The sequence below is a fragment of the Carya illinoinensis genome, chromosome 3 (genome assembly GCF_018687715.1).
Source record: "Carya illinoinensis cultivar Pawnee chromosome 3, C.illinoinensisPawnee_v1, whole genome shotgun sequence".
Classification (NCBI taxonomy): domain Eukaryota; kingdom Viridiplantae; phylum Streptophyta; class Magnoliopsida; order Fagales; family Juglandaceae; genus Carya; species Carya illinoinensis.
The window spans coordinates 44,056,249-44,128,337 of NC_056754.1; the positions used below are offsets into that span (position 1 = coordinate 44,056,249).

General features: G+C 34.0%; 4 protein-coding genes across 10 annotated transcripts; 2 read left to right on the forward strand and 2 right to left on the reverse strand.

Moving 5' to 3' along the window:
* Window positions 1-3,491: 3,491 nt before the first annotated feature.
* On the forward strand, window positions 3,492-7,092 carry LOC122304328. 2 transcript variants are annotated; one of them, XM_043116542.1, is made up of 6 exons: window positions 3,518-3,647; window positions 3,829-4,297; window positions 4,430-4,592; window positions 5,103-5,186; window positions 5,291-5,494; window positions 6,671-7,092. In XM_043116542.1, exons 2-6 carry the CDS (start codon window positions 4,295-4,297, stop codon window positions 6,763-6,765), a joined length of 549 nt encoding a protein of 182 aa, XP_042972476.1. In that variant the 5' UTR covers window positions 3,518-3,647; window positions 3,829-4,294; the 3' UTR covers window positions 6,766-7,092. The 2 variants fall into 2 exon arrangements, with proteins under 2 accessions (XP_042972475.1, XP_042972476.1); XM_043116541.1 differs by lacking the exon at window positions 3,829-4,297 and having other exon boundaries at window positions 3,492-3,647.
* A 799-nt stretch (window positions 7,093-7,891) lies between these two features.
* On the reverse strand, window positions 7,892-16,159 carry LOC122304327 (U-box domain-containing protein 34-like). Of its 4 annotated transcripts, none has more exons than XM_043116539.1 (9): window positions 15,927-16,158; window positions 13,605-13,726; window positions 13,401-13,516; window positions 11,284-11,405; window positions 10,903-11,111; window positions 10,714-10,815; window positions 9,891-10,319; window positions 8,197-8,946; window positions 7,892-8,120 (listed from the first exon to the last, which is right to left on the reverse strand). In XM_043116539.1, exons 1-9 carry the CDS (start codon window positions 16,084-16,086, stop codon window positions 7,926-7,928), a joined length of 2,205 nt encoding a protein of 734 aa, XP_042972473.1. In that variant the 5' UTR covers window positions 16,087-16,158; the 3' UTR covers window positions 7,892-7,925. The 4 variants fall into 4 exon arrangements, with proteins under 4 accessions (XP_042972473.1, XP_042972472.1, XP_042972474.1 ...); XM_043116538.1 differs by having other exon boundaries at window positions 10,903-11,210; XM_043116540.1 differs by lacking the exon at window positions 15,927-16,158 and adding an exon at window positions 14,942-15,908 and having other exon boundaries at window positions 10,903-11,210.
* Window positions 16,160-23,321: 7,162 nt separating this feature from the next.
* Window positions 23,322-28,043, forward strand: LOC122304329 (subtilisin-like serine-protease S). Of its 2 annotated transcripts, XM_043116545.1 has the most exons (12): window positions 23,322-23,344; window positions 23,484-23,622; window positions 23,777-23,871; window positions 23,993-24,090; window positions 24,175-24,333; window positions 24,944-25,055; window positions 25,140-25,668; window positions 25,747-25,841; window positions 25,936-26,178; window positions 26,264-26,378; window positions 26,518-26,704; window positions 27,114-28,043. In XM_043116545.1, the coding sequence occupies exons 2-12, from the start codon at window positions 23,518-23,520 to the stop codon at window positions 27,674-27,676; spliced, it is 2,301 nt and encodes a 766-aa protein (XP_042972479.1). In that variant the 5' UTR covers window positions 23,322-23,344; window positions 23,484-23,517; the 3' UTR covers window positions 27,677-28,043. The 2 variants fall into 2 exon arrangements, with proteins under 2 accessions (XP_042972479.1, XP_042972478.1); XM_043116544.1 differs by lacking the exon at window positions 23,322-23,344 and having other exon boundaries at window positions 23,402-23,622.
* Window positions 28,044-29,127: 1,084 nt separating this feature from the next.
* LOC122304330 lies at window positions 29,128-32,287 on the reverse strand. 2 transcript variants are annotated; one of them, XM_043116547.1, is made up of 2 exons: window positions 32,007-32,287; window positions 29,128-29,803 (listed from the first exon to the last, which is right to left on the reverse strand). In XM_043116547.1, exon 2 carries the CDS (start codon window positions 29,746-29,748, stop codon window positions 29,311-29,313), a length of 438 nt encoding a protein of 145 aa, XP_042972481.1. In that variant the 5' UTR covers window positions 29,749-29,803; window positions 32,007-32,287; the 3' UTR covers window positions 29,128-29,310. The 2 variants fall into 2 exon arrangements, with proteins under 2 accessions (XP_042972481.1, XP_042972480.1); XM_043116546.1 differs by having other exon boundaries at window positions 29,128-29,758; window positions 32,007-32,283.
* Between the last annotated feature and the right edge of the window lie 39,802 nt (window positions 32,288-72,089).

Consider the following 72,089-nt stretch of genomic DNA (forward strand, 5'->3'; position numbering starts at 1 on the left):
CATCTGGGTGACCTTAATTTCTAAAAATACAACTTACATGAGAAGTCGATATTCTACAAAGGAAGATTGCATTTGGGAACCCTAACTCACATACAGCAGCAGATTATCCAACAATTCCACAACAGACCAATTGGTGGTCATACAGAGACACATAAAACATAATCCAGAATCAAGAGGGAGTTCTTTTGGCATGACATGCTTTGGGACATCAAAAAATTTATTAGAGAATGTGATATATGCCAAAAAACCAAAATGAAAAATCTCAAGCCAGCATACCTCTTACAACCATTACAAATTCCAAGCAAAGCATAGGTCGATATCAGCATGGATTTCATAGATGGGTTACTTCTATCCAAAGGAAGCACAATTATCATGGTCACAGTAGACAGATTTAGCAAATATGGACACTTTGTACGTTTGTCCCACCCTTATACAGCAGCAGGAGTAACTCAAAAATTTATGGACCAGGTTTTCAAGCTCCATGGTCTACCCCAAAGTATAGTAAGTGATAGGGATGCCATATTTACTAGTCACTTCTAGAAGGAGCTCTTCCAAGTGAATGGTACAGAGTTATTATTAAGTTTAGCCTATCATCCACAAACAGATGGATAGACCGAAGTAATGAACAAGTGGCTGGGATGTTACCTCAGATGTTTTTGTAGCGATAGACCGAAGGATTGGGTTAGATGGTTACCTCTAGTGGAGTGGTCCTACAATGCCTTGGTGCATGCTTCAACTAGATTAAGCCCTTTTGAGGTGGCATCCGACCAAGCCCCACCTTGCATCCTTCCATATGAACAAGGGTCTACAACAGTAGAGGTCGTCGAAGAGGAAATGAAGAATAGAGACTTCATTCTAAAACTTGTGCGAGAGAACCTGCAAGATGCTCAAGAGAAGATGAAATGACATGTTGATAAAAAGAGAACGATTCGGGAGTTCGAAATAGGTGATTGGATTTATCTATGATTGAGGCCCTATTGGCAGGTTATGGTGGTGCTAAGATGGAACCTCAAGATTTCTCCGAAGTACTATGGTCTTTTTCAGATTATACAAAGGATGGGAAAAGTCGCATACAAGCTCGATCTACCAAGAACTTCCAAGATTTATCTAGTATTTCATGTTTCTGACCTTAAAAAGAAGATTGGTAACAAGGTAATCCCAAGCCCTAACTTACATGTGACAATGGAGGATGGAACCCTAAGTCCTGAACCCGAAAAAGTCATAGATCTACACCTTAAGAAGAAGGGATCTAGGGTTAGAGCTAAGTTATTAGTCAAGTGGAAGGATAAGAAGGAGGAGAATTCAACTTGGGTGGACTTAGAAGAGCTGCGCAGGAGATTTCCAGATCTTGAGGGCAAGATCTTTGGATGAAGGGGGTTGTGTAATGAGCTAAGTCCTAGATTGTAAAAAGATGGGAGTGTATCCAGGGCTACGTAAGCAAGGGGATTATTTTTAATTGTAAGAGTAGTTAAGTACTTTATTTATTTTTATTTTAGTTGTATTTGGTTTTATGTTGATTGGGACTTTGAGCTGTCTTGTACGTCGTGGGTTAAGTGATGTAGTCATTTGTACCTGTCCATACCTTTAGAAAGGAAATTATTTTCAATTGTCTATTTATTTGCAGTTGGTATGAATGAAAGATCATCTTTAAGCCCATATTAATTTTCCTGTATGGATCTTTGGAGGCTTCTGATTCCTCAAATTATCCAAATTTATTCATTCCAATAGTTTGGCTCATAACATAAGGGGTATATATGTAGAAAGTATATCCTTTAAAGAAATTACAGATACTAAAATAAACCCAATCTGTCAAACACTATATGTAAAATAAACCCAATTTGTCAAACACATTATCTCAACCCAATCTGTCAATCGTTTTCTTGTTTCTAACCATCTAAGTGCAATTGTTAATTCCCTAATAGAGTTAGAGCATTAAAAAAAATAAAAATCAACATCTACATCTCCTCATCGATAGTCCCTAATGCAAAGGAAAATGATAGGGCCACCGCTAGTGGCTCCCGCTGGGGGCCACCGCTGGCCCTATTTTTTTTTTTTTTAATTTTTTTTTTTTTTAATGATTAAGTAATTTTTTTATAATATTATTATAATTTTTTTATATTTTTTTAAAATGTTTAAAAGTATTAAAAAATAATTTAAAAAAAAAATCAAAAAGGCAAAAAAATGTTTTTGCCTAACGGTGACCCCCAGCGGGAGCCACCAACAATGCCTGTAGCACCGTCCAATGCAAATAGCCAAAGAGAATAGGTTCAGTGAACAAAGAGTTAATGTTAAAAACTTAAAATCTAGAACAAATTAGAGCAAATATAACAAATATAACTCATTAAAAAATCTAGAACAACTTAGAACAAAAAGAAAAAAGAAATAGAACTATGGAAAGGGAAGGGGGCAATGACCATACCTTAGGGATTGTGAATTACATAGGATTGTAGAAAGGAATGAGCTGTGACAGTGGGTTTTGCAATGAAGGGCTGTGACGGTGGGGTTAGAGAGGGGAGGGAAATCGTGTGACAGCTATGACTTTGAGTGAGAGGACTGGGGGAGTGAGAGTGGGAGGGATTCGGGGAAAATTCCAGAGAAGTCATGGGGGTTGTGTTGATATGGCGTTGTTTCAACATATGAGTTTTTTTTTTTAAATGGAGTTGTGTGAAATGACGCCTCTTCACGCAACTCAATTTATTTTTCAGAGGCCACTGGACCTAAACGGCGCACTGGACCTAAACAACGCCGTTTAGGTCCAGTTTAACCTTAAATGGCATTGTTTTTTTAATGAGTTAGAAGAATCGTCTTTCCTCTTTTTGGCACATAATTTAATAAATAAATTATTTAAATTAATAAAATTAAAATTAACTAAACTATTTAATGTGGATTATAATTTATGTAATTAACTTGCTAAAAAAATAAAATCTTATAATTATATTTATGATTACTAACTTAGAGTATGTAAATGTATTGTGATAGTTAATGTATAATGGGAATATTACAATTTTAACATTTTGTATATGATTAATGAATAATTTTGGTTTACTCATTGACCATATATGCTTTATAGTAAATGGCAACTTAGGTATCTTAAAAAAAATTATCTAATTACTTTAATTAAGTATAAATAGTAGAATATATATAAATATATGATGTATTAACTATTTATATATAATGACATAAATTATCATATGATTTATAATATATTATTAACTGATAGTATATATTATTTAATATTTTATATAGTCAATAATAATAAATTTGATGAAAATTATATTATTAATTTATATACTTATTATATAAAAATAATATATTAAATAATTTAAAAAAATTTAATATATATATATATATAAGGATTTGGTCCAGTCCGGTCCAAAAGATATAGACCCCCGGATCCAGACTGAACCCCTTCAATCCCACAAATTGTAGACTTACCGATTGGATCGGACCGAAAACTTTACTCATCTTATCACGTAGTTTAGATAATGAATTATTTTATGCCAATAAAAATTATATTTATTTAATATTTTTGGGTGAAAAATGTGAGCCAAGAACCAAGGAGTGGTTAACAGCAGACCCAGATGAGTTCCTGCTCTTCCATGGCTTCCCTTCTCAGTCCACGTCCCACGGCATCTCTCATGAACAAGGTAGTTTGATCATAAATCGCTGTTTGAAAGTCTCTAGGCACAACGATTTCAACCTCAAATCTGATTAATTTAATTTAATTTTTTTTATTTTTTATTTTTTTAAAACTAAAGTGCGCTTGGAGAGCGATTGTATAACCCTTCAAATTACCTTCAAGAATGTTAAGGCTGCGTGTTGTGGCAGTGGCAGTGGGGCTAACGGGGGAATGAATTGTGGAGGAAGAATGGAACAGAACCATACAAATTATGCAGTAATCCAAGCGAGTTTGTGTGGTTTGAGGTGGCCATACAACTGAAAGTGCTAACCGCCAGTTAGCAGAGCTGATATGGAGTGGAACACAAAGCGTCTCAGGGCCTTACGATGTCAAACATTTATTCCAACACGCACAATAGCTTTCTTGTGTTGTTTTTGGATATTGAAGTTGTTGATATAAGTTAATCACAACTTTTTCTCAATTAATAGTCACTTGTTTTGAAAAGTTTGAAAAAAAAACTATGGTCATGAATAAAGAAGACCCAGATGAGTTGCTGCAATGGAGGATTTCTGTTTTATGTTAGGGTGCCGTCTAAGCTTGTGTTGGTATTACTGGAGTTTACATGATTGAACTACGCCATTTGGCTTAAGGTTCTTGGCGGGGATATTGATAGGAATGGTTAGGAGCTACTTAAGACCGTTGCACCTCTTGTGTTTTCTGTTCATATTTCCAGTTATTCATATCAATTTTCTTTTATTACCCTGATATTATCCTGATGATTTTGAGGACTCTCTCTATCTTTTATTGCAGGTGAATCGTGTGAGTTCCATTACCTCTACAATCACACAACCCAAAGCTCATCTGACTTTTATGAAAAATGAAAGATTGCACGGGCTTAGTTTAATGACAAATGCTAAGATGGCTGTTGAAGGGGAAGTGCTGGGGAAAGAATCAGTCAGTGTCGATGGCAAAGGTTGCAATTCTTGTCATTTTCTACTTAAATGGATTTAGCTGGATCTTTTGTGCTTGACGTTCCTAGTTCATTCAAAGTTGAATAAGGATTGCGAGAGAGAATATCAGCTCGGTTGTGTTATTGCATGGTTGGAATCTAATAACATTCTGGTATTGGAAGATACAAATAAATTTAAATTTAAGGTGATAGAAACCATTGGAAAAATAATAAGAAAGGTTCTCGAAAGCATGCATGTGCTTGCCGTAAAATGTTCTCTAGATAGTTAGATTTACCCATTTTCTATCAATATCTCTTTACACGTTAGGAATTCCCTCATCTATAGAAAAATGGGCAGAAGTATATGTCCTGTCTCCCCTTCCCCAACAGATACGTTGGCGCAGACAGAGAGAGAGAGAGAGGGTTAAGCTGTTGGCTATGTAAATCATGATCTACTTTAACATTACACATTTGTTTTTCCCTTATGTGATATCAAGTTCGATGCTTTTAATCTTTTGGCTGCTATTGATGTAGATTATGGAGTTGTTAGTGTCCACCATGTTGGAATTCTGTGTGAAAACCTTGAGAGGTCACTCGAGTTCTATCAGAATGTTCTAGGTATGTTAATTTTCCATGCTAATGTTTAATTGACATTTTTTTATACAGAAGAACATTAGTTTAAGAACAGCTTTTCCTTTTCTTTTTGGATGGTAAAAAATTAGGTCTTGAAATAAATGAGGCAAGGCCAGAGGATAAGCTCCCTTATAGAGGTGCTTGGTTGTGGGTGGGTTCTGAGATGATTCATTTGATGGAGCTTCCCAATCCAGACCCCTTAACTGGACGGCCTCAACATGGTGGCCGGGATCGTCATACTTGTATTGCTATTAGGGATGTGTCTAAGCTAAAAACAATCCTTGATAAAGCTGGTAAGTTCTACTTTTCTTCAATCTGTCAGTTTTTCCCTGTAAAACCAATGTTGCCCATATACAGGGTTGTGTAGGTAGATTTTCTTTTGACTTTTCCCCCCGTTGTATTGGAATTATATTGAAGCCAAAAGTAGAGTACAAAAGATCGGGGTTTAAATGCACCCCCATGCATCAGCTCTAAGCTGAGCCATTTCATAAGGGAGGGGTTCCTAAAGAACAAAAGATAAAGCTCGGTCACAGCCTTTGTTGGCTAGCAGATCAGCACAGAAGTTCCTGTGTCTGTGCGAGTGTTGGATTAAGGCAAAGTCCTGCAATTAGATATTACAGAGCTCTATTTATTAGTATGTACCGGAGGTGTGAATTTGGACTGCTTGGCATCCAGTTCAACATATAGTCTTTGCCAATATCCAATGCCACTGAAAGACCATCCCTCAAACTCCATAGTTTAGTTTCTGTGCTTCTTGTGACTCCAATGTTATGGGAGAAATCATTAACTCATTTCCCCATTGTGATCTTAAAATTCCCCTGGCTCCTTCCTGTACCGTAGGTATTGAGTTGTGCTGGAGTCATTTATTAGGAAGGTTTATGTTCTCGTACAAGGAGGGAAAGGCCACGATATATTCAAGGCCTTTGGTTTGTATTTACTTATCAAAATAAATGTTCAAGGCCTTTGGTCCTGGCTGAAGATAAAGAATTGGCTGATGGACATAGGATTCCAAAACCAATTTGTTGATTCTGATTCAAGGAAGCTAGCATTCCGTAGGAAAGAAAATACTTTAGTGAACTAAGTGAATGTGCTATTGGACTTCTTAAAGGCAGTTGTCTTTTAGCCATTGTTCAAATTACATCAGGAGGAAACTAGGAAGAGTCTATCATACTGTGAAATTCAAAAGGATGGGTGAAATTACACTCATGAATAATGTGAATTGTTGTTTCGGAACGGTTAGCACAAGAGGGGCAAGAGTCCTGGATGATAATAGAATCAGAAAGCAACAGATTTCTGTTGGTATGTCTATGATATTGCATAACCAAATAAAAGTTTTTGATATTCAGAAGAGCATCACAGTCGAAATCTGAGTCCAGTTAAACGATGTAGGCTCTCAATTTCAGTTAAAATTTTCAAATGGCAGTTTCATACTTAAGGACTAGGTGTGCCTTATTCACTATATTTTGCAGGTATTCCCTACACGCTGAGCCGCTCCGGGAGGCCAGCAATTTTTACACGAGATCCGGATGCAAATGCTCTAGAATTTACTCAAGTGGATGTCTGAAACATTTGAACATCTGGCGCGTAAACTTACAGTGTTAGTATCAATGAAAAACACTTTTGAATGGAGCATTTAATCTTTGGCAGGTATTCTGTTGGTGGCCCAGGAATACCCATATTATGTAATATTTGATGCACAGAAACTACATATACAGGTATTCAGAAAATAAATGTATCCCCCAACGATGATTTTCTAAGCCATCGGTTCTACAATTTGCTAGAAATGGGAGTGTGATGTTATGAGCTAAACCTGCATGTTTGGCAGAAAACACTCAAAATTGTAAGTATGTTTGGCAGAATATATGAACATATTTCTGAGGTGGTCCTTAAATTATCTTGCAATTTGAATAAGAAAGTATGAATAGAAGATAGATGGTAAGCAGAAAGGAGTACATGCTACGGGAGACATCACAGGTCACACTAACAGCTGAAAGAAACATCTGAAATACATAAATTAACCCATTGCGAGGGAACACTTCAATAATACAGCAGTCTGATCCAAGGCCTGCGACGTACGGATTAGTTAGGAAAGCATGGTTAGATTGAATGGATTCTGAGGTAAAAGATATTGCAACATTAGCTGCTTGTCGTCGCTGTAGAAACTCCTGTCACTAGTTGAGCTTGACATTATTTTCGAGTTATATTTATGTTCATCAATAGCCGATAAATTATTTAATAAAAGAGTCTAAACCTAAATTAGACAGATCAAATCTTGAACTGCTTGTGGAGTTATTTTATTTTCTTTTACATCCTAAATGTTAATCTAACAAACAGCAGAAATTGAAGTGGGCTGCTTCAATGATGTGTCGCATGATTATGTCATTAAAAATTAGTTTAAACAGTTTTATTAGCATTGATATTTTATAATAAGATTAGAGCACCGCAGCATCTACTCTACAACTACATAAACAATTTTCCGAGATCAAAACTTCAAAAGCCCCGCACACTCCTTTGAAAGAATTTTATTTTATTTTATTTTTATGAGCCTCAAATTTCCTTTTTCAAAGGGAGTGCGAAACTTCACACCCTACGTCATTCACAACCTAGATCACACCTTCCCTTCCCCCTCCCCCCCCCGAAAAAAAACCCAAAAAAAATAAAAATAAAAAAAGAAGAAAGAAAAAGCTCGCTTGCACAAACCAACAACAATTACTTATAATAATTCTAGGCATGTGTAAATGTCACACGTGATCTCCACTCCTGGATGGCAGAACGTAGCGTGTGGTTTGGAGTTAAAGTAAAATGCTGGAGTCTGTGTCTTGTCACAGGGGATACATTATGTTTCTTGAGCCATGCCTTAATTGCTTCGTGCTCATAAGTAAAACCATCAGCAGCAATGTGTGGGTCATCCATGATTTCCTGCATGGAAGAAAGCAATATTTGAGATGCACGCTCAGAGAACCAAATCCATCTAGTGAAGTGTAATCTATTTTACCTGTAGGATTGGGCAGAAGTAGTGCTTTGGTGCATAAATATTCTCTCTTTCTATTCTCAAACTAGCTTTTGCAACTTCACTAACTCTTTTGAGGACCGGCAGAACTTCGGTGTCAAGATCTGGTCTATCCCTGCATCTGAGTTTGGAACACCTCAGTGCAATTCGAGTTAATTCCTCTGTTTCAGCCAATGGCCAATCTCTGACTGACTTATCTAGGATGTCAGGAAGGGAGTCGTTTGTAATGGCATTTTCAATAATCAACGGCAGGCCATTTGGTTGCCGGCCTGTTAACAGCTGGAAGGTTATGACCGCAAAAGCATATAAATCTGACTTGGGTCGGATGGTGCCAGTTCTAAGATATTCTGGGTCCATGTAGCAAAGTGTGCCAGCAAGGATTGATTCTCTGTACTCCGTGACATCGTCAGGCACGACATCATAAATAAGTTTAGCAAGCCCAACATCTCCAATTTTGCTCACATTATTTCGGTCTAACAAGATATTACCCGGTTTGAGATCTCGATGGACAATTGGATCTGGCTTTGAATTATGTAAGAATGCAAGTCCACAAGCTACTTCAAAAACTATCTGGAACCGAACGAACCAAGGAAGTGGTGCTTTCCCATTTCGATGGAAAATATATTCCTCCAAGCTTCCATTTTCCAAGTATTCATAGACCAGGCAACCACTCTCAGGACAGGCTCCAAGCAACAAAACCACGTTGGGATGGCGCAGCTGGCTTAGAACTTCAACCTAAGAAAAGTTGGGAGTGAACAGAAGGAAACAGTTTCATCAAAATTGCAGCAACAAACCATAGATTCAGGAAATTCAGAACCAAAGTAATTTGCAAACAAGCATTTATTAGAAAAAAGCATAAAAAAGATGGGAAAGGCAGGGTTACCAAATTCAACTAGAGTTTTACAATGAAACTGGAAGTTATTCGAGACGATTTGAGTGAAGGAATTGGTGGTAGGAAACCATGTAAAAAATAAGGGGCCTGATAGATTACTGAAGAAGAAAAAATCCCTAAATTCTCAACAGGAAAGTTTGCTAGTAAAGTATTCAAAGGGAGACCAAACCCATTTCTGCCAAACTGTCATCTTACAATATGTTTGGCTGAGGGGAGAGAGGACCAAAAGGACAAGGGTGGAGAGAAAAGGGAGGGAAGTGACCTACCAAAAGGAAAGCAAAGAGAGAGAAGTGAAGGGAGATAAGGGATTCCCTCTTGCTCCCAGCCCACCATTCCATCTCCTCCCAAATGCAATAGAGAAGATAGAGAAAGACCATGTTGAATAATAATAGTTAGGCTGTTAGCGGGCCCACAACACAATCGGGCTTCTCTTTGATTTCCTCAGAGTCTAGACAAACAAATTTCTTGAGTAAAAAACCACATTCCTTCGTTCTTTCCTTTCCCTACCTTCCCCCCATCTAGCCAACAAGCACTGTGTAGGAATTTAAGGGAGTTCAAAGAACATTTGGGAGCTTTCACCAATGTAAAAGGATTTTATTAAAAAAAAATTGACTTGGTTAATCAGATGATCCCAAGTAGTGAGTTTTCGAGCATTTCTAAATTTCTAAAACAAATTCAAGAACTTCAAAAAAGGAACCCTTGATAGAAGACAGCAGGAGAGATAAGCTGAGTCTAGAGAGAGATATTACTGTGACTGAAAAATGCAACAGACTTAAGCTAAAAATACCTCTTTGAGAAACTCCTCTTTCTTGCCAGTTGCATCATGACTTAGAACCTTTACAGCTACTGGAGTGTGATCAAGACTGCACTTGTAAACTTTCCCATACCCACCTTCACCAATCACGTTACTCTCAGAGAAGAATTCTGTTGCTGCCTCTATTTCATCCCTAGTATACCTTCTGTACCTCAAGTCGCCAGAGAATAGTGCATCAACAATTGTCTGTTTCCCTAAGGAAGCCTTGAGGGCATTCAGTTCAGCTATCTTCCTTTCATTAGCCTCTTTAGCAAGCACCTTTTTTGCCTCCTGAACCTCCTTTATAGCTTCCAAATACTTGGCTTTATCTTCAGCAGCAATTTTTCTAAGAGCTTCTTCTCTTTCTAGACCAGCATTCACTCTTCTAGCCTCTTCAAGGCATTCAGAAGAAAGTAACTCGACCTACAAATTGAGGAACTAATGGTTAAAGGGTCCATGGTATGTGAGATTGCCATAAGTTTTTCTCTCAGCCAATCAAAATAGCGCATCTTCTCCAAGACCATATTTATAGTTACACCATAAATCTGAAATTTTGCGAACATAATGCAAAAGCTTTGGATGCAAATAAAATAAATTTGATTTTGAAATATATTACACACCTAGTTAAAACCTACAAGAAATCCTAAACTACTGATTTTCATTTATTTTGTTTTTTCTTGAAAGGTAGGAAGTAAAAAGAAATTTAGTTCAAGTTCTCAACCTTATGCCTACAAATCTTTGGAACATCATGGGATGATAAACCTCAAACATCTTATTATTTACCAGTATCATGTTACCAAGAGATCAAACCTCTTACATTGATTTGAGCATGAACCAGCTCTTCACAGGCTCGTTCATACAAGGCAACAGTATTCTGAATTTCTAGTCTCAGTTGTTCTACTTCAGCTTGCATATCCGACTGCACAGAAGTATTCGGATCATACTTGCATGCCAAAAAAAAAAAACAGAGAGATAGCTTTAAAAGTTTCTTTAAAATTAATCTTACCTGCCCAGATATTGTAGAGAAGAAGGAATTGCAGCGCTTGATAGTTTCAATGTCGCCTCCAACGTTGCGGTGATTCCCTTCCTGATCTAAACTGGCATTTTCAGAAGAATTCACATTTGCAGAAGAATCCATATTTGTTGATGTTTGAGAATTCAGGTAACTAAGCTGTGATATTGATGATGCTCCAAAGCTTTTTTGAACCTTGGGTTCTACATGGGGAGAATGAAGCCCAGATATTTGTTCAGTATTGTCGCTGGAAACTTCCCCATAATCTCTTTCAGTATACATCACATGCTTAGAATTGGTCTCTGTAAGAGGAAGGGATAAAACAATTAACAACATGAAAAATTGTTTCCTGAGATATCATGTACTTCAACTTACCACCAGCGGATGAGGAACCAGCTGGTTTTGTAAGTATATTGCATCTAGATACAATATAAATATCGCAACTGCCAGAAACACCTCTCAGAACAGCTGTCGGTACTCCTGGTCCCTTTAGCTTCCTAAAAGAAATTGTGATAAATTAGCAACAGCACCAAAAACGAAGAATATGAAACCGTCCCCACCCCCCAACCCCAAAAGGAAGGGGAAAAAAAGAGCCAAAACTGTTAGATGAGTTGAGGGAATTACACTTATAAGCATCACAATTTTTTTTATTGGTAAAAGTAAGACTATAATGAATCAATGGAATATGCATAGCCCAAGTATACGAGCATAAAAAAGTTCCTTTTTTTTTTTTTATAGATAAAAGAAGTTTTATTGATTCTCGTAAATAGGCAAAACCCGAGTACACAGGGAGTATACAAGAAAAGCTTAGTTACAAAAGCTACGTGGTATGGATAGTAGCATACAAATCATTAAGACTCGTTCCATTCCATGCAATAGAATGGGCCCAAACCAACAGAGTATGAAAAAAGTAATCCCTAAAGCTGTTCGGGGAGTGTTCCTTATCCTCAAAACAACGGCCATTTCTTTCGTTCCATGTGCACCATATTAGGCATAAAGGTATCATCTTCCATACAGCAGCAATCTGGCAATTGCCCTTAATCCTTTGCCAACAAGACAATAGGTCTATCACCCTCTTGGGCATGACCCACGCAATGTCAAGCCTCGAGAAGATTGCATCCCATAAAGCCTTAACTACTTCGCAATGAAGGAGAAGGTGATCCGCTGATTTGCTGTTACGTTTGCACATGTAGCACCAATCCATTATATAAAATCCACGCTTTCTTAGTTTGTCGATTGTTAAGATTTTGCCATGGGAGGCCACCCAACCAAAAAAAGCGACTTTGAGGGGAACATTACTCCTCCAAATACTCTTCCAAGGGAAAGCATTGGAGGAATGGGTCGACAAGGCTTTATGGTATGAACGAACTGAAAATTTCTTCTTTCTTGTGCCAGTCCAAAGTAGTTTGTCCTCCCTTCCTACCCTTAACTTCAGTGAATATAGCACTCTATAGAACTCAGTGATGTCCCCCATCTCCCAATTTTGTACAGCTCTAGTGAAACTCACGGACCAAGTGATGGAGTCAGAATTATTGCACATATTATCAGCCACTGAAGAACCTTGGTCCAAAGTGATCCTATAAAGAGAAGGAAAAGCGTTTTTCAAGATCATGTCTCCACATCAACAGTCATGCCAAAATTTTGTCCGCGTGCCTCTTCCCACCTCGAACCTATAGTTGCCAAGAAAATCATCCCAGCCCTTCTGAATATGTTTCCAAACTCCCACGCCATAGGCCCCTCTGACTTCATTTGAGCACCAACCTCCCCATACATTCCCATATTTGATCTCTAAAATATTTTTCCAAAGGGCGTCTCCCTCGAGATGAAAGCACCATAACCATTTCCCAAGGAGTGCCTTGTTAAAGGTTCTCAAATTCCGTAGGCCCAAACCGCCACAAAATAATGGGGTGCATACTTTTTCTCATTTGATCAAATGGAATTTCTTTGTATTCTCTAGCCCTCCCCAAAGGAAGTCACGAAAGATATTTTCCAATTTATTCGAAACCCCTGCAAGCACTGGAAATAGCGAGAGGAAATACATTGGGAGATTGGATAATGTACTTTTAATAAGTGTGATTCTCCCGCCCTTAGACAAATATGTAGTACTTGGATGTCATTAGATTATCTATTAACGTAGCCAAAAATTTCAAATCAACTTGTGCTACAAAATACAAGCTTATAAACTCCCATGATTAAAAATACTAGAGCAGCATCCAGGTTCTAGGATATGCAAGATCAAACATAAGATAACCATAATGAGAAAAAAGCAGTCATAACAACATAGTTTTTATACAGGTGTCTTCTCTCGTGCAGTACAAGTGTTCTTAGATTGCACATAATTGGTGTCCTCAATAAAGTTCATACATCTTGCGCCAAATGGTCAAGACAACACTATCTTGATGATTGCATATCAGAAATGGACATATTTCTAACCACAGAGATTATTAGCATATAAGAAAAGCATGATACTTAAAGTAAGAATGATCTCATACCTCATAACAAAATTTAAGGAGCAAGAGCCCAATACTAAACTCTGAATTCTTGACTCAGATATATATCTAAGAAGTGCAGTTGCAGGATCATTATCCTCCAGAAGCAAAGTTTCCACCTATACAAGTTATCAGAGTAACATTCATAACTCATCACAAGCTCAACATGAACAAGTTAACCTAGCTTGACAGAGACAATAATCTCACCTTTCTTGTCTTGCATAGTTCCTGAAATGGGACAAAGATTTCTTCAAACTTTAGTTTCACATCCTCCATGTACATCTCCACCACATTTTCAGCCAGTTCTTCCACAGGAATATGCTCTCCTGCTGTATTTAAGAAAAAAGACCAACCCAACTGTCATAACATTAAAGTAACTCACCTGCACAACTCATCAGCTATCCAAATTAGTGTCCAATCCTAACAGAATATTACTTTATTATGGCCCTGCTTTGGAGAGGTTCTCTTATGGGCACCAAGGTGGACCTAGTCTTAAAGATCTTTTGTAAATTCCAAATGGGCTAATTACAAGGTCAAGAGCCAAGAAGATCAAGGAAGCAATATAAGGATTGATGCAATCTATTTGGGATGAAGCTAGCAAGACTCCAACAGTCAATATGGGCTTAAAGAAAGGAGAACCAGTTTTGATCCATTTGATGCAAGCTATGGAAGAGTGCAACATGACTTAGGAATTAAGGATTTATTATTTGAGCCTATTATTATGTTTATGTGATTAAATTCCTTGGACTTATTTATTTTATTAAAATGGCTGATTTTATTAGTTATATGAATTAGTTTAGAATAACTGGTCTTGAGGATGCTTGGCCCACATATGTCTTATTTTATGAACTAGGGTTTTAAGGGAATTACGATTATTAATACTTGTAGGGGCGCCGGCCTAGGGGGCTTATAAGGCCTTGCATTTTCGGCCATGAGGGCAATTTGGGAAAGGATCTTATTTTGGGGCGCCTAGGGTTTCTTTGGGGGAATATTTTCAGCCAGGGGTTTTTGAGAAAAGGGTTTTAATTTTCAGCTAGGGTTTTAATTGGGGTTTGGGTATTTAAGCTATTGTAGCCACATTTTACAAAGTTTATGAAATTTGATGAATATTTTTTATTGTGAGTTGAGTTAATTTCCTTTTGTTCTTGAATGAACTTTTAAACTTATCAAAGGAAAATCATAACTTTTGTGGTGTTCTTCCCAATAATTTAGGTTCTTGAGACAAGTTCTTCAACAGGTCTAGATTTCCTATAATCTAGGTTCTTGAAACGAATTCTTCAACAGGTCTAGATTTTCCATTGGTTTGATTTTGGCTTTATTGGGTGATTTTTCAAATTAATTGTGGGTTCAAGGGATTTCAATCCAATGGATTCATATCATTCCCCGACATCAAAAAAAAAAAAAAAACACAATATTACTTTATTATGAGTAGGATAAAATTTTATTAATGATGAGAAGGATTTTTATGCCATACACAAGAAGCATACATGAATCACTGAACAAACAAAAGGGAAAAGTGCTATAAAATCTTGAAAATTAGATACCTATAAAAAAATCTTGAAGATTAGATGTGGAGAAAGGAGCACCATAATGGGCCTTTGTCCAATGATACAAGGTGAAACAAACGACTTTAACTCCGACACCAACTTTTCAAAATCCTCAAAGCAATGCTGGTTCCTTTCCCTCCATAAACACCAAAATACACACAGTAGAACCAACTTGCGAAGGCATCACACAATTAAATCCCAAAGAGATTGAAGATTATGCTCCATAGTATGTTGGCACTCTCGCAATGTAAAAGAGTTTTCCAAGGTAAGAATTTTCCCCAGTGCCGTATACGTTAAGTGAAGAAAACGACTCTGAGAGGAGCCCTTTTTCTCCAAATAAGCAACCACGGGAAATGAGACTTCAAGTGATCATGTAACACATTGTAGTGTCGCTTCACTTCAAGCATACCTCTCCTGGATGTAATCAAACCCTTTTATCATCTCCACTTCGTCCCACCCGACATGGGTACAACCTCCATCCCGTCCCACGAACATTGTACTTATTTACCATGTTCTCTTACTGGGGGGATTCAGTTAATTGCCAAAATAGTGGGTAATGCCGTAACTGTATCTTAGAAAGTTGACCTCAATAGTGTGTAATAGTATCTTGGAAAGTTTACCTCACGCAGAAATAAACCAATCAAGGATAATTGGCAGGATTCCGTGAAAACACATGAAAATATGCTCCCGTTTGCTGGAGTTTTAAGTGTAATGGAATCCATACTAACAACCAAAAGAAATAGATAACATGATACCAACATCAATACATTTTCAAAGTTAACCCAGATAAGTCAACCCAGCGCCAGAACTCAATCAAACTGAACAAAAGAAATTAATTTGCCAGTCCACGAGACGCAGATAAGAAAAATCCGAAGAGTCTAAGAGCAGAAATTGCTAGAAGTAAAGACATCAAGTCTTCATTTTTCCCAACTCTTTCTCGGCAAACAAACAGAGCAGGGAGAAACAAATGAAAGAAACGTACACGGAGTCGGGATTGCAGTTATTTTGGGCATAACATGGACTAAGACGAAGCGATCTGCTTTGGGCATGAGATTCTTAACCGCCCACCGAACAGCTCGTCTGCTTCCCCTGCCTCCTCCTCCGCCAGGGCCACCGTTCACTGCAACTGCCACTGACGTCATCGCATCCAGAGACGCAAGACCTTAGGGAGCACTGAAAAAATATGGAGTTAGTTACATAATCTATATTATGCACGGCTCTTTGGATTTTTAATAATATATACAATTATTCGTTCGTGGAATTGCATGCCATTCCTGTTATTTTCATAAGACACCACCACCTTTTTTATTATTATTTTAAAAATAATATTGTTCTTATTTTTAATTTAATTTTAACTTTAAAAAAAATTAGATGGTGACCGGACCACCATGTTTTTATTTTATTTTATGAACCTGAAAAATAAATTAATAATGATGGCTTTTCCTGTAGAGATGAGAAGTGACAGGTTAAGAACTCTAGAATTTTTTTTATAGAGTGTTGATATATCCATGCAGTTCGAAAACTCACCCAATTAGTTTAATTTTTTTATATTTTTAAATATTTTTTAAAAATAAAAAAATTCACAATATCATTAAAAAAATACTTTTTTAATCAGTAAATAAAAAAATAAAAAAAATTCCAAACACAACTTCTAGACTCATATTTGTGTCCTAAAGTATTTCTGATTTTTATAATACAAATCTTGAAATTATCATTGTCACATAGGTCTAAACCCGTTTGATTGTTTAACTCAATTCAGTTCAGTCTAATTTTAAACTGAATTTAATATCTAAATATTAAACTAAACTCAAAACTTTTTTATATGTGGGACTCACAACCTTTTTCAATTTTTTATAAATAGTAATAAACTCATCTTAACATTTAAACACATTTTAAATGGATTCTACGTAACTCACTCCATTAACTTAACTAAATAACTCAACTCAATTCAATTCAGTTCAACATCCAAACGCAGCCTAAGTTGACGGGTAGAATTAAATATGAATATAAGTAATACTATTAATTATTAGTTTTTATGATTATTTTTTCATCATCTTATAATACGATATTAAATTATTTGAAATTATTTATTATATTTTATTTGTAAGTCTATATTTAATATCACATTAAGAGATGTTTAGAGATTAATGATAAATAGATTTATCCTATAATCGTGAGCAATGCTGCTCATCTTTAACACTACCATTATGTGTGGGACATACTCTCATTCAATAAGTGAATTAATATGTGAAATATTTAATTAATAAGATAAAATGTAGAATTTGAGTTTGAATTGAAAATCTTTATTATGATATCATGTATAATCATTATTTATCTAAAAAAATTAAAACAAATGAAAATATATAGATTTAATTATTATAGTTTTAATAAAAATCACGTCCAAAACTAACAAGCTATTGAAAGAGTCAATGACCCAATATATATATACTCCAAAGCTTAATTTAGAAATAAGACTATTAAAATACAAAAATAAAAAATATTATTCATCATTTTCACACACACCCTACATATTATACATATTTTTATTTTTTAAAATTATTTTTTAATTTTATTGTTTCTAAATTTCTACACCACACATTTAATAAAAAAAAATATTTAAAAATTATATATAGTGTGAGTGTGGTATGAGAATGATGAATAAAAATTTTCTTTTAAAAAATAAATTAAGTTATAAAATAATTATTTTACAATATATATATATATATATATATGATAAAAAAAAATAGAGAGAGAGAACAAAAGTTGGCAAGAGGGGACCCCTCGAGGCTAATCATCAGGCTTGGCCACCGCTTCCGCTTGGTGGTCTCTGCTCTGGTCATTCCATGTGATGGCTGAGTTTAGGCCATCATAGGATGACAAGATTCGGTGTCATGTTGATATAATTTGATGGACGTTGCTACGTCCACAGATAATTTTTATTCATTATTATTAAAAAAAATTAATATTTTTTCTTTTACCATTTTTTAAAATTATAAAAAAATTATATATTCATTTAAAATTTTTATTTAATCACTAAGTAAAATTTAAAAATAAAAATAAAATTTGGCACCGAAATCAGGTGTATCTAGTGTTTTCCTAAATTTATCTTTATTTTATTTTAATTCTTAAATTTAAAAATAAAAGTATTTTTTATGCCAATATTGGTACAAACTATTTCATCTAAGTGCTATAGAAATAAATAGATTATATAAAAATAAATTTATAAGTGACGTGACTTCATGTGATCCGTTAATCTACTTTTATGAAGACTATACGCCGACCCGACCCGCAAATGGACTATTCTAATCCAACCCGAAATGATTGGATTCCGAACGGAACATCTTCCGCTCTCTTCAATTAGCCGATTACCCGACCCGAAATATTTCGGGTCGGGTTCGGTTATTCCGTTTTATACATATTAAAATTTTAAATTTTTTTATTTATTTTTTGTAATAGTTAAAAAAATAATTGTACTGAAACTATTAAAAAATAATAATATACTGAATGTATATATATAATATATATGGAGTTTATAATGATAAAAAGTTGTTTTTATTTTTTTCATTTTTGTGGATTTTGTAAGCAATAAAGTATGCTACTAGTACTAGCTACTAGCAGAGCCTAGCAGGGTCAGAGACAATAGTTTTTTATAAAGTTTTCAGAGACCAAAAAGAAGAAAAGCAGATCCGGGAAATCAAAACCGAAGATTGTAGATTCGTATTGACTGCATCTTCGGTTTGCTCTGCAGATGGAAGGATGCAGATAGAGAGCTATGGACCCCTTCGTAGCTTTGCTCTGCATCTTCGTTTTGCTCCAGCAAGGGAGTTGACTCGGCCGAAACTATTTTGCTGTTGCTGACTGATTCAGACCAGATCTGGATGAGGCACTGGAGGGTGCAGTTGGGTACGAACTCCTTGCTGTGGAGGACTTGCATGGTGGCCGGGCAGGTGTTGTTGCTGTTGTCGAGCCAACGTGAATACTGGAGCGGTCGTATGTGATCGGTTAATCGGGTAATTACCTATTCGACTCGTTTTCAAACGGGTAGTAAATGGAAATAACCGGTTCTGAACCGTTTTCAATCTGATCGGCTAAACTGTTACGGGTCGGGTCGGAACTCTTGAATCGGACCGGATGGGCGGCTTAATTGTTCACTCCTATTTATGATAATAATTTTATAATTTAACGTACCGATTTAAATTATGTCATTTTGTATATTGAATTTTATATAATCTCGTACTTCTTTTTCCATTATAATACAAGTGGTTTGTAATAGAATGACTTACTCATAGCACAAAAGGGATTATTTTTTAAAAATAAAAAATAAAATCTGCTTAGCAGCCCTACACGATACACCTACCTTTATTTTTTTATCTTTTTATTTTTTTCTCTCAACAATATGTGGTGTTAGACTAGTGAGTAGAATAACTCAAAAAAAAAAAAATGATTGAGATTTTGTAATAAAGTAGGGGGCGCCCTTAGTGGACATACCCATGCCACTTCGATATTGGGATGCCATGTATAATGCCTGGCACTCCTCCAGGCATTATGTCTAGGCTTATGGCCGTAACGTAGGCAACGGTTACCATGCGGAGGACCTCCATCCCTTGGCATAGCCATCTTTGGTTCTTTGAGTCTCTTTCTGTTCTGTGAGTGAAAAACTCTTAGACTGTAAGCATCTTGAGTGTGTTTCTATAAGATGGAGGTTTTGATGTTTACTATTCTACCATACTGTCTATGATTATATTTGATATGGTCTAAAAGGATATTGTTGGGAAAGCAGTTAGACTAATATTGAGTGACATGAGGGCGAAGCGAAAACTATTTGACAATGCATTTTAGTTGTTTTTACTAACATCAAATTTTGGTGCCACAATTTTGTAGTGACAAATTTTTTGAACACATCACGATAACTTAGAAGCAATTAAAGCATAGTTTTTTTTAATGTTATTGTTATTAACTCAAGAGGGATCAAATTTGCTTGATTTGATGCAATCGAATGAGTCTAAGATATATGAGACACTTTAGGGATGTTGCTATGTCAATCTTCTCTATGAGATATTTGGTATAGTGCTCCCATACAAATTTTTTTCTAGGTATACTCGATAGTCGCACTGCCTATTTGTTTGTATGAACTAGATAAATAACACATTGAGAGATATATACCTGAGACATGTCCACTATGTGCGAGTGGAAGATGCAATAAAGCAGGGGGCGCCCTTAGTGGGCGTGCCCCTGCCACTTCCCATATTGGGATACTACTCCAAGCGTTATATCTAGAGTTATGACCGTAACGTAGGTTGGCAAGGCTAGCCAACGGTTACCGTCCTCCATCCCTTGGCAAAGCTATCTTTGATTCTTTAGTCTCTCTCTATTCTGTTAGTGAAAAACTCTTAAGTTGTGAGCATCTTGAGTGTCTCTAGATTTATCTACGTAGCACACTCATACACCGAGATAAGACAAGTTCAAAAATTTGAATTCTGGATTCACTTATGAAATAACTATACAGGTTATCCTTGAGGTATTTTTTTAATGTGTATATTTTCATAAAATCTAACATATTTCAATCGGGAGAAGGGACATGGAGTTTCTAATGGAGACAATTGTTTCAAAATTCATGATAACACACAAGGAAAGAAATTATTTCTAAAATGAAAACTCGATGACCAAATCTTAATTAAGATAAAGTATAAGGGTTTATTGACCAAAAGTTTCTAAAATAATTTATTAAAAAAATGTTGAATAACAAATCACACAGAGAGAGAGAGAGAGAGAGAGAGAGAGAGAGAGAGAGAGAGAGAGAGAGAGAGAGAGAGAGACGTTGGGAATGATAATTATAATTGGAGTAAAGAATCTTGGTAAGAATAATTATGAGAAGAAAAATGAAAAGATATAACGGGAAGTATTTAAGTAGAATTGAAATGATTGCATATTTTGATTGAGTAAAGCAAGCACATGTTGGGTGTATTCAAGATGCCGAGATCTTTAATCCATTGCCCAATCCTGACTTTAGTAAGATTGAGTAATAGATCATACACATCATGTTCTTAGATATGTTGAGTTGTATCTTAAGCATTGGTTGCTTCGGGTTGGAAAAATATTTGGTTGGCAAAGAAATCATATAAAAATAATTATAAATTGTCATAATTTAATATGATATGATTTATTATAAAGTACTTTTTGTTATAATAAATAGATTTGACATATTACATTAAGGTTAGGTTTAGATAATTAATTTAAATAAGATGGGTTGAGATATAAGTTAAAAGTTGATTAAAATATTATTACTATCTGGAAAATATTGTAATCACAAAAGAATTATATAAAACTAATTTTATAAACTGATGTGACTTAATATAATTCATCATATCTAACAGATCAGATGAAACTACATTAGTTTTGAAATTTAAAAAAATTAAATTATTTATTATATTTTATATAAATTATAAAGATAATATAAGATAGATTAAGAGTATTTTTTTTAATATAAACTGAGTCTAAATCATGTTAGTATGTAAATTTAATTTTATAAAGGAACTTACTCTCAATGACTTATTTATGGGTATCCGGGCATTGACACGAAGTCAATTATATGGAAATGGTCATTATTATATTATACATTTATACAATTGAAAGCTTTCATTATTGATGTCTCCTCCTTTCCCATTTAGTAATTTACTAAAATAAGACCCATCTGTCTACCAATTGATGATAACAAGAATCCTAAATGTAAGGTAAATTTTACTCATCATCACCATCATTCCATACTTAATGCCAAAAACTTCAACTTTCCCTTTCCCAATTCACGAGGGGGTGTCAAATAATAATAAAATAATATTAAATATAATTTTAAAATATTTAAATTTTTCATATTTATTTTATAAAAAATAGAATTTATTATTATTTTTTATATAAATCTTAAATTTATTTATTTATTTTTAAAAAGAGTACTGAGATTAGGTAATTCCAAATACATTTATGAAAATAATAAGAAAAGAGAGGTATATTAGTTAGGTAATATGGTCATAATCATTGCAGTTTTGGATTAGAATGCAGAGAATTATTATGACTTGACGCTGTGTAATCATATCAGGTCATGGCGGTGTTGGATTTCCTACTTCCTTGCTCATTTCTTAACTCCTGCAACCCACCCACCACCATTCAATTTATTTTATTTATTTATTTTTAAGAATTGTACTTTTATATATATATTTTTATGTGTTTTATTAATATAATCGATTAAAAAAATTATTTATATTAAAAAAATACGCAACTAATGAAATGTATACATAATTTTTATATATTTAATATCTTTCTATCTAAACCTTTTAAATTTGTCTCTTTCATAGAATTTTCGGATTAATATATTATAATTTATTTATATAAAAAATAATAAAAATAATAATAGTGAGGCACTGAGGAAGAAGGCGCCGCAGTTCCACTCCCACTCCCAACCCCACTAGCCACTACGGGAGTGGCATTCGTCTTTATCATCGGCATTTGTGTCGCTTTTTACTTTACTAATATATCAACTATTATTTTTTTTTAATTTTTTTTTTAAAATACAATAGGTTTTAGGGATGAGAGCTTCCTGCCACCGAACAGCCAGTTCTTTTTTGTTTTTAATTTTTTTTTTCAAATATATATTTTTTTTAAAAATTCTTAAATATTTTAAAAAAATAAAAATCATAAATTCATTAAAAAATATTTTCTAACCATTAATTTAAAATAATAATAATAAAAATTTAAAACTCAATAAATAAATTTTATCAATAAATGTTTGCATGTCTAAACTCCTAGGTGTTGACTAAAGCAATAAATGTTTTAGATTTGGAAGTATGTCCCTTTAGTCTAACGTTCAAATCTTTTTAGTGTAAACAATCTCTAAGTTTATTGGACTTGAAGATTTTTTTATTAAATTATCCGATTTATACTTGCTAAAAATTCTTTATCGAGAGTATGTGTATCTCTAAGATTAGTTGAGATATTGTTTTTGAACTCCCGATACCAATTAAAAAAATAAAATGTTAGCAAGTCAAGATAGTAAGATTTAAAAAAAATAATAAATGAATTTATAAATTGAGTTGGTTTAATATAATTTGTAAACTTCTTATGTAAACTAAATATTTTTTCAAAATAAAATAAATACAAAGTTAAGATCCAAGAAAATGCTTTTGTTATTTTGTTATCTTATAAAACGATTAAATATTTATTACTACGATTAATAATAAAAAAATAAAAACAAAAATAAGTATTTTCTATTTAATTAAGCCATTGAAACAAGAAATCATTCATGGTAGATGATGGAGAATGAAGAATTAAAATTGTGTTGGGAGCTAAGTAACGCTTATACCGAAGGAAAAGCATGCTTGCAGCGTTCTTTTTTTGTTGTTTACACTCAAGGTTATCCTGCGACGTCAACAATCCTTTCTCCACCAACTTTTGTTGTTTTCTTTTTCCTTTCCTCGATATTTAAAACCGGTGACACTGTCTCCACACTGCAACTGAAAGCCTGATCCTTTTGGCATCTTTCTTACTGCAGGTGAGAGTGGGAGTGGAGGATTCTTTTCTCGGAAATGGATTCATTCACTTATGCAGAGAGTAGGAGACGTTGCATCGTCTTACTTTATCTGTTGCTTGGTGTTTTTCTGGCAAAGATCAGATTTTGCTTTTGCGCTAAGGTTAATTACGTTATAATTTCGGATGGATATTCAGAAAAACGCTTTTCTACTCCTCTCCCCACCTCTTTTTGGTTGCACAGATGCTTGGGTGGTTTGCTTCTTCTTCTTGTTTTTATTTTTTATTTTTAATTTAAGATTTTGGGTTGGTTTCCAGGTTTATGTAGCCTATATGGGAAGCAAAACTGGCGGAAACCCAAACGCGATTCTGAGTCAGGACCATCAAATTCTTGCATCTGTTCATGGAGGAAGGTAAGGTGTTTCTGTGCTTCTCCAGTCTTTTGCGTTACCGGGTTTGTCACTTTTTGCATGACTATCTTATATATGTTTGAGAATATTATTGTATATATACTAAGGGTGGGTTGTGGAACAGCATCGAGCTAGCACAGGCATCTCACGTTTACAGTTACAGACATGGTTTCAGAGGCTTTGCTGCCAAGTTGACGGAAGACCAAGCTTTCCAGATTTCTAGTGAGCATCTTTCTTTTCAAAATCCCTTGTTTCAGAGTCAAGAATGAGGGACTAATTGCAGTGTGAATGACATATTTTGAACAGAGATGCCGGGAGTGGTTTCGGTGTTTCCCAATTCGAAAAGAAGGCTACACACCACTCATTCGTGGGATTTCATGGGTCTTGTGGGCGAGGAAACCATGGAGATTCCTGGGTACTCCACCAAGAACCAAGTCAACGTTATTGTTGGTTTCATTGATACCGGTCAGAACTCTTTGACATATTTCATATTCTTACTTTAACTCGTTCCTGTTGAAGAACATTTCGTTCCCCCTTTCCTATATAATATGTCTACCACTTCGGAGTACACTAAGGGGCAATTAGTTCCCTCCTAAGAATGAGAACCCTTCATTTGAATCTCTCTTTTTCAGTACCTAAGCAGTTGCAGGAGCAGGTATATATGATTAAACGCTCCTATAGGTGAGATAAACCCTTGTTGAAGATAACGGGAATTTTTGTTTCGTGATCAAGTGTTTGCTGTTTAATACGATTGAATTATCAAGAAATGTTAATTATTCAATTTATCTTCCTTTTTTTCTGGTTCTTTAACTTATTTAGAACTTAAGAAGAATAGGGGTGTATGTTTATTCAATAAAGATGCAATCTTCATTGCATCCTATTCGTTTACTTGGATGCCCCGTTCTACCGCTACCATTATACATCTTATTCTCCATGCACATTTTGCCCGTATTGATGCACTCTGTATGTTTGAATGCTTTTGCGCTTCCAGTTTGATTGGGCCCACTTTAATCTTTGTCCATTCAAGGAGAGGGAAAAAACTGGAGGTCTTAATTTTGACTACTGTCTGAAGCAGGAATTTGGCCTGAATCCCCAAGTTTTAGTGATGAAGACATGCCTCCAGTGCCTTCCAGATGGAAAGGGAAATGCCAATCGGGAGAGGCATTCAATGCTTCATTTTGCAACAGGTTTTACCTTAATTAATATTTAATCTCATGTTATGAACAGAAAAAAAGAGGATCCTCAGGATTGCTTAAAATTTAATGGCACAGAAAAGTGATTGGAGCTAGATACTATATGAGTGGCTACGAAGCAGAAGAAGATTCGGGGAAAAAAATTTCATTTATATCTCCGAGGGACAGCTCTGGTCATGGAAGCCACACAGCCTCAACAGCTGCCGGTCGTTATGTGGAAAATATGAATTATAAGGGGCTGGCAGCTGGAGGAGCTAGAGGTGGTGCACCTATGACCAGGATTGCAGTATACAAGACATGTTGGGATTCTGGTTGCTATGATGTGGACTTACTGGCTGCCTTTGATGATGCAATCAGAGATGGGGTTCACATCGTGTCTCTGTCTTTGGGTCCTGCTGCTCCCCAGGGTGACTATTTCAATGATGCTATTTCTTTGGGGTCATTCCATGCCACCGCTCATGGAATTTTGGTAGTTTCTTCAGTTGGAAATGAAGGAAACCAAGGCTCTGCAACAAATCTTGCCCCATGGATGCTAACTGTTGCTGCTAGTTCAACAGATAGAGATTTTTCTTCTGATATCATGCTAGGAGATGGTACCAATTTCACGGTAATGCTGTTTTACTCTTTCTAATGAGAGGTTTTTTTTAATACTAGGGAGGCTAATAAATTCTCATTTGCTGTATAGGGTGAAAGTCTCAGTCTCCTTGAAATGAATGCCTCCGCGAGGATCATTTCTGCCTCCCAAGCCTATGCTGGATATTTCACTCCTTATCAATCCAGGTGAAGCAAAAGGTACTTGGTAGTCAGTTTAATTTCCACATCAACACCAAGGAAAAGTTTGAATTATTTTTTTCCTGTCCTACTTCTTCCTCAGTTACTGTTTAGAGAGTTCCTTGAATAGCACCAAGGCCAGAGGGAAGGTCCTGGTCTGTCGACATGCAGAGAGTTCAATGGAGTCAAAGCTGGAAAAGAGTGTGGTAGTGAAAGAAGCTGGTGGAGTTGGCATGATACTAGTTGATGAAGCAGATAAGGATGTTGCCATCCCATTTGTGATACCTGCAGCTATTGTTGGGAGGGGGAAAGTGGATCAGATCCTCTCTTATGTTAAAAGCACACGGTTTGTTTATTATCTACACAGGATGGAAAAGTGAGTGTGTTTTAATTTATTATTTTTCTGATACAGGCCATTCTGTCGTGAACAGGAAACCAGTGTCTAGGATTTTCCATGCAAAGACTACATTGGGGTCTCAACCAGCACCCCGTGTTGCAGGATTTTCTTCAAAAGGTCCCAATGCCTTGACCCCAGAGATTTTGAAGGTAAGATTTCTTTCTAGAAATTCTTTTGGGGATGCTGGATTTTGCAACTGTATGTTCCATTCTTTTTCATAGCTCTTTTTCTTGGTTCATCTTCACTAAATTCTTAAGACCTGCTGACTGCTGATTGTTCTCCTTGTAGCCTGATGTCACAGCTCCTGGATTAAACATCCTTGCAGCCTGGTCTCCAGCAATTGGAAAACTGCAATTCAACATTCTTTCCGGTACTTCAATGGCTTGCCCACATGTAACAGGAATTGCTACCTTGATCAAAGCTGTTTATCCTTCATGGTCTCCATCTGCTATTAAATCAGCCATCATGACAACTGGTAATATATATTTTAGTTTTGCCTGATGATTTGTTATAGATACTTAAATAGCCTAAAGTAGTTGAATGAATTCCCAGTTCTATAGAGTGATGTGAAACACAGATAGATTCATTTGTCCTCTTTGGACATAAAAAACTTTTCTTTTTCTCAACCTTCTTTTTGATAATAGATTTGTCGAATCCACCTAAATTGATGAAGCTATGAAGGACAAGTATTTCCCAATATTGGTGTCCATTTGCTCTGTTCTAAAACCAATCAAAGTCAATTTTCCTGCAAGTTGATAGAAGGAAAATATTTATATATATATATTTGCATTTAGCAGTTTGCTTAGAATAAATGAAGTCTACTAACCATAAATCACTGTCAACGAGTTTCCAAATAAGAATCTGATTACTGATGGAAAATGCAGCTACTATTTTGGATAAGAATGGCAAACCACTCATAGTGGATCCGGAAGGAAGAAGGGGTAATGCATTTGATTTTGGCTCTGGGTTTGTGAACCCAACGAGAGTCCTTGATCCAGGACTCATCTATGATGCAAAACCAAGAGACTACATATCGTTTCTTTGTTCAATTGGTTATGACAAGAGGTCATTACATCTGGTTACAAGAGACAACAGTACATGTCATGGGGCCTTCAGAACACCATCTTCCCTGAACTATCCTTCTATCACGGTGCCTAATCTCAAGGACACCTTCTCAGTAACTCGAACTGTGACCAATGTTGGGAAACCAAAAAGTATATATAATGCTTTAGTTTCTTCTCCCAGGGGAATCAATGTCACTGTAGTGCCAAAGCGATTAATCTTTGACCGGTTCGGCCAGAAGATCAAGTTTACCGTGAAATTCAAGGTGGCTGCTCCATCAAAGGGATATGTTTTTGGGTTGTTGTCATGGAGGAACAGAGACTCACTGGTTAGTAGCCCTCTGGTTGTCCGGGTTGCATCTTCAAACTTTGGGTTGATGAGATAACAGCAGTTGAAAGGGTTAGAGGTTAGGGGCTTTGAAATGAAAGTGAAGATCATCCATATTCATTGCTCAGAACAGAAAAGAAGAAGAAGATCGACATTCATTATAGCCTAGAATGATAGGCCTGGAGATGGTTGGTTTATGGAATTTCCGGTAATCTGTTGAACTAGCGACATGCTAGCATATGAATCGAGATATATATATTTTATTTTTGTCCTATCCACGCAATATGTATCTGGTGGTGCCTTGGCTCCTCTTTCGCTTATCAAATGTAAATCTCGATGGACCTTGATGGCATCAATTGTTATCATTTTGAGCCTAAAGACTTGTGGCTTCCTCTTTGTGACAAATAAATGTTTTATGAGCCAAAGTTACTTGTTAAAAACATATTTATATTTTATGAGCCAAAGTTGACAGGGAAAGCAGCCAGAGAAAGGGTTAAGTTACGACTTGGCTATCTTTATACATCAGTCATGGTTGTAACCGATATGGTATGGTTTGATCCGGTTTTGGAATTTTCGGTTTTAGAACTCTATTGAAGTGAACTGATGCCGGACTTATTCACCACCAAAGCCGAAACTTTCGGTTTTTCTGATTTTGGGCTGGCCCCATTTTTTCAATTTTATGGATAAACAAAATCAAACTCTAACAAAACTTTAGTACGCGATTGATCTAAAGTAAGTTTATATCAATAACTTAATATTAATATTTATGTTTTAGATTAAAATTTTATGTTATATTAATTTTATATTATAAAATTAAAATTTATATTTCATATCAAAATTCAAAAAATTATAAGATTAATTTATGTTATATTATAATCAAATGTTAATTTTATATTATAAGATTAATAGATATGAATAATAAGATTAAAATATCATGTTATATTAATTAGCAATTAGCATATAATATATATAATATAATATAAAAAATTATATAGAACATAAAAATATTATATAAAAATTTAAAAAATATATATCTATTGGTCTGGTTTGATTCGAACCGATGTTCTAAATATCAAAACCGGAATCAAACCGATTTCTAACCAATTTTGATTTTCAAGAACAGGAACAGAATTGAACACACCGATTCGGTCAATTTTACCCGTTCATCGGTTTTCTCACAACCCTAAGACTCAATGCATCCACGGAAAAAATTGTTGTCTATAGCCAGATTGTTAATCGTTTTGACGTGACTTTCTTTTATGACTAATTTTATTGAATTACATAAAAATAAAATAAGATGAAATGTTAAATTTGAATTACATAATGTTCTTGACCTTCTAAATTTTAATTTTTTTTTCAATTACTTTAAATTTATGATTATATGATACAAAAATGGACGACGCAATTAAATTTTTTTTCTAAATTAAATTATACCATACATAGCCTGTGTTTGGTGTAAAAGCCATCAAATTTTCTTTTTTTATTCAAAGAGAGAAATAGTAATCAGTCGTCCTTCAACTTTGTTAGGATCTCATATTTGATGATTAAAAACAATACAGAGAATTAGGAACTTACAGAAAGTGGTCAACTCTCGACCTACTCTTTCATCTTTGAACATTACTATTAATAAAAGCAGAGTATCAAGGTAATTGTTATCGATGTAAAGGGATTAGGCCAAGGTATGTACAACATCTAAGACTGCAACTCTGAAGGATCAAGTAGGCCTTCTAACACAACAAGCTGGTCCAACAGCACAAGCTTCTCATCTTCAAGGGTCTTAACCTCGTCTTCAATCTCTCTCAGCTCTCCCCCCAGTGCAAAGCTCTCTTCTTCGAGCAACAAATACTTCCGTCTCAATGCTCGGTACTCACCTCCAGATGTAGAAGAATCAGGCAATGAATCGGAGTTTGATCTCTCTGGTTGCTGGGACAATGGTGAAACCTCATTCTTCAAGTTTCTCTTAGAGGTTTTCGGCCCCGTTTTCAGTGACAAAGACCCCTGTCCCCCATGAACCTCTTTGACATCATTTCCTTGTAAATGAAACAAAGACGTCTTTTGGGTTGAGATTTTCTTTTTCCGTATCTTTAGATTCAAGTTTTCCTCAGACTGTAGCATCCTTGGATCTTGCATTTCCAACCAACTGTTGCACACCGTTCACACCCACAAAAGCACAAAAAAGGGTTACCTAAAGAGACATAGAAAGTAAATTTGAAAGATATTCCAGATAACCTTATGGCTTTTGTCTACAAATACTGCACTTGTTTATATAGTTGGAGAGAGAGGGGAGAGTTTATGGTAGTTTAAATACATATTTGCATACTGTGTCAATGAAAGATGCATACAGCTTGAGCACACTTGAACAAATTAATGCTTCTTGTTCTTTATTTATTTTTTTAAATACGCCTACGAGCTTTAACTAAGATGGCGACTCTTCTCCCTAAGAACATGGTGGACGATGAGGTTGTAGTTCAAATAACTCCATTCTACATACAAAATGTTTTCTTTTTTGGTAATTCACTGTAAACATACTTCAGATCACCCTCCACCGCACATGCACATACACATGCCCAAAAAATGATTTTATGTGGCACCAAATTGGAAATGAGAAATATAGTGACAATAATCTGGATGTCGAACAGAAAAGAAAAAAAACTATTTAATAAATGGATCCAACAGATCGAGTAGCTTGCAACCATCTTTCAAAAGTAACAAGAAGAAAGGATAGAACCCCTTGGGCTTGGGGGTATGCTTCCCCCCTAGGTCTAAGGAAGCATAGAACCCCTTGGGCTTGGGGGTATGCTTCCACCCTAGGTCTAAGGTTCAAATCCCCTTGGATGCAAACAATCTCTAGAGGTTATCAGACTGGAGGGTTTTCCCCTTGACCTGAGATGCACTTGTGGGACACTCATTGCCGAGGGCATGTGCACCCCTAGGATTAGTCAGAACGTTGTTACCCGACACCCAGTGCCAATTAAAAAAGAAAAAGAAAAAAAGAAGAAAGCATAGGTAACATGATCAATATATCTTTCTCCTCCTCATAGTGGGGCCAAAACACATTTATCCAAAAAAAAGCATCTATTAATTTAGCACCCAGATACCAACATACATGTGTTTCTTTCTCAACTAAATAATTTTTGGCACTTTTATCGTAAGGCTCCAGTGAGCTTTTCAGTTCATCTTCCAAAACAGTGCAACAACCATATCCTCAACTATAACAATGGTTATAAGCAAGCATGACAATCTGATAAAGTGATTAAAAAGAATAAATACATGTATAAAAGAATCCCCAACTAACCATGTATTGAAAACTCAGAGCAGGCTTTGTTCTACATTTACTACCTAAACCATAACTTAGATTAGCTCCCCTATATATTAACACAGCTCCTTAATCAAAATGCAGCCATAGAGTCACCTGGCCACCATTGTGTAGTCTGGTCCACCATATTTGGGTTCTCATTTTGATCCAAAATTTGAGTATAACTGGTTATAATTGTTTTTTGGTAAGTGCGGGACCGGTTTCAACAATGATCCTTACACAGGCCTCTGATATGTACTGGTAATGAATAGAACTATACATACGTCTTTACCCCTTTTTTTCACGTTGACCAATCTAGAAACCCAAGAAACAGTAGACTTGCTAGGATCCACCTTGACCCATGTCCTCAACATATTTATAGAATAAAAAATCTAACCTCTTCTAAGAGAAGTCACTCAGTATCAAACCTACAACAATAATTTTTTTACAATTCACATAAAATTTATGTTACAAATCCAGTTCTGCTCAACATTTTTCAATGGTTTGTTAGTCAGCAATATCTAGTGAGTTAAACCCAAGATTGCAAATATCCAACTCCAACTCGATTCCGTCTCCAAAAGGAAGAAACCCGCTCCCCTCCATTTTGACTCCGCCAAAACAGAGCGGAAGTCGGATCGGCGTGTTAGGTGGATGGTTGAATAGATTTTTTTTTTTTTTGGAATTTATCTTTTTCCCTACCACAAACCAATTTCCATAAATCAACATAACTAACATTCAAATCAAGTTCAATTAAAAAATCGAGAAATTCAAGTATACAAAGGAAACGCCTCCCTTCTGGCCGCTTCTGTATACACAAACAATAGAAAACTACATCCACTTTGAATCCCAAAATCAACACAATTCCTGTGAAATTCAACCAGGATGCAAAGCCCCAAACAAAAACCAGCTCTAAATCACCGACACAAATCATAATAATCTACCAAAAACTCAGGAAAATAATAATCGCAAAAAATAAATCCTCTCTGACCGTATGAACGCAGAACCTGAGGTACTGATCAAAGAAGGCCTGATTTTAGAGGAAACCAAAAAACTAAACAGAGAGACAGAGCTATGTGTGTGAGAGAGAGAGTACCTGAAGGAGGGGGAGCCACGGAATCTGCGGCGGAGAAACGGCCGTAAAAAGGCAGCGACGAAAGAGGCTGGAGGAACTGAGGAAAGGGGCAAAAACCCTAACAATCTTGTCTCTGACCGAGTATCGTATCGCCGGGGTTTGGTATGTGGATAATTGGCTGAAAACAAACTGGCTTGGAACCTTTACACACGGCCTCCCTCCAACAGTCGCTTAATGTCTAATCCTTCTTGATTTTATTTCACAATCGTTCTTCCAAATTATTCCCCCAAAAAGAAAAAAAAAAAAAAAAATACAATCTACTCTCACTCCTTAAAAAGATAAAATTATTTTTCAAATTTATTAAAAGATGAAATAATTATGAATAATATTACATTCGATCGTGGAATGTGTAAGCATCACATATATAATTATTTTAAAACATAATATAATCCACTGTTAAAAAGATTAATTGTTTTTATATATGTCTCGTATTTACTCATTTAAAAAAAAAATTATATAATGTTTGCACACTCCACAATTACAAATATAATTTTTCAATAATTATATTAACTTTTAAAAGATAAATACTACAAAAAATTAATTTTTAAAAAATACTTTTAAGAAGTAAAAGATCTTGATTAAAAAAATAAGAAAATACTTTTAAAAAAAGATGAGTTCCTCTTTTAATTTTTAATTTCTTATGTGTTACATTTTTTTAAAAAAATTTTGAACATATAATTATTCAATTTAATATTTTCATTTTTTTTTAATTTCTTAGGCTTTTTGATTTTTACGAATATGTTTCTATAAATTATTTCTATTTTTATTTTCATTTTTCAAAACTCTTTATTTGTTTTTATTTTATATATTTTTTCCTTTATCAATGGTAATTCCATTTTTTTTATATGAATATGGAGCATTGAAGTTTTTGAAAATGACAGTTATATCCAAGGGATGATTAATAATTATCCAAGGGATGATTAATAATTAAACGGGGGTAGTGTGAGAGGGTTTGTGTATCTTTTCCATGTTGAACATATAGTATGCATGAATGCTTGCATGGTTGCTTCGGAGAAAGTATGCTTCCACATGACAAATATATCTTTAAAGTTAATTTTTATATAAAAATAATAAATTAAGAATAAATAGAGTGCAAAAAAATAAGGGAACAGATAATTGAGTCCGAGAATGTGCAAATAAGTAATTAAAAGTAATGTGTAAGGAAAATGCAAATTACTCACAAATTATCAATCGAAACAGTTGTGAGTTGTGAGTTGTGATTCATGTTCTTCATATTAGATCAACAATAATACATGCAAAATATTTAAGAATTTACAAGTGGAGAACAAGGAAGGAGGAGAAAAGAAAGGCTCTTATGTTTTGAAGCTCTTAAGAGTTCTCATAATAAGCTTCTACCTTTTAACAAAGCCAAGTCCTCCTTATATAGGAAAATAACGACTTACTAGTAGGGGTATAAGTCGAGACTGGAAAAACTGACTATACCTGATTAAACTAAACTCTAGACCGGTCGGTCTAGGTCCTATAAATTGTGGACTGGAACCATTCAGCTCGATCCTGGAGTCTATAAATTTTGTACTAGACCGAATCCCTATATATTTTAAATAATTTAATATATTTTTTTATATAGTAATTATATAATTTAATGATGTAATTCTCATATAATTTATTATCATAGACCATATAAAATATTTTTTAATGAGTTAGTTATATAACCTACATTAATAATTTACTTAATTTTAATTTAGTAATTTAAATAAATTGTTTTATTAATTTATTTAAAAAAAATAAGAAAAAAATAATTGGGCTAGATCGAACTAACCGATAGCTATCGGTTCGGTCCGGTCCAATTCCTATTGATGTTCAGTCCGAGAAAAATGATGGACCTAACATTTTGGTCTATCACCCCCTGGACCGGACCGGACTGGACTGATTTATATCCCTACTTACTAGTATAATAATTCTTGGAATGAAAAGTGATGAACAATATTTTTGACATTTTTTACTATTTATTTGACTAGAGAAAAGCTCCGAGGGGTAAAGCAATGTGAATCTTGGACTTGGCAAGAACCAACAACAAGAATTATGGAGTCTTCTGTAATAATTGTAGTAGTTTTTGTTAGTTGGTGCCAACGCCAATATTTCCACAATCAAAACAGTAGATCAATCTCTAGATAACCTTGAAGTGGTTTTTGGATCATGTTTGAATATATCATCATAAGGATCAATATTATCAACAGAGGTTTCAGAGGATGCCTTCGAGTCATTATCAGAATTGTCATCATTCGTCCTAAAGGGATTTCTTTAATAGATAAATTAAATATTTTTTCTTGAGTCCTTGGATAACAGACTTCGTCTTAGACTTAGAAAATTTACTCAATTTATCAGATGAATTGAATGACTTATATAACTGCACCATGAGTAATTTTTGCATAATTACCAAAGTATTTGCTGAAGCTAGTGTTCGAGTATTGTATAAAAGTAGAGGATATGACTTTTGATCCTTAAGTAGCGTGTGGGTTTATGAAGGTAGAGTATTGTTCAAATGGACATGTCTTGTGAATTAATCTGTGTTAGCTCATAATCCAACAAGTGTGTGTAATCTATGCAAGTTGAAAAATATTGTGAATATTGTGTATATAATCTAGCTTATATTTGTATATATGAGATGCGATAAAAGCTTTTATAATTGCTAACCTCTATGATTTTATTTGCGAACACAAATGTAGATATGTAATTTATAAATCTGTGTACAACATGTGTAAAAGAGTTGGATTTACAATTGCTAATTAGCAATTAGAAATATGGAAAGTCCTTTTAATATGGAGGAGAATATATAGGCTATTTTAAACACAAACAATAGTTCAAGATTTATATGGAACTTGGGGGTTTTTACATAATATATTCATGTGTAATCCAAGATGATATACTTTGGTATTAAGACAATGTAGCAAACTAATAGCAAAGGACTAAACATGGGTGTTTAACACGCAAACATGTATAGGCTTTGTCTTGGATTGGACAAAGAAAAATCATCAAAGGACAGTGATGAGTCAGCTATTATGTGGTTATAATGCGTTTCATTACAAGCTACACCGTAAATAAAACACATATGCAACACATGAGGAGGCACTGGCTAAGGGAGGCATGCTGGTAAAGCAGCCAGTTTGGGAGTGGCTATACTGTTGGTGGTTGAGTGAAGGATTTAAGATAAGAAAATTATTTTCTACTCGGAATCGTGATTTCAACTTTAAATATGCTCAGTTCAATTTAAACAAAAAAAGAAATTCCTTCCAAAGCCCTGGATGTCCAGAAAAGAAGCAGACCTAACTAAGCATGGTGAATATTGTTTATGTCTGAGAATGGAAAATGTGGATGATGCCATGTGAGTTAAAGATATTTTTGGATTGTAGGGGATTGTTGCTTGACCACAACAATTCCCTACCATCCTAACCTCTTATGGATTAATAGTTGTCTAATAGTGGATATGAGCACTTGTAGCTAAATTACTACACATCATTTAAGAATGATGTATTAACTAGGGAACACTTTTAATTTTAGATGACCGTAATTAACATATTAGCATTTGCTGTTTTATTGCAGAAAACGTCTACCCAAAACAAAGAAAATAGGAGTAAACAAAAGGTCAACCACATAAACGGGAGGACGTCATTTGTTGTACTAATGGAAAGAAATGTATGGTTGATTCTGGATGTTGTGAATTTTAAAGTAAAGAGATTATTTAAAATGCAACACAATGACTTATATTCTCAAATGGTTTGCTAATGTTCAAATGTAGAAGGACAAGAATTTGATTGATTTCTACAGAGATGTGTATTGGTTGAATAAAAAGGACAGATTTATCACACCAACTACTGAGGTGAATTATGCGAGTGGCTAATAGTGCATGCATAACCATCTGAAAAAAAACTTGTGTACATTTTGTCTAATTTAAACTTTCGAACTAGGGTCTAGAATATTGTCCAACCATGCAATTAAGTTCATGCAAGCATATACAAGGGTATATACCCAAAAAACCATACCTAGAAGTATTGAAGGATTACATGCTAATGCAGTATATTCATACAATTAACTAGCTACCATTAGTTTTATATAGAAATGTGGTGACATTTATAAAGATTGTTCTGAAATTCATTTTAGGATGTATTGAATATATGTTAGCCTTGAGACAATAGGAATTAGGTAGAACATGAGTTATAAGTTGTATCATGCTAATGGCCAAAGTTTTTCATTCTATAGAATGAGATGGTTCAAATGATGAATGCAAAAGAGGTAGAAGATCGCATAGATGAAGCAGCAGCAACCATATTTAGGGAGGTATATTCAGGGTATTCCTGAGGACTAGGACACTTTGTTTTACCCAATTTGCCTAAATTGCCTAGAGTGCCCATTGAGGAATATGAACGTCTTGTTGAGGAAAATGCAAAAAATAAGAAAAATGCGAGAGACATATAAAAATAAGCTTGAAGAGATACAAAGTGGTTTCATGGCTATGAGGGACCATATGAAGGCGTATGAGGAACGTGTAAACAATCGTATGTCAAGAGTTGAGACAGAATTAGAGTTTCAGCGAGAGACTCAAACAATGCCTTAGCCAGCAACATGCTAGCAGTGCTCCACTTTTGAATTTGACAAGCGGCTTTTGCTATACTTTTGATGGAGGTGTCGTGGGGGGGACTATTTAGTAGTCTTGTAGATTTTAGTCAGCCCTATTAAAGAATTCTAATCTTGCTGGAAAGGGTTCAAGAGCAGCAGGTAATTTTGTCTATTGTTTTGTTTGTAAATTATGAATTAGTAAAACAATTGGACATTAGTTGCAAGTGAGTCAATGATTTGTATATGAACTAGTACTTTGCAACTTGCTATGGAAAAGATATTCTATATATATTTCAGAGGATATGAGAGTATCGACTATATTATATATAGTCCTAATTAACTATATGTATATAATATATAATTTTTCTGTTGAAAGATATTTAGATGAAGATCAGTTAGTGACCAATATATATAGGTATACATATATATATATATATAGGGTATATATACTTATACATATTATAACTATAAGAGATATAATGAAGATGTAAACACGGGTTTTGTTAACTTGGCAGGTTATATTGTGTTTAATTAATTTAGTTATCTCTCACAATTAACATGTATGCTCATATAACCTTCTTTAATATTATAATATATGACTAATATATTGCATTCATTTCTGAGTTGGTTTTTGTTGTTAAATGCTTTAATTTGCAAACAAGTGCATGTTTTTGCAAACATACAAATTATGTGATGGGTAAGGTTTTCAATTGTGCATATCATTTATAAATCCATCTAAATATGGGTTAGGAATCTACCTGTTTTGTTTCAGCATCTATATTACCAAGTGCAGTATCTAACTTGGCTATTGATTTTAACATGAACTAGAGATAAAATCTCAACAGCTAGTTAAGGAAAAATGAGACCAAAACATTAAGGTCCTCAGTAAATTTTTTCATCTTCTATTTTAGGGTGAACAAGAGCCATATAAATCTTGTTATACTTTTTCCCTCTATTTTTTTGTAATTCAAGATGCAGGGTAAAACATTTATATAGAATTTCTTAATGGTCTGAGTTTATGCTAGTTCAGTTTGATAAGATGGTCTGAGTTTATGCTACTGATATTTAACATGTTGATGAGTTTATGCTATTGTTGTGGTTTTGCAATAGGTCAACCTTATAGCAAGATTCTAAGGGCAAAGTTGAATTGGTTGTGCTAGCCAAGACTCCAAAGTCTCCTCCATTCAAGACATATCTCATAATCTCGATTTGGTACATGTACATGTAGTTGAGATGGTAGGATTGTTGGCATATTGAAAATCCAAGTATGGATGCATTGTGGGATTGCTAAACTAAGTTATAACCTTATATAATTTCAAAAGTAATTTAGATGTGCCTTCTTTGACAAAGATTGTTTCGACTCTATCATTACATGCCTCTACAGTGAGTTGGTGGAATGATAATGATATATATATATATATATATTTGTTTCCTATTAATTGACTGTAATGTAATATATATACATGACTTTAATATGTATGCTTATTGATATGAAAATTGTATCATATGTGGCACTTGATTCAGTCATACAAAATCATGACACAATTGTTGATGACATGGATACATATATACAATGAAAGCCCTATGTGCAATCCCAATGGATCGGAGATAACAAATTTAGAGAATGGACCAAAGTATTAGTTCAAGCTTGAGCCTTCAAAGGTGCCAAATTCAATTGTAATATTCAAACCAGTTCTATTTAAATTGCTACGTATAGCTAATGAATTAAGCACCATAAGCATCAAATCAAGGGTAAATTTTCATCCCAATTGGGTCGGAAAATCCAAATAAAAATCTCCAAACAAAATCAATTTGCTGCGATATTTGAAAATGCCGAAGTAGTGAGTTTGGGAATCATACCTTCGGTGAGACCGGCGGATGATGCACTGCAAAAAATGTCATTGACAGATTTGAACTCGCTGAGAAGATTTTGAGGTTTGCCACAATATTGAACATCCGCTCGTGGAATGATCTCTTGATTTTACGGCAATGAGATGGATTTGATGACATCCTTTTGCTGCAGTTACTGCTGCCGCATTTCATCTGCGAAGAATAAAACGTGGCTTAAGACATTTAGCCACAGTTTTAATCCAATTGCTGTGAGTACTATATGTGTTGTACTGCCCCGAGTTCAATGTGTAATATCTAAAGTTTGGCAAATCTTTTGGATGTAAGGTATCTTTATTGCTCTTGAAATACATTGGCCCTCCTTGGGGGGCTACTTATAAGGCGAAGGCTATTTGAAATGATTACTTGTATAAAAAGGAACAGAACCACATAAACCACATGAACAGTACTGTTTCTAACATTTTTATATATTTTATATTCTTGTTACAGGAGTCAGGAGGTGTGGCAAACCATAGTGAGAAGACTTTTTGTTCTTTTCTTATGGGATGGAAATAGGATAAGTCCAATTTCATGATATTAATTGGATAATATTTGCTCCCTTGCTCCAAGAGAAATAAGGAAGCAAAAAATGAAAAAAGATGGATACGTAAGAAGCTAGAGAAGATCGAAGATCGTGATGGTGAGAGGGTGGGACGAAAATTGTCAATAGTGGCGGGCGTGGAGCTAATTCCGTTCTTCATTGACTCAGAAGCCTCACAAGGAAGAATGCCAAAGAGTGAGGCGCGTGGGCCTTGTTTTTTCTTCTCTCTTGTAAATTAGGGTGGCCATTTCTCTCAGGTTATAAATAAGTCAATCCCAACCGACTTGAAAAATTACGTGGGCCAACCTCGTTTTTATCACTTTCAAGGACCACGTACTTGTCTTCAAATATATCTACTTCAATTACATCAAAATCATTTTGGTAAAAATTTTCTCATATGCTTTTTAATGTTTGAATTGTATACATCCATATATACATTAATTACTAACATTCATGAGTACGAATATATTATTACTTTTGTGTAATGTTATATATAATTACTTTTACATATTTTTTATACACTTCATTGATATAATTGACTATATTATTTTTTAATATAAAATCAAACACATCAATATAATACATAAAAGAGTACGCGTAAAGTGACTGTATATAGAATTTTTAATATTATAAACATAAAGGTTTCAAAGGTTGATCTCGACTATCCTCTTGCAAAGGTTGATGACAAATTAAAACATCAAAGGAAGGTTTTACAATTTGTGGCATTTTAATTTTGAGAAATTTCAATCTATGATTCTTAATCATGAAAAAAAAACTCTATACATCACATTATCATTAAACTTTTATTGATCCCTCACATTTATCATCATTATTGGAGAATTCTTTATTTTTCAATGATGATAAACGTTTAACATCTTAGATAGTGGAACAAGAGTATAGTATATAATATTATTCAGATTGATCTTCACATCTTCGAAAACTCCATGGAATATTAAAGCATCTAAAACTCCAATATTTATAGCACTGTAAAAGAAAGAATCGATGTAAGAGTAATATGAAAAAATGCAATATATGACAAGTACGTACGGTACTTTAGCCGCTGCATCTACAGTCACTCGTAGGCAACTGCACGTGCGACGCTTTGAGGCGGTCGGAAAAAATAGTTGCCGCTTAACTACTTGATCATATATACCAATCGTCGCTATTCATGAAATGATCGCTAGTTAAGAATATATGATGGATTCATAACTATATTTTTTAAAAAGGAAAACGTTGATAGCTAGAGCATCCAAATTATCGGCGTTGCCAACATGATATATATATAGAGCGGGAAGATTCTATACATTACATTACCATATCACTTTCATTATACTAAATAAGATATTGTGACACATTTATTATTATTAAATTATTATTTATTACATATTTTTTTATTATTTAATAATGATGAATAGGTCACATCTTACTTAATAAAATAAAGATAAAATGAGAGTATAATGTATAGTATTACTTGATAAAACGACAGGTTTTTGTGACCGCCGCTATAAAAATGATGTTGAATTAATGATCGCAATTTTAGTATGAATGGACTCGAATGTCTACAAAGTACTTTAATTATGATCAGAGAGAAACGTATTGTCAGACTCTGGGTGTAAACATATATACCAATACTTACTCATGATCAGATCATGGCTAGCTGGGATATTTCAAGGGAATCAAAAAGTGCAATATGCTGGCCGGGTGGGGCAAGTTGCTTGAACTCATCTAGATCAGAATTAACTTTCATGTCATGAGAATGATGCATGCTAGCTCTACAACGTCTTTCAAGCGCAAAAGTGCGTAGATGTACATCAGTACATGTATAATTATTTGGGTCTTGTGTTGGGGAAAGTTAAGACTCTGAAGCTTTCATGACGTACTACAAGATAATTCTCGCAGAGAGAGAGAGAGAGTATAATAATAGTTTTATGTGCTTTCTGCCCTGGATAGGATTACAGATCGTTCTCTGTCTACTCATGTTAACAAATACATCGATATGCTCATATATATGCATATGATTAAATATTACCTTACAAGGAAGTAGACAAACATGAAAAATTTAAAGTATATACTTATCTCATGTAGCTATTTTTGAAGTACTGGAAAGAACATGAAATCTTAATATATCATACGTACATATATACTTCTAGACGTTAAGTGCTGCAGTGTGTGTGGGTAGAGAGAGAGAGATCAGAGAGATGGGAGAGGGGGAGGACGGTGGGTGACAGATAGAGAGTAAGCACGCAGAGCTTCATGCGTGGAGGTCCATGCACGAAAAACACCTTGTGTGCTCACTCTCTTCTGTCACCTTCTCATACAAACCCCTTCAATAATCTTAACGTAACAAGAAGCCTTCTTCCTAATTTCCAGCATGCCCAGATCATGCATTAAGCATGCAGTAGCCAAGGATCGTTATCACATATAAAGGAAGAAACCTTCGTCTAGTTGTGGATGTGAACACATGATGATTTCTTTGACTTAATTTATAGATCATGCAAATGGTTATGAGTTAGGCAAATACTGTACATTTTTTTAAAAAAAGAATAGGCTGGTCCATGCACTAGTAAATTTTTTTTTATATAAATTTTATATTTATTTATATATATTTTTAAAAAGTACGCGATACTTATGCATTTTATGCTACAAATATTATTCTTAATAATTAACACTTCGCATTAACGTACGGATGTATGTTTATGATGAAGTTTGTGGAGTGCAACCAAAGTACTAACAGTATAAAAGCTAACCAAGTAATTAATAAATAATATATTTATGCTTATGATTTTTATTTTTTTTGGGAATAATATTGAAGACATTTTATATAAACACAGAATCAACACAGAAAATGTATCTATATTTTGTGGGCACTGTATCTATGAGTCTCATAATTAAAAAAATAAAAATGAGTAAAATTTCTAGTAGTTATACTTGGTAACAATTCATTATTAGGAGTTCCTAATTCTCGTGGAAGAGGACGAGCGTAGTGAAGAAAGAAAAACGTTTAAGAGACGTGCACGCACGCACAAGCAGCCCCCATGAAATAAGCTTTGAGAAAAAGCGCGAGGATGAGCGTAGCGATCGAAGAAAGAAAAGCGTTTAAGAGACGCGCACGCACAAGCTAGCCCCCATGAAATAAGCTTTGAGAAAAAGCGTGAGGAGTGCCTTGAACAAGAATGAGACATGGGAACTTCTTTAACGTAGTTAACCATATATTATTGAAATAATTCAGTAACTTTGTCAAAGAAAAAATGGTTGAATTGTTCCAATTAGTTACTGCATGGGTCCCCAAACTTTAAAGTGAGACACTGGAGGGAAAAACTATGTGAATTATAATTAGCCAAAGACAAGTGGTCCATGCATGTTTTTGGGATTCCTATAGTCACGATCAATTTAATATAAGCAAGTTGATCAACAATTCATCATCCATCATCCCTCCAGAATGAGAATTTTAAATTAACCATTGCATGCATGAGAAGCTAATGCTGAGATATTAAGTATAAATACAACATCATTGGTGGGTTAATTTAATCTTTCCTCTTTGAAACTAAAGCCCCAGAATATTTGTTTGATCAACGATGGCTTTCTTTTTTGAGGAAGAATAATAACAGAAAGAGCATTTAGTTTTCTCTTTACAATATTCTTGGATCGATCATACAATATTGTGAGTTTGCCAGAGTCGAAGCTCTGACACTAAAATAAAAGAAACACATGAAGAATTTCCTCTCGCTTTAGGGATTGTCCAATGTGTGTGCTTCTCAAAACCTAAGCAGCAATATTATAGTAAATGATATGTTCTATGATCGATCCCCACAAAAGTTACTAAGATCAAAGGAGCATATAAGATATATGGTACGGTATATATCTATAATATCTATGCTTTCTGCTATATGTATTAAACAAAAAGAATATTAATTAAACTGTAGTACCAAGAACAGTTGAAATTGCTTACACTCGTAATTATTGCTATTGATATATATATATATATATATATATAGGTGGAGATTAAGATCACGTCATGCCTATGTTATAACATTCGATCCTTTGTATTGAGTTCGTTAAATCTTGTTTGAATTTTTGTGAGATTTGATGCTCGATATAATATCATTTAGCACAACTTTTATTTGAATGGATCGGTATGAGGTAATTGAAAATCTTATCAAGAGCATTCATTATTATCTATAAGCATTAATTAAAAAAAAAGGTCTCAGATTCGTAATCCTAAAAGCTAATAATCAAGAACGTCGTCATTAGATTGAGTGGAACGATCGAGCTGGGTACGTACGTACGTGCCAAATTCTTCTTAGTAATTCTGTTATAAGTTTTATATTTCATCTGAATTTTCTTCATTGAGAAGTTATATATACTTTATAAACACCCTGTAAACTGGCTTGAGATTTCTTCCATTTAGGTGATCAAAGTCATCACTATCTGGGGAAGATCGATGCACATGCCCACCTCCCTAACATGTATATATCTAGGGTTTGGTACGTATGAACTCAATCGACTTGTTCGTGATTATGAGCTTGTACATGTTATTTATAGCCATTATGATGCGTTTTGACAATATTATAGTTTTCTAATTGCCTGTATAAAATTAGGTTCTAATCATATGCTTTTATGATATATATGACAATCCGATTATTAAAATAAAATTAAATATATAATGTCTTAGTAAATAGTTATATATATAGGTTATAATTTTGAAGTATAAGGTTCAATAAGAGAGGTTTTCATGACTTCAATTGATCTTATGGGAAGTAGAAAAAAATATCTAATGCATTTACCTTCAAATGTGAAAGATCGATGTTCACCCATTAGCCTTGTAATAGGCTGTAATATATATATATATATATAGCCTCGAAAGTCCCTGCATGTGAGTTCGTTTATGGAGATGATGATTCCAAAGCCCCATGATGCTTTTGTCAATGGGAGAAAATTTCTTTCTGCGGTGAGAATTTTCTATCTGTCCACTGGCAAAACAAAAGAAACTAGCATTCCCTAACCTATGATACCAAAGTTTATTAAAGAAAATGGGATACAACTAACTCAGGAACAACTTTATTCAGGAATTTCATCTTAAAACAGAGGGATGACAAAACCTATGATGCCAAAGTTTAACCAAAGTGCATTTCAAGGATACAAAATAAACAGATAGTTGTTTAAATACTCATTTTTCTAACTTCCCTTTTGATCTTGTTCATTGTGATGTTTGAGGATCATTATACATCCCTACCATTGAAGGTCACAAATATTTCTTAACTATTGTTGATGATTGTACACGTGCTACATAGGTATATCTTTTAAAATGCAAATTTGAAGTCTCGATCATCATTGCAAATTTTTTCCAAACTAATTAAAACACAACTCGATACCAAAATTAAGAAAATCTGTACTAATCATGGTACAAAATTTTCTTTATATCCTTTTCTAAAGTCTAAAGATGTCTTACATCAATTTAGTTGTATTGAAACTCCACAACAAAATATTATAGTAGAGTGCAAGCGCTGCAACCACCAACATTTTCTAAACATAGCTTCAGCTCTTATGTTTCAATCTCACTTACCTTTTCCTTTTTAGGGTGATGCCATTTTTACAGCCACTCATATCATTAATCGACCACCAACACCTATTTTGAATAAAAAATCTCCTTGTGAATTACTTTTTCATTCTCCTTCTAATTATGATCACCTCAGAACTTTTGGATGCCTCTGTTTTGCCTCAACCTTAACTAGATCCCAATCCAAATTTGATCCTAGAGCACAAAAATATGTTCTCCTTGGTTATCATTTTGTTATAAAAGGTTATGAACTCTTAGATCCTGTTACCAATGAATATTTTATTTCTAGACATATTGTTTTTCTTGAGCATGTCTTCCTTTACAAAATCTTGGCCTCTTTGCTTTTTGCTTCTCATACCATCACCAAATCAATCATAAACAGTTGAACATCTTGTTCTGCCTTCAACAACTCTCTTTTGATCAAGTTAATCCCTACATGGAGACATCTCTTGTATAAGACCTTCTTTATCTACATATTCAAATACAGTTTCAAAATAGATTGACTCTTTACCAGTTTGAATTTCACCTCAAATTCGAGGAGCTCTTGGTTATTTGTAGAATTCTTATTATAACTGTTTTACTACACACTCTACATCATATTTTAATTCTTCTACCATAGGTTCTTTTTCTCATCCTGTAGGTAGTCAATATGATATTTCTAAATTCCTTTTATATGCTTGCTCCTCTCATAGATATAAATACTTTGCCCTTGAAATTATTGTTGACATTGAGTTTAAGTTTTATCATCAGGCAGTCCATTACTTTCATTGGAGAGATGCTATGGTTTTGGAGATTGTAGCCTTGGAAACAAATAATACTTGGACTATTACACTTTATCCCAAGGAAAATAATCCATTTGGTTGTAAATGGTATATGAAGTCAAATATGGAGTTGATGCTTATATTGAATGATATAAGGCTTGGTTGGTTGCTAAGGCTTATATCCAATGTGAAGGTTTAGATTATTTTGAAACCTTCTCACCTATGACTAAGATGGTCACTAATTGAACCTTGCTTACTATAGCAGCTGCCCAGAAAGGGCATTTAGTACTACTTGATGTAAATAATACTTTTTTTACATGGTGATTTGTTGGAAGAAGTTTACATGAAATTACCTCATGGTTTTCAAACTAAGGAGAGTCCAAAGTTTGCAAATTAAATAAGTCTCTTTAAGGTTTGAAGCACTCCTCACGTAAATGGTTTTCCAAGTTCTCTAACACTCTTTTTGAATTGGGTTTTGTTCAGTCCAGAACTGATTATTCCCTTTTCACTAGACTAATGGCAATTCATTTATTGCTTTATTTGTATATGTTGATAATATTTTGCTAGCCAACAATGATTTATAGTTTGTTGATTAGCTGAAACATTTGATTGATGAAAAATTCAAACTAAAAGATCTTGGATAGCTTAATTACTAGTTTCTTGGTCTAGAAGTTGCTCGATCTCCTCAAGACATTTCTTTATACCAACGAAAGTATGCACTTGAGACACTTCAAGATGCTAGTTTGCCTCATGCTACGTCAGTTTTTTTTTTTTTTTTTTTTTTAGGGGAAGAAGAACCTAAAACTCAACTAAGAAGATGGTGAATTGTTGCAAGACCCTACAACTTTTTGAAGACTTATTCGTAGGCTTTTATATCATACAATTACAAGACGTGATCTCTCTTATTATGTCCATAGGCTTAGCGAATACATGGACAAGTCTTGACAGCCTCACAGCTTGTAGCATATATAATTTTAGTGTAAGTAAAATCTACCCCTACTCATGGTTTGTTCTTTCCTGCTAACAACCTTCTACAAATTAAAGCTTTTACAGAGTCAAATTGGACCTCTTGTCCTGATACTCTTAGACTCACGCGAGTGGATATTGTGTTTTTCTTGACGATTCCTTGATTTCTTGAAAATCTAAGAAACAACCATTTCATGTTCTTCAACTGAGTCCAAATGTTGTTCGATGATATTCACTGCTCATGAAATTGTTTAGCTTCTCACTTTACTATTAGATTTTCGAGTTTCTCATGCTAATCGTGCTCACTTGTTTTGTGATGGTACAACTGCTTTACATATTGCCGCCAACCCCGCATTTCTTGAGTGCACAAAAAGCATTGAGCTCGATTGCCATTTTATATAAGACAAACTTCAAACTGGAGTTATCAAAGACTTTTCATATTGCCTCTCAACATCAGGTTCGTACTAAAACTCTTGGCAATAAACAATTTACCACTTTGATAAGCAAGATGGGAGTTCGAACTCTTCATCTAATTGGGGGAGTATTAAATATTTAGCTGATCTATTTTGTACTTAGTAACTTGTATAAATTTGAAATGAACTAGCATGCTGAGCTGGAACCCACTATATAATATAATATTATATATATATCTTTGTACATTTCTTATATTGAACGCAATAATATTTTCGTATTCATCCAACTCCTTCTCTGTTATATGATTTTGCTATGATCCGGACCTTGACATCCAACTTGAACTAAATCTTATAATTTTGATATAGAGTTCGCGGATCGTGTAAGAGTGAAAAAAATAAAAAATGCATTAACAACTACTCCAATATAACACTGTGAAAAGAAAAATCAATGTAAGAGTTAAAAGAGAAAATGTATATAACAAGTACAGTACTTTAGCCGCTGCATCTACTGTCGCTGCATGGTTGGCAAAGGAGCGACGCTTTGAGGCGATCGGGAAAAACAGTTGCAGCTGAACTTGATATATACCGGTCGTCCCTCATGTTGATATGGTCGTCAGTTAAGTATAATGGATTCATAGGGATTTTTTTCAAAATAAGGAAGCTGTCGCTAGAGCATCCTATTCATTTGCGTTCGAAATACAAAACGGCGGTGGTCCAATATAGCTGGCTCTTGCCAACATGATCGATCTTCGCAGCAACGCACACACTTTATGATATATGTAGTGACGGTTTTCTTTGTGACCGCCTCTATAAAAATGTTGTTGAATGATCACCATTTTAGTGTGAATGGACTCGAGTCATGTCTACAAAGTACTTTATAAGAGATCAGAAACTTGTCTGTTGGGTGTAAATATACCAGTACTTGCTCAGATCATGGCCAGCTGCTGGGATATTTCAAGGGAATAAAAAAGCGCAATATGCTTGGCCGGTGTGGAGAAAGTAGCTTATCTCTAGAGAACTTTCATGTCAGGATGAAGCACTACAACTTTTAAGTGCAAAAATGCGTTGATGTACATGTATAAAATATAAATAATTGGGTCTTGTGGTGGGGAAAGTTGGACTATGAAGCTTTCATGACAAGATGATTCACACAGAGAGAGAGAGAGAGAGAGAGAGAGAGAGAGAGAGAGAGAGTATAATAATAGTTTTATGTGCTTTCTGCCCTGGATTTGATTACAGATCGTTCACTGTCTACTCATTTGAACAAATAGATCGATATGCTCATATGCATATGATTATTACCCTGCAAGGAAGTAGAAAAACAAGAGAAAAATGAAAAGTACTTATCTTTAGCTATCTTGAACTGGAAAGAACATGCAGATCAAGTGTGTGTGGGAGAGAGAGATGGGAGAGGGGGAGGACGGTGGGTGACAGATAGAGAGTAAGCACGCAAAGCTTCATTCTGGGATCAGGTCCATGCACGAAACACACCTTGTGTGCTCACTCTCTTCTGTCACCTTCTCATACAAACCCCTATAATAATCTTAACGCGTACAAGCAGCTAGCCTTCTTCCTAATTTCACCTTGCTCAGATCCTTAATGCAGTAGCCTAGAATATATCATTATCACATAGAAAGACAGAAACCTTCATTTAGTTGTGCATGGGAAGACATGATATTTCTATGACTTAATTTATAGAAGGTTGAGGAAAGAGAAATGGAGATCACATTCACGGGGGAATATCTGCGGTTTAAACCCTAGCTAGCTAGCTAGATCTGATCTCAAGCATAAATTACCAAAAACATAAATTTTATTCGTTGATCACCAATATTTATTAAAATTAATTGGCGCCCTAACTAGCTAGCTTTGGCTCTTAATTACTTGTACGTCTCCATCCAGCTTTTACTAGTTTAATATGAATTAGCTAGCTTTGCATATTTAACGAATGTTTTCTTGTCGATCGCAAAGTTTGCGTAGTGCAGGTAGACCAAAGTAATTAATATAGGAAAATGCTAAGATGCCCCTTCCCGGTGCCCCCTCAAAGAGACCGCTAGTCACAATTTTTTTTTTTTATAATTTTTTTTTACTTAGTGATTAAGGAAGTGATTTTAAGTGTATTGGTATTTTTTTTTATATTTTTTAAAAATGTTTAAATATATTAAAAAAATTTGAAAAGAAAAATGAAAAAATAAAAAAAAATTTGCTGTGCGGTCAAAAGGAGCGGTGCACTCTGGGCGGCAGAGTAGCACCGTCCATTAATATATAGTACAAAAGCTAAGTCACCAAGTTAATATTTACTTATGGTTATGAATAATTCTTTTTTTTTGTTTTGTTTTGTTTTGTATAATATTGAAGGCATTTTATATAAACACAGAATTAATTCTCTCTCTTAATTAATTAAAAAAAATTATTTAAATTTCTTTGGGTTATACATACTTGGTAGCAACTAATTAGCAGTTACTCGTGTAGCGAAGGAAGAGAAGCGTATTTAAGGGACACGCGCGCGCGCACGCACGCACGCGCACACAAGGAATCCACCATCAAATAAGCTTTGAGGAAAAGCGATCGAGAAGAGTAGGTGCCTTGAACAAGAATGAGATGTGGGAACTCCTTTAGTGTAGTTAACCATAGATTATTGAAATAATTCAGTAACTTTATCAAATAAAAAATGGTTGGCTTGTTCAAATTAGAGTTACTGCATGGGTCCCCATGCCAAACTTTAAAGTGAGACATTGGGGGAAAAAATTATGAGAATTGGCCAGATATGTAATCTGATGCAAAGACAAGGGGTCCATGTATTTGGATTCCTATACTCATCATCAATTTAATATAAGCAAAGTGATCAACAATTCATCATCCATCATCCCTCCAGAATGAGAATTTTAAACCATTGCATGCATGCATGAGATGCTAATGCCGAGAAATTAATTAGTACAAATACAACATCGTTGGTGGGTTTAATTTGTTCTCTTTGAAACTCAAGCCCTAGAATATTTGTTTGAGCATGCCCGTATAGGCGTGCTCCTGCTGCTACCCCTGCAGTTAGCTCATTTCTCTCACATGGGATCACCCACATAAGTTTTGCATTTGGTTGAGACTTTTCAAAAATACTCATTTGTTGTAATATTTCTCTATTCTCAAAAGAGATGTCAGTAACTCATGTATTTCTTTCTAAAAAAAATAAATACCCTGCAACGTATAAGCATGATATGAGAGGAGTAAAATTAGAATATTTATTTTCATGTGAAACAATTGTATTATAAATCTTCTCAAGCACAAAAATATCATAATTTATCAATTGACTCAAGTATCATAATCTACTATATAATTAAGTAATTAAATCATTTTTTGGTTAAACAATTTATTCGTTTAAGTAACTTAATCATGCAGATTTAGCACTTCATCACACGTACTATAGGAAAACTTATGTCCTATCTGTGCAACTGAAGTGGAAATTGTGTCATATTCTTTGGGGATGCACTTCTATTAAGGATGTTTAGATCTTAGTTATAAAAAATTTAAAAAAATTGTCTTCCTAATCTCAACTTCATGGACCAGGTTCTTACTATGGAAGAGTATTTAGAAGTTGCAGATTTTGAACTCTACTTGGTTATTGCTAGATTTTTGTGGCTGAGATGCAATAAACTTCTGTATGATGGTATTTTCCAACATCTCTTTCAAGTATTTCATATGGCTAATGTTTCTTTGGAAGAGTTCCAGTCAATTATTAATCTTCATTTCCTGATACTCGGCAAGAGCAATCTCCCACTCAAGTTTGGCAACCCCTATTGTAAAATTGTGTCAAAGCAAATTGGGATATTGCTATGGATTTTCAGAGCAAGAAGATGGGTATTGATATTACTCTAAGGGATGAAAATAGGTGTGTCATTGCTTCAAAATAGCTTTCCAAGTTTGGGAATCCTACACGTCATATTGTAGAATCTTATGGAGCTTTCTTAGCTGTTGCTTTTTGTTTGGGGATGGGTTTTGACAAATTGATCTTTGAGTGAGATGCTAAAAATGATGTGAATCTTATTAAATCTTCTGCAGGTTTATAATGCTCTTTTGGTCATCTCATACAGGATATTCTAGCTTTGTTCACTACAAGAGAAGTAGGCTTTTGTGACTAAACTTTAGTGACCAAAAGGACTATTTCCTACGAAAACAATGGAAAATAGTCATTTTGATCATAAAAGCCCACTTCTCTTGTAGTGGTTGTCTATCTTTCCGGTTTGGGACTTTTGTTACATGAAAAGAAATGTTAACCATGTGGCTAATCTTCTAGCAAAAGTTGCAATTTCTTTAATTAGTGATGTTGTATTCATGGACAAGGTTCCAGATTTTATCAAACATCTTGTATAAAAGCCTAGTATGAATTTCTCTAAAAGAAAATGCAATATATAGCAAGTACAGTACTTTAGCCACTAAATCTACTATCGCTAGTAGGCAAAGGAGCGCTGACACTTCGAGGTGATTGGAAAAAAACAGTTGCTGCTAATTGAAGCTCTTGTGGTGACAATGTGAAGCTCAAGAGCACCGATTTCTCCTCTACAAAGTTTTATAAGGGTTTTTTTTTTTTTTCTTGGTTGGGCAACTGGGGTATTTTTAGGAAAAGTAAAGGGATTAGGTGGTGGATTGCTGTGAATAGAAGACACTGGGAGAGGAAAAAGTGAGACTTGGGTTGATCCAGAAATTGAAAGATGAATTGTTGTGAGTAGAAGACACTAGAAGATGAAAAAGTGAGTGGTGGATTGATCCAGAAATTGAAAGAGATAGGCAAAACATTGGGAATAGTGGACTATAGACAAAATAGGAAGTTTGTGGAAGTGAGATGAAAGAGGTATTCCATAAATTGAAGCTGGTGCAATGGAGGGATGTAAAGGTGATTCTGAAATGCATGTATGGGCAAAATTGGAAAAAATATGTTAGACAACAGCTGCCTACTTATTCGCGCTTAGTATACATAAAGATATATATATACATATATATATGAATAATGATAGTCTTACTATACTACTACCACCCTTTTACAACTCTTTTTATTTTTTTATTTTCTATAATTTTTTTGTTTACTTAATGTTTAAAGAAGTGACTATTAGTGAAATTGTATATTTTGTAATTTTTTCTTAATGATTAAGAATGTTAAAAAAATACTTAAAAGAAAATAATAAAAAAATAAAAATTTCAAATACACTAGAGTAGTAAATTAGGGATAGTAAGATCAAGGATTCTAAGTGATTCATCATCCTATATATATATATATATACATGACAGGTACTTTTTTTGTGACCACCTCTATATAAATGTTGTTAAATGATCACCATGATTATAGATAGTCATGTGAATGGACTCGAGTACTATCTACAAATTAATTTCATATGAAATTATAGATAGTCAGTATGATCATGCATGCTCTACAACGTCTTTCAAGTGCAAAAGTGTGTTGATATACATCAGTACATGTATAGTTAATTGGGGGAAAGTTAAGACTCTAAAGCTTTCATGACGTACTACAAGATAATTCTCAGAGAGAGAGAGAGTATAATAATAGTTTTATGTGCTTTCTGCCCTGGATAGGATTACAGATCGTTCTGATCTGTGTACTCATTTGAACAAATAGATCCATATGCTCGTATGCATATGATTAAATATTACCTTACAAGGAAGTAGACAAACATGAGAAAAATGAAAAGTACTATCTGTAGCTATCTTGAACTGGAAAGAATCAAGTGTGTGTGAGAGAGAGATGGGAGATCAGGGGGAGGACGGTGGGTGACAGATAGAGAGTAAGTACGCAGAGCTTCATGTTGGGATCAGGTCCATGCACGAAAAACCTTGTGTGCTCACTCTCTTCTGTCACCTTCTCATACAAACCCCTTTAATAATCTTAACGTACGGGCGTACAAGCAGCTAGCCTTCTTCCTAGTTTCCACCTTTCCCGGCCAGATCCTTAAGCATGCAGTAACCTAGCTAGGATATATCATTATCACATATATATAGAAAGAAAGAAACCTTTGTTTAGTTATGCATATGAAGACATGATTTCTGTGAATTAATTTATAGAGGGGGCGGGAGGAAAGAGAAAATGGAGATCAAATTCATGGTGCAGGAATATCTGCGGTTTAAACGCTAAATCTCTCAAAGCATATATCATGTTACTAATGCTAGATATAGTTGTAGAGTATGTAAGTGTCGTGTATATAACTTTTTTGAAAAAAAAGTATGGCCCACTATTAAAAAAATTAGTTTTTTTATATGGGTCTCATAATTACTCACTTTTTTTTAAAGGAATTACACGACGTTTGTACATTCCATGACTGCAAATATTATTTCTCTTACTAAAGGAGAAATACTTTAGCTATACACAAAAGTAAACTTCTAAATTAATGTGGCTTCGTGCAAGACGTTAGATTCTAAAGTTACTTTTATTGTAAAATAGATCTAACGGATCACATGATAAAATCATATCAGATTGTGGATTTATTTTTGTGTACTCTTTTTATGTCTGTAGTACTTATCTTTTATTTTTTTTTATTTTTTTAAATATTTATAAAATAAAGACTGAATGCCTAGTGGTCATACCTAGCGACATGTGCTGGGCTGCATAGTAGCATGCTGCATGGTCCTACAATTAGGCCTCATTTGGTTATGCAGTTCATATTAGATGAGATGAGATATTTTAAATAATTTTGAGATTTTTGAATTAAGATGAAATGAGAATGTTTTTTTCCATATAAAAGTGTGTTTGGATAATTTTTACTTTTTTTAGGATTTGATAAAGGAGTGGATCCCACTGTTTGGATAGCAACCGTTCACTTACTGTTTTGCTCTGTTCATTTAATATTTTTCTCAATTTCTCACTATTTATTTAAGATTTTCTGTCATTTGTACACTCATGTTTACTTCACTTTTTATTATTTATATCAGTTGTTAATTTCAAAACTCAGAAATGAAATACAAATAATTCATATCATTTAGATAGGCAGATTAGATTGCCATATAACGTTTGTATTTCATCTGGGATCCAAACCAGGACTTAATTTGTTTGTTGTCTGATTATATATTAACATTGGCGCCCTACCTAGCTAGCTAGCTTTGGCTCTTAATTACTTGTACGTCTCCATCCAGTTTTACTAGTTTAATAATTATATAGCTTTGCATTGAGGAATGTTTTTGAATCACGTACAAAGTTTGCTGTGTGCAGCCAAAGTAATTAATAGTATAAAAGCTACGTCACCAAGTTAATATTTACTTATGGTTATGAATATAATTCTTTTTTTATATAATATTGAAGAAATTTTATATAAACGCATAATTAATTAATACAAAAATGTAGGTATCTATATTTGTGGGGACTGTATCTATATCTCTCATAATTAATTACGAAAAATTAAGGAATAAACCCTCCTTCAATCAATTTGCTAAACTTTGATTCTAAATATCTACCAGCGTTAATAAAAGCGGGGATCACAACTGGCCTTATAGCTATGGCCGTAAGTACTCTGATCTCTTCTATAAATTAATATAATTTCATTTAAGGGTATATATATATATATAAGTAAAAATAATTCATGCAGGAAGGAATAGCAATTGGAAGAAGCCTTGCCATTATGAACAATGAACAAGTTGATGGGAATAAGGAGATGATAGCCTTTGTGTAGCGAAGGTGGAGAAGCGTATTTAAGGGACGCGTATGCACGTACAAGGAGTCCCCCATGCCATGAAAGGCGCAAAGACTACATGCCTTGAATACGAATACAGTGAGATATGGGAACTCCTTTAATGTAGTTAACCATATATTGTTGAAATAATTCAGTAACTTTGTCAAAGAACAAATGGTTGGCTTGTTCCAATTAGAGTTAGTCCTGCATGGGTCCCCAAACTTTAAAGTGAGACGTTGGGGGAAAAAAACTATGTGAATTGGCCAGATACGTAATCTGATGCAAAGACAAGTGGTCCATGTATTTGGATTCCTATACTCATCATCAATTTAATATAAGCAAAGTGATCAACAATTCATCATCCATCATCGCTCCAGAATGAGAAATTTAAACCATTGCATGCATGCATGAGATGCTAATGCTGAGATATTAAGTATAAATACAACGTCATTGGTACCGGGTTTAATTTGTCCTCTTTGAAACTCAAGCCCTAGAATATTTGTTTGATCAACTATATATATATATATATATATGGCTGTCTTTTTAGAGGAAGAATAATAACAGAAGGAGCATTTAGTTTTCTCTTTGCAGTATCGGATCATCCAATGTGAGTTAATTTGCCAGAGTCGAAGCTCTGATTAATATCATGATATTTATATAAAAGAAACACATGATCAAGAATTTACTCTCGCTCTAGGGATTTTAAGATATAACATCACGTACGTCATGCATACATGCACGCTTAGGTTATAACATTCGATCCTTTGTATTGAGCTCTGGTTTATAAGTCTTGTTTGTATTTTTTGTGAGATTTGATGCTCGATCCTTTAGCACGTACAACTTTTATTTGGATGCATACAGGATCGGTTTGAGGTAATTGAAAATCTGAAGAGCATTCATTAATATTAAAGCATTAATAAAAAAAAAAGAAAAAAAAGAAAAGAAAGTCGACTCAGATTCGTAATCCTAAAAGCTAATAATCAAGAACGTCATTAGATTGAGTGGAACGATCGAGCTGGGTACGTACGTACGTGCCAAATTCTTCTTAATTATAAATAATTCTGAGTTTATAATTTCATCTCATGAATTTTCTTTATTGAGAAGTACTTATAGTACTAATTTATAAACACGTAAACTGGTTAATTTGATTTTTTGGGATACATGTATGTACTTGCTTTTATGATATATATATCCTTCATGATCGGCCAATCCGGTTTAATTTCATTGAAAAATGTTTGGCTCACAAAAGGATCTTACTAAAATAAATTTACAATTTCGTTTACTTTTTTTTTTATAACCAGTAACTTCATTAAAAAATACCAATACATCAAATGTTATCAAACCATAAAAAATGGTGAACAAAAGAAGGAATCTGTTCCCACCAAACATTAATATCCTCAATATTCCAAGCATTTATAGCTAAAGAATGAGCTGCCCCATTCCCTATCCTATTAACATGTGCCACTTGTACTTCCTGAAAACGTAGCAATAGGTGCTTAATGTCAGCAAACAAATTCCTAGCACTAGCATACGAGGCTTCAGAGGACTGCAACTCTTGAACTACATTAAGACAATCTGTTTCTATGATCAATTTCAGAATACCAAGTGGAAGACAGAGTTGTATTTCTCTCAAAATAGCAATAGCTTCAATAGTTGTTGCCTCATCCACCTCCATCTCAGTTTTGCTTGCAGCCATCAATACAACTCCATTGGTATCCCGCAAAACAAATCCAATGCTAGCTCTCCTTTGATCTGCAAATATAGCTCCATCAATATTAACTTTAAGAAACCCCTCTGGTGGAGCTTGCCACTTAGTTAGCTGTTGTATTTGCTGCCGTGATGTAGTACCTCGAACATCTTTGAAAGCCTTGCAGATTGATATAGCATGCTGAGCATCTTGCAGAGGTTGGATGATAGTCTGCTCCATTTGCATTTGATCTCTTCTATACCATAAGCTCCAACAGAGGACAAAGAATAAGGTGAAATCTTCCTCACTACCTTGAATCTGGATCCTTCGAACAGTTTGAAGAAAGGTAAGAGATGAATTAAAAACGTTGAATAATGGGAAGTGTTTCTGTCAAACAATTTGATTAGTAGGACAGATTAACAAAGCATGATTAATATCTTCCTCATTATCCAAACAAAAACAACATAAAGATTCCTCCACCACCTTTTTCCTTCTTAGATTCACAAGAGTGGGCAAAATATCCTTACAAACTCTCCAAGCAAACATTTTGATCTTCCTTGGAACTTTCATATGCCAAATTTTCTTCCAAAGATTATTGTCTTGTATCTGCATGGAAGTTTCCCCATTGCTACCAGTCATGGTATTATGAATCAATTTGTATGCACTTTTTACAATGAACCTGCCATTTGCTTTCCTGTCCCATATCCACCTGTCCATGCAAGGAGTTGATGATAATCGAACTTTTAGTATCTCCTCAATTGTTCTTGGATTAAAGAGAGCTCTAACAAGCTGTTCCTTCTGTGTTCTAGTTGCCATATCAATTAAACTATCCACTGTTGCTTCTTCATCAAATTCTGAACCAATGTTTATATCTAATTCTGATTGTAAAATTCTAGGTCCAGGTAACCTAACATCCTTCCAAATTTTCACCAATCCACCATTTCCCACCCCCCACCTACAACCTTTCATCAACCATTTTCTTGCTTCAATAATTCCTTTCCATGCATAAGAAGGAGTGTTCCTTAAAGATGCTTCAAAAAAAGAACAATTGGGGTAGTATTTGGCCTTGAAAAGTCTTTGCATCAGTGCATGATCATGTTGTAGAAGTCGCCACCCTTGCTTAGCTAATAAAGACATGTTGAAGAAATGTAAATCATGGAACCCCATCCCACTTCTAAATTTGGTCATAAATAAATTTTTCCAACTTGTGCAATGGATCTTCCGCTCCTCACTTCTTTGTCCCTACCAAAACCTCACCATCATCCTTTCTAAATCTTGGCATAAGGTCACAGGTAACTTAAAGCAGCTCATAGAATAAGTAGGTATGGATAATGCAACTGCTTTAATAAGGATCTCTCTCCCCCCTTGAGAAAGAAGTTTCTCTTTCCAACTTTGTAACTTTGACCAAACTCTTGTCTTGATGCCTTCAAAAGATCTATATTTAGACCTCCCCATAAAGCTTGGCAAGCCTAAATATTTATCATATTGCTGAAAGGTCCTAATACCCCATAATTGAAGTAACTCACGCTGTTTATTGGCATCTACATTTTTTGAAAAAACCATAGAAGTTTTCCCTTTATTCACCTTTTGCCCTGAGGCCATCTTGTATTTTGTCAACAGACTTTGAATAAAAGTGGTTGTTTCAATATCAGCCCGACAAAAAAGAATGCTATCATTAGCAAAGAGTAGGTGAGTTACCATTGGAGGAGTTACCCTTGGAGCCCCTCTACAAACTGAAAAAGTTACAGTTTTAATGCACTCCATAATAAGGTTAACAAATCTGGGAACAAAGCCTAACTTGAGCATGATTTTCTCTAAGAATCTCCATTCAACTCTGTCGTACGCCTTACTCATATCTAATTTAATAGACATGCACCCCTTTTTGCCATTGCGTTTATTCCAGAGGTAATTTACCAATTCATAAGCTATCAATACATTATCACTAATTAGCCTACACCCCACAAAAGTACACTGAGATTCATAAATAATGGCAGGTAAAACACCCTTCAACCTATTAACAATGACCTTAGAAGCAAGCTTGTAAACTACATTACACAAGCTGATGGGGCGGTAATCAGAGACAAATTCACAGATTTTCTTCTTTGGAATTAAACAAATGAGTGTACGATTTAGTTGAGATGGTATGGTACCTGAATTGAGAGAATCCAAAACCGCCATTATGACAGAATCTCCTACTATGTGCTAGTAAGATTGAAAAAATAGAGCAGACATTCCATCAGGTCTCAGCGCCTTTATTGGCTACATTTGATCCAAAGCTAGCTTTACTTCATTTGCAACAAAGGGCTTGGAAAGAACAACATTCATTTCTGCCGTAACTCTGCTATCAACAAAGCTTAATACTTCTTCTTGATCACTCTATACAGTAGAAGTGAAAAGATCTTCAAAAAAATCAACGATCAGTTTATCCCTTTGTGCACCTTCAGCGAAATTTCCTTGCTCATCTTTGAGACCTCGTATGGCATTTCTCTTCTGTCGCGTAGATGTAGTAGAATGGAAGAAACCTGTGTTTTGATCCCCCTCTTTTAACCACTGTATTCTTGATCTTTGGTGCCTCATCACCTCTTCCTTCTCAAGCCATAATTGAACTTCATTTCTAGCTTGACTAAGCCCTCCAGGATTTGGGTCATGAGAATGACTAAATTGTACTTTTTCAAGATTTGCTCTAACTTCATTCAACTTCTTCTTAACAAACCCAAAAGAGTTTCTGTTCCATATCTTAAGCTGCTATCCACAACCTTGAATAAGGTTAATCAATTCGGTTCCCAAGTTGTAGTTTTAAGATTGAACGTTATATATCATGTATTATGTATGTTTCCATGAGGACTTCTTTAGGCATGTGATTGTGCATGAGGATTATATAGCAATTTCAAAGTTCAATAATAGTACCCTTAAATTACCACTCTTTCTTTAGAATCGTGAATGTAAACTCATGAAGAGAAAAATATATATATATATATATATATAGTATTGTTAAAAATTTAAAACCTCGTGCATGGTACTTAATTACTAAGCCCCATAAAAAAAAAAAAGGGCATCGACCAAAGTTTTGAATACTGTTTTGATTAAAGTACTGTAACGAAATATTTCGATATCGGTACCGTCTTGGTATACGATTTTGAGATTAATTATATATTACATATAAATATTTATATATATATATATAAACTAACAACTAATAAAATAAATACATATATATGTAAGTGTGTATCATGTATATGTCTATATATATAGAAAAACTGAAGATTTATAAAACGAATATATGTTGAAAAATCACAAACTTGAGTTGAGACACAAACAAAGAAAAAAAAATAAAAGAATAGATAAATTATTAAAAATAATGATATTTAAAAATAGAGAGAATGATGGGACATATTTAAAGTTACAAAAAAATTAAAATAATAAACATGAGAAATGATATTTGCAGTCGTGGTTGTGCAAATGACGTGCAGTCGCTTTGAAAAAAATGAATTAATATGGGACCCAAATGAAAAAAAAAACTAACTTTTTAATCGTGGACCCCACTCTTTTTCAAAATGATTACGCGGCGTTTGCAATTTCACGACTGTATATAGCATTGCTCAATAAAAATACATTTTATATTTTAGAATTAATTAAATACCATCTGAATTTAAACTTTACAAAAATGTCATTTGAGTATAAGAAAATTACAAAAAGGGCCCGAAATAGACTAGGATTTGAAGCAAAACGGAACGGGATGATATAATATACCGGACACTATACCAGAACAGAAAATTCCGACCGATACATAACGAAATTAAAAACATTGGTCTCAACCCAAATTAATATGGTTAGCATTATTAATGAATTTTATAGGTTAGCCATGTAAATGAAATGTCATTAAATGTGACCCATTTACTAATATGTGTGACAAAATCTGAAATGAAAAGTAACATTTTTCTCAATTTTATTTGTATTTTCTTTTTATATATAAAAAAAATTAAAATATTGATAACATATATTTAAAAGTTTTTAAGTTATAGTTGTTTTTGGATATAGATGGTGATTTAAAATAAGTACTTTTTTAAAATAATGTAAAGATTTAAGTATAAACCAATGATTAGAAAAAATTTTGTTCAAAATTATATTTTAAGTTATATTCTGCTTTGAGTACATTCAACTTGTTATTCAAATTATATGGTGTTGATGGATTTTTTCGACGGGGTTAGAGCCCAACAATAAGGTTGAATAGTCACAATAACGGTTTGGATGTTAATATGATGAAGGACATTCATTCATGAAATAATAATAAATAAAGTATATAAAATATAAATAAAGAGAGACACAGAGATTATCGTGGTTCGACATAAAAGTTTGTTTTTACGGATTGTATGGGAGGAAAATTCACTATATTTTGTAATTTTAGATCCTCTCATAGTTGTTTTCAATGCAATGGAAGAATTACAGTTGTGGGAGGTTGAAGAATGTGTTGTCCCTGTAGAAATCTAGAGGAGAGAGATGATAAAATTGCTTTGATTTGTAGAGATTTCTTTCCTTTTTGGGAGTAGATAAGTCTTATATGTCTTATGTCACTTTCACATTTTTGTATGAGTCAATTTCTTTTGGCTTTATCTTTTCCTTGTATTATCTCTTTCTTATCTTATCTCTTCCTTTATTCTTGGTAATGGGTTGGATCCAATTCATTTTAAATCCAATAAATGACGATGATTCTTAAGGTCAACTTATCCAATCAAAAGGCTTTGAGAATATTCAAGTCAGCCACGCACGCTATAGACAATCTATGAAAAATTTAGAAAACAAAGTTTGGAAACTTTTCCTTGATTTTTCATTGTAACATGATGCAATGAAGATCTTTGAGAGTGAATCTCGAGAAGACTTGTGAAATTCATGGTACGGGCCTTCGAGGATTGGACTCTTGAAAGTTTGTGTGAGCATTTGCCTAATGATCGAGCGTATGATTGATAATTATGTATGGTTGTTTATTGTTAGTGAAGAGCTTGGAAAGCACATTCTCCACATTTAATGATATTTTTTGTTTTCGTGGGCACTAGTGGATTTCTTGCCCTCTAATGCATATGAAATACAGAGTTTATTTTTCATGTTTAAATAGCGTATGAAACACTTTTAATATCTTTTACTTTTTCATATCTAAAAACTTTTTTTTTTTATATGTGTTTAGTAAACTTGAAGTTTACAAAAAATGATCTATTACATATAATCTTATTTAAAAATAGGCTAAATATGAAGCTAAAAAAAATAAAAACTTAAATCCAACTCCACTCCAACTTATTGAAGTCAGAGTCGGATTGGAGCCTATGTAAGTTGGAGTTGGAGTTGGTGTTTGAGTTAGAGTCAAATTTCCTAGATACCGACTCCAACTAAGTCAATGCTCAGCCCTATTCATGAGAGAGCTCAAGCTACGAGCACAAGTGTACTTCTTGTTTTCCTTATAGTATTTATGTACTATGTCCCAAAATGAATATTTAGATTGATCAATCCCTTCGATTGGGTTCAAACTAATATTGAGTTGAGCCTATACTAGTAAATTGTCCTCTTTTACATTCGGGATGTTTGGAAACATATCTTATACCATCACATCTCATCTCATCCCATATTATTTCTTTCTCAAATATTATTTAAATACAAAAACTTTCAAACTAATTATTACAATTTTTTCAAACTAATCATTATAACTTCCAAATTTTCAAACAAAAAATAATTCAACTTTTTCAAATTTCAAAACAATTCTTTTTATATTAAACAAAAATTATATTCTAATAATATTTTAACTTTATAATATTTTTATTTAACTTTTTCCCTCTCATTTCTCAAAATCCATTAAATACTTAACCCAAACTATATTTCTACTATTCAAAAATCATTTTAATACTATTCACAAAATTCTCATCTTATCTCATTCCCCAAGCATCCCCTAAAGTTTCCTTATCTTGACTCTTTTGTGATATTCGCTTGTTTTGGTTTGGGAGGAGAAACTTGGAATTCAAGGTTTTCATTCAATGATGCCGTGAGGTAGTTATTGTAGCTTGCTAGCTTCACCCTCTCGTAAGAGGGTAGTGAAGGAAGGAACTCTATTGAGTTGTGAATCCATTTTTCAAAATAAAAAAAGTTGCGGGCATGTAACTCAATCAACTTCGTTTGTCAAACTTTGTTTGTTATGTTTTGATAAGTACCATCCAAACAAAACTCAATTGTTTTGACAATTTATAACTTAACAATAAAAGAGATGATTCAAATATATGCAAGGAAATGTAAAAGTGATATGACATATCGCTAATGCAGAAAATTTAATATATTGCATTAGTTTTTTAGAGACTTCATTGACTGTATAGTGAAAAGTAGAGGCAAATATTTGTAATCATTATTATAAAAATACAGAGGCAATATAGTTTCTACATAGGGCGGTGCTACTTTGCCGCTTAGAGTGCATCGCTCATTTTGACCGCATGCAAATTTTTTTTTCTTTTTTTTTCCATATTTTTTAATATATTTAAATATTTTTAAAAAATAAAAAAATATCAATACATTTAAAATCACTTCTTTAATTACTAAGGTAAAAGAAAAATTAATTTTTTTTTTTCGACTAATAGTCACTTTGAGGGGGCATGGGGAGAGGGCATACAAGCATTTTCCTTCTACATATATATACAACATCTATAATAATAAAAAAAAAAATAGTGGCATTATGGTTTTTAAATAATCTGACTTGGGATAACCTTTTCGTTTCTGACATGGAATAGTTTCTAGCAACCTATGCTTGTCTTCCTTGGGAAGATAAACAAAATAAACTAAAATAATACTTTCTGTAACCACTCGATTCATAATTAGAAAATAGAAAAATCTAGTTGCAAGCACAATTAAGGCTGTACACCAATGGGTTTGACGTCGGTTTCGGCGCCGAACTGAGACACCACCGAACTCTTCAATGTCCCTATTAAACCGGCAGAAACCGAGGGTTTGGGGAGAGAAAACCGATCATATCGATCTCGATTAGTGTCGGCACGGTGGTCGGTCTACCGTCTGCGTCTTCTGTGAAGGAGGAGGAGCTGAGGAAAAAGAATGAACACCGGTGCCGTCGTCTGCCATGGATAATGAATGAATTGCAGATAGGAAGAACGGGTGCAGGGAAGAAGAAGAGGGTTGGGGGGTATGAACTCATTTTGAAACGGCACTGTTTGGCTTTTAAGCCAAACGACGCCGTTCTATTATATTTTTTAAAAAACATACATGCTCTAAATGACGCCATTTCACTTACTTAAGTGAAACAGCGCCGTTTTATATTCATATATTTGAAAAATATAAATAAACAGACTAGATCGGTCGGTTCAGCGGTTTCCCAGGGGTCCAAACTGACACCGAACTGCTAATGTCGGTTTTGCTTCAATTTCTCTCGCCCGTCGACCGGTTCTTTGCTGGTTCCGTACTCCGGCCTTCAGTCTGATCGGTTTACGGCCGGTTTGATCGGTTCCTGTACACCCCTAAGCACAATTGCGTATTAATATGTGCATCAATTTAATGTGATTGGTCAAAAAGTAGATTTTATTAAAAATAGTGCTAATTTAAATTTTGAATATGAAGGAATCGTTATTGGTATGTGAAATTTCCAAAGTACCTCTGTAGAACCATGAAATTGTCTATCAATTTCCTTGAACAAATAGGTTAGATCTCAATTATCAAGATTATAAAATGAATCAAAATACTTTAAAATAAATAATCAATCTTTGTAAGACACAATGATTGGTTACGAAGGAAAACCCTTTAAAGAACTCTTTAAAGGTAAAACCCTACGGGGCAGCCCAACTCAGGAAAGTTAATCTTATTATTTGAAGAACAATTACAAGCAATCATCAATTACAAAACCTTTACAATTCGACTCTCTTACTTTCCTAGATAAACGACCCATTTGTCTTCTACAGCAGTAGCAACCAGAACCTCTGGCGATCTTCAAATGTTGACTTCCCTTATAGAACTCCAGAGGCTGAAATCCAATCGATGTTACTTCACACTCAAAACACGATCACACTCAAGAAGAGATGAAAAACTCTATGAAAATTCTCAAGTGAATTTTCTCTCACAAATGCTTAGAATATCCTCTTTAGAATTCGTGGCTCAAACTCCTTATAGAGATACAAAACCGAATCCCTTTAAATAGAAAGTCTGGAAAGAGTTTCAGTCACAGTAGGATTCTGCTGACGGTTAGCAACAGTCGCGAAGACGTGTTCTGATGGACTGCTAACATTTCGTGGTAACATTCTTTTGTATTGATTAATCTCTGTTCGGCTTTCTTTTGGATATATACAGATCTACCAGGATTCGATTTTAACATCAATGACTTATCTAAACAATACCTAAGATTTCTAGACAGACTCAACATTGTTTAGAGATAAATCAATAATTATTTTACATTCATTCAACAAATTCAAATATAATGATAAGATAAGTCTTATCATATAGTCATCTAATCCTAGCCAATTTTTACCTTTACAATCTCCCCCTTTGGAGGATTGGTGACAAAACCAACTTAATGAATATTTTGCATCTACAATCTTCCCCTTTGGCGGATTGGTCACAAAACCAACTTGATGAATGTAGTGTGTACCTAAGACAAAAACAACCAGCAGACCAAGAACTCGTGAAGAAAATCTTAATATAGTAATGAGAAAAAATGACATGGAACACTCTTTGAAATTAGTCTCAATAATAATCAAAAGTTAGACATAATGTAAACCTACAAAAAAAGTGTTCTATTCATCATCAATAACCATGTTCAGTACTTAGTTCTCTCTCTCCATATTCTGCTACTCCCCCTAAAGTATATAGTTCTCCCCATCAATATTCTGTTGCTCTCCCTTTTTATTTTCAGCAAATTCATTAAACTCCCACTTACTCAAACTCCCCTAAATTTCACAATATCAAAATATTCCAATTTTCTCTTCCAACACTCCCCCTTTTTGTCACTAATATGACAAGACACAAAATAGAATAAATATCACTTATGTGTGCCAAGATGAAGACACTAAGAAAGACATGATGAACAACTCCCATGTAACTCAACTTTTCATGAATTAAATACACCTAATTTATGAGCATGAATGTATGTTAAACAATGAGCAAATGATTAAGACAACTTAGTTGATAAAAAAAATCAAACACTTGGTGGACATACCATGAAAACCGAATGACAAAGGCCAAGAACCCACTAAAAAATCGTCCTCAATACATGCATAAAATAATCTCATATGAACAAATATGTCAATGCCCACTCTGCCCAAACAAAATCGCAGCCTCAACATCACAAATCAACAGTCAAAATCCCAACTTTCAGATATAGATGTGCCGAAATCTAGAATTGGAAGAAGAGAGTAATTGGACTCAAAATCTTACCGTGAATCTGTGATGGAGAGCCTTTAGTCAAGAAAATCAAAACCAAGTATTTCTCCCAAATAGATCGTATGAGATACGGATGCGAAGAGGAGTGCTAGGACATGCATATGTGAGGTGCCTTGTGTTGGATGAGTATTGCGGGGCACTGGGAGCATTTGTAGTGATCGAAATCACTTTAAGTCACTTTAAGTGATGTCATGAGAGGCATGTGCTAGAGGGTCTCTCTGGGACTCAAACATGGATATACACCAGTGTACTACTTGGACTTAGTCAAACTAATATCACCCAGATTTACATCACTATCCAATATCCACCCAACCTCCAATAATATTTTATATTTTTATTACTTTATTTATTTTATTTAATAATAAGAAAATAAAAAATAATTTAATTTAATTTAATTTTTTTATATTTGTATAAACAATGAAACAAGTAACATACTTAAATGCATCTTAGTTTAAACACAGTGCTACTCACAAAATAAATTCAATAGAGTACATCTTCTTATTTGTAACAATCACTATAGATGTTCACTCCTCATAAGATCATCAATGTTAAAATTCATGTGAGTGTGTGAGTGAGCAAACTTATATAAGGTAGCAACTCTTTATTTATTTATTTTTTCTTCAATATATTTTTATAATATTATCCATGAGTATTTTCTTCTTATAGATGCTCCCAAGAGATTGTCACTCACCTTAAAATTCAAACTTTATGCTAGGGTCTAGATACATGATCATCTCCTCCAAACACTAATTTGTACAACCCTCTTTTTTTTTTATGTCCATTAATTTTATTGCTCATCTTTTTCCACAATGATTAGAGTAACGATTATTTCTATAAGGACTTAAAGAGATAGATCTGCGTAGGGTATTAGTCTTTTTCCACAATGATTTAACACCGACTTTTTCTATATGAATCAACTCTTTGTGTTTGGTAAGGGGAGAAATTTTTCTTAATATACTAGGTTCAACTAATATTAGTCAATTTAAGGTATGGACTCCCTCTATGGTGAGTATCTCATTAAACAATATAAACTTTAATTATTATATGTATACATATAAGTTCCTCACAACGCTTTGTAAATGAACTTTGTCAAGATAATCCATAAGGTTAATATGTGCAAAGTGAATTCCACAAAGTAGAGAGATGCATAAGTTCAGAAATTTATTAAGTGAGAACATAAGTGTTCAAACTTTGACATATGAAGTATGCTCTTTCCTTGAAGAAAAGTTTTGAACCAAATCAGAAATTTTTTTTATATTATATTTTTCTTATTTAAAACTGAAAAACAGAAACAAAAAAGTAAAACAGAAAAATAAAATGCATGTCCTAAACTAATGCAATAATATAAAGAATGCAAGAACATACAAGTAGTCCTATTAATTAATATGACATGACATCTTCTTTGACCACCCATTTTGCTTTAAATTTTGGCCTATTCTTTTCATCAACACCAGTTTGTATAATCTTTTCTCTATTTTGAAAGCAAAAATCTGCTAGTTCACCAAGTTTGAGCCTTAAAAAGTTGATTTGTTGACTCATATCACAAACTTGATTATTTAGACTCTTTCTTTTCCTTTTTAGATTTCTTTCGCCTCAATTTTTCTTCACTTTATTCAAGTTAAAGCAATTTGGAATTATATGACTAACAACACCACAATACTGACAAGTAGAAATAAATTTATCATACAGATTTTTTGAATAAATTGGCTTAGGTTCAGCATAATTTTGAAAACTCTTACCTTAACTTCCTTTAACAAAAATAATACCTTTGAAAGTTGTGGTAGCGAATGAAGAGACCAATTTTTCTTTCCCCTTTGAAATCGTGTACCCTAGGCTAATTCTATCACTATTCAACTTTTGAAAACTCAACATCTCTTCTAATTTTTGTGTTGCTGTTTTTTCTTGAACATTTTCCAATTCCTTTTCTAGTATAATTTTTTTATCCCTTAATCTTACTATTTCAATATCATAAATTTTGAATGCCTCAGATAAGTTATTTTTCTCACTCTCCATATCAGTGAATTTCTTGTATAGCTTCTTGTTGAGTTTTTTTTTAATTTGATCACTTCTTCACACACATCATTATAAGCTTCTTGTAAACTTAACTCATGATCATCCACAACTAGAGCAACCTCCAAATCACTATTGTCATCATCACTTTTAGATTTTGTTAGCTCAATATCAGAAAAATTATTAACAGTAGAAAAAGCTACAAAAGACTTATCATCATTAGATGATGAACTTGAAGTTTCAGATTCTGAACTGTCACTAAGTGTGACATTCAATGCTTTCCTTTACTTTTCTTGAAATTTGGGCATTCAATTCTTATATGATCATAATTACAACATTCATGACACTTTACTTTATCATTATTATCAGATTTTTCTTTATTCCATTTTTCAAAATAATTTTTCTTTGCAGAAATTTTTTTACCTCTTTTTTTCTTTCCACTAGACTTTTTATTAAATATGAACTTTCTGAACTTTCTTGCTATGAGATCTATATCCTCATTGTTAAAATTTTCTTCATTAGAAAAATCATCTTGATCCTCTTTTACTATTTTGAGAGCAATGGACTTATCTTTTTTTGTTTGAGGAAGTGAGGATTCATACGTTTGTAAGGAACCGACGAGCTCTTTAATTTTTATTGTATCCAAATCCTTACTTTCCTCAATAGCAGTAACCGTAGACCGAAATCTTTCCGGTAGAGATCTCAAAATCTTCTTCACGATCCTTGAATCCCTCACATTCTCACCGAGATTAAACCTGGAATTCACAATATCATTCAGTTTAGCATGAAAATCATTAAAATTTTAGTCTTCCAACATTTTAATCTCTTCAAATTTTGAGATTAGCATATGTAATTTTGAATTTTTTGCTATTGTTGTGCCTTCATGTGTAACCTTCAAAATATCCCAAGCTTCTTTAACAATCTCACACATGGAAATTCTTCTAAATTCTTCGGGAGATACCGCCATAAAAATAGTGTTAAGTCATTTACTATTCAAATTGCAATTGTTGATTTCATCTATCGTCCAAGCATCTATAGATGTCTCGGGTTTGGTCCATCCTCATTCAACCAAATGTCATACACATTCATCCAAAGACTTGAGAAAAGATTTCATACGAACTTTCCAATAAGTATAGTTTTCCCCATCAAAGTATGGTGGAATGTATAATGACATCAACATGATCTACAAGGGCACGGATCACACTTGAATGAGTGAACCACACTCTGATGCCAATTGAAATTCCCAAAGTACCCTTGTAGAACCACGAGATTGTCTACCAATTTCCTTAAACAAATAGGTTAGATCTCAATTATCAAGATTATAAAATGAATCAAAATACTTTAAAATAAATAATCAATCTTTGTAAGACACAAGGATTGGTTACTAAGGAAAACCTTTTAAAAAACTTTTTAAAGATAAAACCTGACGGGGCAGCCAAACCCAAGAAAGTCAATCTTATTATTTGAAGAATAATTACAAGCAATCATCAATTACAAAACCTTTGCAATTCGACTCTCTTACTTGCCTAGACAAACGACGCGTTTGTCTTTAACTGTAGTAGCAGCTAGAACCTCTAGCAATTTTTAAATGTTAACTTCCCTTCTGGAACTCCAGAGGCTGAAATCTAATCGATGTTACTTCATACTCAAAACACAATCACACTCAAGAAGATATGAAAAACCCTATGAAAATTCTCAAGTAAATTTTCTTTCACAAATGCTCAGAATATCCTCTCTGGAATTCATGACTCAAACTCCTTATAGAGATACAAAACCGAATCCATTTAACTAGAAAGTCTGGAAAGAGTTTTAGTCAGAGTAGGATTCTACTGACAATTAGCAATAGTCACGAAGACGTGTTCCGACAGACTGCTAACATTTCGCAATAACATTCTTCTATATTGACTAATCTCTATTCAGCTTTCTTCTGGATATATACAGATCTACCAGGACTCAATTTTAACCTCAATGACTTATCTACACAATACTTATCTAGATAAACTCAACATTGTTTAGAGATAAATCAATAATTATTTTCCATTCATCCAACAAATTCAAATATAATGATAAGATAAGTCTTATCATATAGTCATCTAATCTTAGCCAATTTTTTCGTTTACAGTATGCAAATTAGTATGTAAATTTGCTTGTATATAGCAAAACTCTTAGAAAATATTCTTTGCTACAAGGAGAGAAGTTACATGTCAGAAATGTAGCTTCCTTGGTTGATCAGTTGACAAAGTAATCTTCATGGTAATGTCTAAAAGTTTGGTGAAGGCTAGGTAATCTTCATAGTTATTGTAGTTGCGCAGGGTATATCTAGCTTGTTGATTAGCGATGCTCAAATTGATATCATAATATGATGTTACAAAAGAATACATAGTACATACCATATATATAAGTACTATATATTTGTTCACTACATGCCATATAGTTTAAAGATATAAGAGGGTGTCCTAATCCCAAAGTCTTAATTCCATTTTGACACCTAAGCTATAATCACTTGAATAACTTCTAGCACAGCTTCATTAACATGTTTCTTGGAGTTATTTAGCTGTAAAATAAATTCTAAAACCCTAAAGGATATCTCAATTGGTCAGGTCTTGGGTTTGCTCCCAATGGTTACTAGTTCGAGTTCCCTCAGGGTCACTGGAGGTTTACCTGGCCGTTAACTTCAGGATCTCTTGAGATTAGTCGAGATGAGCAGGTCTAGACACCCACAGATATAAAAAATAAATAAATAAATTTTAAGACCAATATGCTTTCTACAATAAGCTTTCTACAAACAGTATAAAAGACTTTCTATAGCTTCCTAAACTTTCTACACTGCTTCTAATACTACTATAATCTTTCTATAAGCAATATGCTTATTGAGCATTGCAAGTTTAAAAAGGGGCATCTCATGTAGTAATAAGTAAATTTCCTTCATGTTAGCTAAAATGTCATCCTATGAAGAAAAGTATCAAAACTTCTTATGCGATTTAGAGCATGAATGGAAAATGGAGACGACAACAATAGACTCAACAACAACGAACTCAAACTTCATATGTCATTTAGTTCTTTGGGAAGACGACAACAACATACTCAAACCAGAAAAGCAAATGAATATATGCAATCTTTTCTGCTTTAATTGGATCATTGCATCTTAAGAGTTAAACCTAGAAAACTAATCATACTGAAAACAAGGAGATTGAGTCTGAAGAGGTAGAAGCTACCAAACCAAGGAAAATAAACAAAAATCCCTAAAAATGCTATCATCCCCTAATTTGCTTAAGAAGTCTCTCAAAAAACATACCAAGATGCTCATAAATCTCATATTAGATCCCCTAAAAAGCTTAAAACAGCTCAACAGTCGCATAATAGAGAGATTGAGATATAAGAGCTAAAAGCATACCTAATCTTTCTTAGAACCAAAGAAGCAATGAAGACTTTTTGGAAGGCTTACCTCAGCCATATGCAGTCTATTCTATAGAGTTTACCATCGGTGGTGAGATTTAAAGAACAACAAAGATTGGTGATGAGATATGCTCTATAGGCTCCACGGAAGATGGTGCCAAACACAATGGAAGCTTACGCCAAATGACAGGAGCTAAAATGAAATTAGGAACAAAGCTCGGTAGTGGGGAAAAAATAATTTAGATGAGAGAGGAACGAATTAAAAATCTTTTACACATAAACAGTATGTTGATCATTGTACAAATTGAAAAATATAACATTGGGGCCCCTTTTTGATAAATATTTTCATATGTTATAAATATGTGTTTTACATCAAATATGTGTGTTTTACATCATCTATTGAGGATGCTCATTGAATGACATTTGTTCTCTAAACTTCATAAAAATTAATTGAATCTCGCTAAAGACATTTTATTAAGACGATAACTTAACTTATAAACTCAGCATAGTTCACCATTGTTTAAAGTCAACATCACCTTGAATAGTCTCCTCTCTGGATTTTGTCGAGAAATAGAGGTGGTGGGAGTTGGGGAATATTCTAACTAACTTTTCCGTGAATGGCAGAGATGATGGGTGGAGGAGTGGATAAATTGGAGGAACTATGGGAAATTTTACGTTTGACAGAGGAAAGTCTGAAGATCAAGAGAAATGGAGTGGATGAGAAAATGAAAGATAAAGGGGACAAGAGTTTAGTGGGTAAAGTCTTTCTAGATTGAATGATAGGGAGGGAGGTGATTGCGACTACCATGGCTAAAGTATGAAGGGTGAGTAGACCGGCAAGCTTCCAAGAGATCGGGAGCAACGTATTCATCATCACATTCGTAACCCATGTGGATAAAATGAGGTTGATGGAGGGATTTCCGTGGCTCTTCAATAATCACCTATTCATACTCCAACTGTTTGATGCATTTACTCAGTTAAGTAACTTGAAGTTTGATAAAGAGGTTTTCTAGATCTAGATAAATAACTTACCCCTGGGTTGTATGAACAAGAAATGTGGAATACAAGTTGGAGGATATGTAGGAAGGGAGATGGAGATGGATGTCCTAAAGGATGGAATTGGTTGGGGGAGGTTCTTGAGGGTAAGGATTGAGATACCAATCCAAAAGGTAATTACTTGAG

Coding starts and splice junctions, on each gene's coding strand:
- LOC122304328 (XM_043116541.1), top strand. CDS start 3,582: ATGAGTTCCTGCTCTTCCATGGCTTCCCTTCTCAGTCCACGTCCCACG. Junction 4,593..5,102: donor AGTCAGTGTCGATGGCAAAG/GTTGCAATTCTT, acceptor CTATTGATGTAG/ATTATGGAGTTGTTAGTGTC. Junction 5,187..5,290: donor GTTCTATCAGAATGTTCTAG/GTATGTTAATTT, acceptor GTAAAAAATTAG/GTCTTGAAATAAATGAGGCA.
- LOC122304327 (XM_043116537.1), bottom strand. CDS start 16,086: ATGACGTCAGTGGCAGTTGCAGTGAACGGTGGCCCTGGCGGAGGAGGA. Junction 13,727..15,926: donor AACTGCAATCCCGACTCCGT/GTACGTTTCTTT, acceptor TCTTAAATACAG/CAGGAGAGCATATTCCTGTG. Junction 13,517..13,604: donor AACTATGCAAGACAAGAAAG/GTGAGATTATTG, acceptor TAACTTGTATAG/GTGGAAACTTTGCTTCTGGA.
- LOC122304329 (XM_043116545.1), top strand. CDS start 23,518: ATGGATTCATTCACTTATGCAGAGAGTAGGAGACGTTGCATCGTCTTA. Junction 25,056..25,139: donor AATGCTTCATTTTGCAACAG/GTTTTACCTTAA, acceptor TTAATGGCACAG/AAAAGTGATTGGAGCTAGAT. Junction 26,379..26,517: donor TGACCCCAGAGATTTTGAAG/GTAAGATTTCTT, acceptor TTCTCCTTGTAG/CCTGATGTCACAGCTCCTGG.
- LOC122304330 (XM_043116547.1), bottom strand. CDS start 29,748: ATGCAAGATCCAAGGATGCTACAGTCTGAGGAAAACTTGAATCTAAAG.